At 34.4% G+C, this 71,680-nt stretch overlaps 5 protein-coding genes and 3 long non-coding RNA genes across 17 annotated transcripts; all 8 read right to left on the reverse strand.

Annotated features, from left to right (window-relative positions):
• Positions 1–2,408: 2,408 nt before the first annotated feature.
• LOC147566066 (uncharacterized) lies at positions 2,409–3,221 on the reverse strand. Its single transcript, XM_086653333.1, has one exon. It carries the CDS (start codon positions 3,219–3,221, stop codon positions 2,409–2,411), a length of 813 nt encoding a protein of 270 aa, XP_086509459.1.
• A 7,317-nt stretch (positions 3,222–10,538) lies between these two features.
• On the reverse strand, positions 10,539–12,455 carry LOC147566067 (uncharacterized). The gene is made up of 2 exons (XM_086653349.1): positions 10,938–12,455; positions 10,539–10,844 (listed from the first exon to the last, which is right to left on the reverse strand). The coding sequence occupies exons 1-2, from the start codon at positions 12,453–12,455 to the stop codon at positions 10,539–10,541; spliced, it is 1,824 nt and encodes a 607-aa protein (XP_086509475.1).
• A 1,451-nt stretch (positions 12,456–13,906) lies between these two features.
• LOC147566068 (uncharacterized) lies at positions 13,907–18,932 on the reverse strand. Its single transcript, XM_086653354.1, has 10 exons — positions 18,915–18,932; positions 18,452–18,571; positions 18,277–18,357; positions 17,922–18,068; positions 17,148–17,821; positions 16,879–17,072; positions 16,214–16,620; positions 15,980–16,111; positions 14,306–15,853; positions 13,907–14,212 (listed from the first exon to the last, which is right to left on the reverse strand). Exons 1-10 carry the CDS (start codon positions 18,930–18,932, stop codon positions 13,907–13,909), a joined length of 3,627 nt encoding a protein of 1,208 aa, XP_086509480.1.
• Positions 18,933–30,489: 11,557 nt separating this feature from the next.
• Positions 30,490–31,630, reverse strand: LOC147566069 (thymidine kinase-like). Its single transcript, XM_086653366.1, has 4 exons — positions 31,596–31,630; positions 31,294–31,438; positions 30,716–30,837; positions 30,490–30,598 (listed from the first exon to the last, which is right to left on the reverse strand). The coding sequence occupies exons 1-4, from the start codon at positions 31,628–31,630 to the stop codon at positions 30,490–30,492; spliced, it is 411 nt and encodes a 136-aa protein (XP_086509492.1).
• On the reverse strand, positions 30,505–32,910 carry LOC147566070 (putative hexosyltransferase MUCI70). Of its 4 annotated transcripts, none has more exons than XM_086652552.1 (7): positions 32,384–32,746; positions 32,099–32,280; positions 31,766–31,832; positions 31,550–31,665; positions 31,294–31,438; positions 30,716–30,737; positions 30,505–30,598 (listed from the first exon to the last, which is right to left on the reverse strand). In XM_086652552.1, the coding sequence occupies exons 1-4, from the start codon at positions 32,449–32,451 to the stop codon at positions 31,641–31,643; spliced, it is 342 nt and encodes a 113-aa protein (XP_086508678.1). In that variant the 5' UTR covers positions 32,452–32,746; the 3' UTR covers positions 30,505–30,598; positions 30,716–30,737; positions 31,294–31,438; positions 31,550–31,640. The 4 variants fall into 4 exon arrangements, with proteins under 4 accessions (XP_086508678.1, XP_086508677.1, XP_086508679.1 ...); XM_086652551.1 differs by lacking the exon at positions 30,505–30,598 and having other exon boundaries at positions 30,716–30,837; positions 32,384–32,536; positions 32,682–32,845; XM_086652553.1 differs by lacking the exons at positions 30,505–30,598; positions 32,384–32,746 and adding an exon at positions 32,754–32,910 and having other exon boundaries at positions 30,716–30,837.
• Positions 32,911–33,053: 143 nt separating this feature from the next.
• On the reverse strand, positions 33,054–33,603 carry LOC147566071 (uncharacterized). The gene is made up of 3 exons (XR_015230356.1): positions 33,434–33,603; positions 33,168–33,233; positions 33,054–33,074 (listed from the first exon to the last, which is right to left on the reverse strand). It is a non-coding gene; the product is annotated as an uncharacterized LOC147566071 (long non-coding RNA).
• A 4,862-nt stretch (positions 33,604–38,465) lies between these two features.
• Positions 38,466–40,744, reverse strand: LOC147566072 (uncharacterized). Of its 3 annotated transcripts, none has more exons than XR_015237391.1 (8): positions 40,520–40,744; positions 40,223–40,249; positions 40,006–40,103; positions 39,761–39,859; positions 39,542–39,623; positions 39,225–39,376; positions 39,022–39,125; positions 38,466–38,826 (listed from the first exon to the last, which is right to left on the reverse strand). It is a non-coding gene; the product is annotated as an uncharacterized LOC147566072 (long non-coding RNA). The 3 variants fall into 3 exon arrangements; XR_015237392.1 differs by lacking the exon at positions 40,520–40,744 and adding an exon at positions 40,367–40,495 and having other exon boundaries at positions 39,225–39,433; XR_015237390.1 differs by lacking the exon at positions 40,520–40,744 and adding an exon at positions 40,367–40,488.
• Positions 40,745–41,629: 885 nt separating this feature from the next.
• LOC147566073 (uncharacterized) lies at positions 41,630–47,143 on the reverse strand. 5 transcript variants are annotated; one of them, XR_015230358.1, is made up of 10 exons: positions 46,980–47,143; positions 46,791–46,877; positions 46,627–46,672; positions 46,343–46,376; positions 46,016–46,058; positions 45,803–45,844; positions 45,628–45,678; positions 45,088–45,163; positions 43,736–43,783; positions 42,478–42,863 (listed from the first exon to the last, which is right to left on the reverse strand). It is a non-coding gene; the product is annotated as an uncharacterized LOC147566073 (long non-coding RNA). The 5 variants fall into 5 exon arrangements; XR_015230361.1 differs by lacking the exon at positions 42,478–42,863 and adding an exon at positions 41,630–41,663 and having other exon boundaries at positions 46,791–47,143; XR_015230359.1 differs by having other exon boundaries at positions 42,476–42,860; positions 46,791–47,143.
• Between the last annotated feature and the right edge of the window lie 24,537 nt (positions 47,144–71,680).

The raw sequence follows: 71,680 nt of genomic DNA on the forward strand, positions 1-71,680 counted from the left end.
CTCCAACTCACCTCTCTCTCTCTTCAACTCACCTCTCTCTTCTACGACTAAGGTCGCTGGCCAGAAAATTTTCTGGCCGACGACCATAGTCGGAGAAGAGAGAGGTGACTTGGAGAGAGAGAGAGAGAGGTGAGTTGGAGAGAGAGAGAGAGAGGGGTGAGTTGGAAAGAGAGGTGAGGTGCAAGTGAGGTGGAATTTATATTTTATATTTAATTTTATTTTGAAAAAAATATTTATAGGAAGGGTAGTTATGACATTAACAGGTCATATATGAATTTATGAAAAATAGGGAGCCAAGAAGGAAGCTGGTCACAAAGTAGGGGGCCAAAAATGAAATAACTCTATAATATGATTATGTATGAGAGAGAGAGAGGGGCTGAGAAATGGGTAGTGGAGATTCAGAGAGAAAAGATAAAAAGAAGAGTTATTTTCTGAAAGGGGCAAACATAAGTACCGAGTGACAGGGACGGAACCAGAAATCAGAATCAAGGGAGGCCAAATTTACATAAGCATTTAAAAATTTATTTTCTTTGTGATTTTCTTAAATGGAACTACCTAAGTTTTTTTTGTTGAACTCGAACTACCTAAGTTATTGTTACAAACTACTTACGTCTATTCACTTAAAATTTTAACAGTTTCAAGATATTAATTAAGTTATTAGTATTCAATGGATTTTCCACGAGCAATTGTTTTACACTAAACAAAATTTCCGAACATACAATTAGGAACTAAATCTTATACGTAAGATTCTCGAACTTTTATATTGGATTCAATGTTGGCTATTGTTTAATCATGGTATGAGTTTATGAATATAAACTAAACTTTGTTAATTGAAAATTTTATTAGATCGAACACAATTCCAATATCTACGTGAAACTCGTATCAATTCGTGGTTAAGAATCTTTCATATCTATATGTAATGCACAAATTTTTTTAATATTTGTAATGTCTGTTCAAATCAGGAATGGGATAATGATGGATTATTCCCTCTTAATTAATCACAATACTCAAACCTACATTATCAATATTGCCGTCCAAAGACAATTGGCCTCTCGATATACACATACCTATGCTGAGTCAGGAGGGGCCATGGCCTCGATCTCTTGGTTTCAACATAGATACGTCCCTTCCGAGTGATGAGTTTGGACATGAAAATGTTATTTTTTTTGAGTTTGGGACATGGACCACGTTTGACTAACTTTATCATCCAAAAAGTAACTGCGTCAAATAACAATTGACTTCAGTTTACTCTCCCACTAGTAAAAAAAATGTGAGATGCCCCTCATCTCTAGTTTTATTTGATTTTTTATGCCCCAAACAAAATTTTTTCAAATTCAAGTGTCCCTAAAACTATTGTTGCAATTTCTTTGGGAATTATTCAGAAAAAAAATAAAAATCTATTTATATAAAATATATTTAAATAAACCTACATACTTATCATTTCTCTTTAGTGATGCCACCATTTTTTTCTTCCTTCCTCCCCCTATCTTTATTTCTCTCCTTCTCTCTCAATCACTATTTCAACGAAGAGAGAATTTCTTTTTCCGGAATCCTCCTTCGTCTCAGACGAATGGAAATGGTCCGTGTAGAACCCTAAAATTCTCGATGTTACTCCATAACTTGAATTATTTTGTCGGAACAATGAAAAGATAGAGAGGGAGACGGTAGTAGGATTCATTTAAGATTTTCCACCCAAAGCTTGGATTATCTTCATACAAAATGTTATTCTCCAAGTCATCGTCATAAATTTAACATTCTTTTTTAACAGAACTAAGCTACTTAGAATATTGATAGATATTGTTGTTTAATATTTAATAACAAATAAATATTTATTGATTTATTAATTTTTAGATTAGTTTTGTTTGAATGAGTGGATGAATTCATACAATTAATTTTTGTGGCCACATTTTTTTTTTTGGGATATATAGGTTTGTACATGAGGTTTATGAATTTATGCGAGTGGGGGGTTTATGCGAACATGGTCAATGGATGTAAATAGGTTATTTTTTTTTAATTTGAATATTTTTCAAAAATTGCAAAACTTGTGTTAGGAGCATTTGAGTTTAAAAAATTAGTGTTCACGTTTTTAACTAATGCAAGAGTCAACTAACGTTAAGAGTTATTAGACGGCGTTACTTTTTGGATGATAAAGTTAGTCAAAGTTAGTTCTTGCCCCAAACTCAAAAAAGAACATATTCATGCCCCAAACTCATCAGCCGGTATTTATCTTTGTCTCTTTCACAAAACAACTCTAAAAAGAACTTAAAATGTAGTAGAAGAAGAAGTCGTTTAGGCTTAAGATTAATTTTTTTTTTTTTTTGGAAACATAATAACTTCATATATAGCCATAGGCAAGAGTCAATTACATAGAAGTTAAAAGTAGAAAACAAAGAAGATACAAAGGTACTCTAAGTAACATTCAGTATATATTGGGCCAGCAAGTGTGGAGCCTGGTTTGCTTCTCTTGGGCAGTACCAGAGTGCCCAAAGTGGAGCCTCATTTAATTTCCTCATGGCTTCCAGAATGTATGGTTTCAATCTCCAAGGGAATGAATCCTGGCCGTTTGTTATTTCATCTAGAATAACCTTGCAATCTCCTTCTATTATCAGACATGGTCGGCCTAATTCTTCCCCAATATCCAGAGCTAATAGAAAAGCCCTAGTTTCACTTTCTAGGCTTGAGTCTGATTCGATTCTTGTTGCTATCTGCTTGATGATTTGCCCATTACCGTCTCTAACCACCACCGCCATGGATGCTCCTCTGTCCGAGAAAGCACCATCAAAGTTGGCTTTTAAGTAATTGTCCTGAGGTGGTATCCATATCGAAGAAGCTGGGTTTTGAATATGAAAATCGTTTCTGTTATGGAAACCTTCTGCATATTTTCTAGCTTGATAGATGATGAAGTTGTAGTTTGGTTGTTTGTTGCTGAATATAGCTTCATTTCGGCTCTTCCAGTGATACCAAAGAAGGTAAATCCCAAACACAAATTTCCTTTCATTTTTGTTGTTATGAATCAAATATCTAACCAGTTTTGTTGGATGTGCATCATGTGGGAGGTATTCAAACTGTTGTGCCCTAGCCAAAAGCTCCTTGAACTTGTTACATGAGCCAAAAAGATGTTCAACTGTTTCCTGTTGAAGATGACATAGTTTGCAAGTCGAATCAATATCTGGGTTTCCTCTTTGGATGCTATCTAAGACAGGTAAACCTTTGCTCACCATCTTCCATATGAATAATAAAACTTTTGGTTCTATTCCTTTAATTTTCCATAGTTTCGACCATGGGTAGTTAGTTCCTGCTCTCATGTTAGGGTTAACATTGATAATCTCTCTGTAATAGGACTTAGAAGAAAATTTACCATTTGTACTTGCCGTCCATATTAGCTGATCTTCTGTTGGAGTAGAGGGAATATGTATTTGGGTTATCTTGGTAACTGAATTTGAATCGAATAAATCTCTGATAAAAGGTTCATTCCAATTGTTTTCTCTGATTAGATCAGAGACATAATAGGGAACATTTTTTCTAGTAGAAATAATATTTGGTTTGTATTCTTCTATTGTTGGTATCCATGGATCAACTTGAATACGGATGGACTTGCCGTCCCCTACCCGCCAACAATGATTCCTCTTAAGAACATCTCTAATGCTCAATAGTGAAGCCCAGATTGGTGATATGTTGTTTTTCTTTGTTTCTGTCCAGTAATCTTGAGATGTACAGTACTTAGCTTGTAATATACGAACCCAAACAGAGTTAGATTGGGTGAGGAATCTTCAGGCTAGTTTAGCCACCAGAGATTCATTCACCTTGGTCAACGACCGAATTCCCAATCCTCCTAATTCCTTTGGTTTTTGGATAATATCCCAAGGGAGGAAGTGCATCTTACGATGTTCTCCTTCGTGATCCCACCAAAATTCCCTTTCGAGTCTCTCCAGTTGGTTCAAAATACCCTGAGGAAGGAGTGAAAGACCAAAAAAGTATGTGCAGGAGGGACTCAAAACCGACTTTATTAATAATGTTCTGCCTGCTTGTGATGTTAATTTCTTTTTCCAACCGGATAATTTCGATTTGAAATTGTCTATAAGAAAACCATGAACCCGAATTCTATTTCGTGGCTTAAGAATAAAAGTCCCCAAATACTTGTCTGAATCTGTCATGATTGGAGTATTGAGTTCAGTGAGATATAAATTCCTGGTTGAATCTGGAACTCCCGGACTGAAATAAATAGCTGACTTGTTGTAATTGACTGCCTGACCTGAGAATTCCATATATGTAGACAAAATATGTTTGATTGCCTGGAGATTACTTGTAGTTGCCACTCCCATGATCATAAGGTCATCGGCAAACAGCAGATGAGTGACCTTTGGTGCATATCTGTTGACTCTATAACCTTCGTACAATGATTCGTTTTCATATTTCTCTATTAAGAATGACAAGGATTGAGAAACTAAAATAAAGAGATATGGAGACAGGGGGCAACCCTGTCTTAGACCTCTTTCTGGTTTGAATTCTCCATATTGTTTGCCATTGATTAGCATACTCATTGTTGGAGTAGTTATACACGTCATGATTAGATTCAGAGAATTACCTGAGACTCCAAAAGCTAGAAGGACCTGTTTGAGAAAGGACCAATTAATTCTGTCGTAAGCTTTAGCCATGTCCATTTTGAGTATAAAAGCTCCTTTCTTTGATTTAGATAAGTTCATTGAATGAATACTCTCCTGGATGATGACAATATTGTCTACGATCTGTCTTTGTGGCACAAAAGCACTTTGATTCCAGTTGATTGTCGCATCTAAGAGTGGTCTAAGTCTGTTAGCCAATAGCTTAGTGATGAATTTGTAGAGATTGTTGCATAGGGCTATAGGGCGATAGTCAGTAGCCATTGAAGGGTGCTCAGTCTTGGGAATTAGAACCAAGTTGGTCGAATTAAGCGCTGGTTCGAAATAGCCCGTTCTGAATGCTTGTTGGATAAAAGGAACAACCTCAAGTTTGATTGTGTTCCATCCTTCTTGATAAAACAGACTTGGGAGTCCATCTGGACCCGAACTTTTCACTGGACCCATTTGAAAGACAACTTCTCTAATTTCCTCCTCTGTTGGTATCCTAGATAAGGCACATTGATTATCTTCTGAGAGATGCTTGAAACTGTTTAATATCTCTGGTGGGGCTGGCTGGACCGCCTCTTCCCTAAACAAGTTCTGAAAGTGATCCACCATGTGATTTGCAATTTCCTGTTCATTTCGAATTTGTTCCCCTGTTTGCGTTATCAAGCTTTGAATATGATTTATCTTTCTTCTCATGGATATAGAAGTGTGAAAGGCCTTTGTATTTCTGTCCCCATTAAGAGCCCAAAACTGTCTGGTTCTTTGTTCTAATTTTGTTCGTTGAAGTTCCTCATAGTGTAATATTTCTTCTTGAATGTGTGATTTTAGAAGTAGATTAGATTCATTTGGTATCAGTTGTTGGACTGCTTGAAGACGACTTCGAAGTATTTTGAGTCTTCTGTCCAATTTACCAAAATTTAAATGACTCCATTGACTTAATTCAGACTTTACCTGCTGCAACTTAGTAATAAGATTTGAATTATTTGAGCTCCAACATTTATTTAATTGAGTTTTATAAGACCTGTGTTTTAACCAGTAGGACTCGAATCGGGTTGTAGACGAGACCATAGAATAATTGACTTCGGTCTCGAGTAAAATTGGGCAGTGATCACTGTTGTAGCGCGGTAGGTGGTAAACCCCAGCATTTTGATATTGGTTGATCCACTCTGAGTCTGCCATTACTCTGTCTAATCTCTCTCTAGTCAGGTACCGAAGAGATCGATTGTTAGTCCATGTGAAAGCAGGACCATTGAATCCTAAGTCGATTAAACCAGTTGCATTAATAAAATCCGAGAAATGATTAGCAAATGGGATGTTGTTAGAACCTCCCCATTTTTCTGAATGTGAATCAATCGCATTCATATCACCAATGCAAAGGTACGGGTTGTGGAGATCATTCAAATTATCCTTTAATTCCTGCCAGAATTTCATCCTGTCACTGACCCGAGGGGGTCCATAAATACAACATAAAGTCCAATCCGTGGAATTTCCACTAACCTTGGTTTGAATAAGATTATTGCTGTTGTTTATGAGTTGGAGGTCTATATGTGAAGCCCAGAATAAGGCCAAACCACCACTTCGACCTATTGCAGAGACGATAATTTTGTTAGGAAGACCAAATCTCTCAAGATTGAGAGTGTTAGAAGAGGGAGTGAGTCTAGTTTCAGAGAGGAATAGGATGTCAGGTTTGACAGCCTTTAGGAACTGATGGAGGGTATGTGCTGTCGAGGTGTTCCCCGGCTTAAGATTAATTGATTAGTGTTAGAATTTATTGGTTGAGAGAGATAAAGAGAAAAGTCACGCTTATAAAAGGACTTTTATAATCTGGATTTAAAGTAGGGAAGTTTCAAAACGGCCCTCGTGGTGCCCCTAAAAATAGGTGCAGACCACGTTAACAAAAATGAAATGGGCCATTGTTGGTTAAAATATCGTTTAGTTAGGGCTGGTTTCTACTTATTATTTTTCCTAAATGTGATTTGTTTTCTTCACATGGTGGCCCCTAAAATAGGAGGCCCAAAGCGAAGCTTTGTTCGCTTTGAGTCAGGACCGTCCCTGGGGTATCTTAACCGATTTTGGCATTTAAATTTTGTTTAATATTCACATTAATACCTCATTAATGTTATAAATATTTGATTTATGGTGGATGACCACCACATTTTGTAACTCTCACCACCATTAGTTCTCCACCATTCCTTTGTATTCAAGCACCATTATTGTGTGACTCTTCATTGGTTATGTAACTCATCAAGAGGCCTATATAAAGAGCTTCCTTGCTAGTGAAAGAAATGTATCAATGTTCCATAATACCAAAGAAGAGAATTCTCTACAAACATAAGCACACAATTTATTTCTTCTTGTTTTTATCTCTTGGCTCATATTTTCATTGTCTTTCTTCTTCCCTCCTTTATTTTTCACAACACGTTATCAACACGAATTGCTCTATCATTAAAGGGAAGAAGAAATTATCAACTCCTTGATCAAGATATAAGCAAAAAGATTGGTAAGGTTGGTCAATTGTGATTGGTAAGTTAAAAGATATGTGGACCTTTCTTTGTTGAATTTACCAACTTATCATTTTTAATAATCGCTAACCATTTATTTTATTGTTGTTGAGACATTGAATCATATCAGAAGGATATGAGAATTGCATAGATGATAATGGTGAAATGATTAATATTGCAATCTAATACGAATGTTATTGTAACTCGTTCGATGATAAGGTCAATGTAAGTTCTATCTTCAAGAATAAACTGGTCGGACTCTCGTAACTAATGTTTAATTTTGTGTGGATATATCATAATCAAATATTTTGATCTGTTAATGAAGGTTTTATTGAAGAGGAAATTTAACTATTAGAATCTGGTTAAGATCAATTTGAATCATCCATTTGTATATGAGATACCAAACCTGAAGTTGGGTGTATGTGAAGTAAGTCTTCAAATCTCAAAATTACTAGAAGACTTTGAAGTATAAATTTTCTATGAGATGATAATAAATCAAATCTCTAAATGATGGAAACATATAACCATTATGAGTTGGTTAATTATCACCAAAACAAAAACGTCTCGCAAAATAAATTTTTTTTACTCATTCCTGGAGTGAGAAATATTGATATTTCAATATTGGAATTATTTTTCATTAATTCTTAAGAGATTACAACTGAATTTGTGGTAAAAAAAAATACTATACCGAGTTCAAAATATTTATTTAAGTGGTGATAATATGTTCTTTCGTGTCTATGGACTGTGATGAGTTGTAAATTCTTGGAAAATGAAATGTGTTGAATATCCCCTTTCATATTACACCTAAAGTTGTAATACCCAAAGAGAAAGCGATGATGAATTTTAATAGAATTACAAAAATCACATGAAGATGATACGTCTCACATGTATCAATCACACCTAAAGATGTAATATTACAACACATTGCTCACACCTGAAGTTGTGACTAGATAGCAATTATGGCCCCACAGATCATATGATATGAAAACAAAAATCTCAATATGCCTGAAGCAATTGATTTTTCTTTTCGTCTTTGTCACAACCTTGAAGTATGTGTGCGTATGCCCAATGATTTTTATTATTAAATGAGACAAATCTATCGACAGTAGGGGAGGAAGTCCAAGATTCAATGTCGTAAATACTTGAAAATTATCAAGTTTCTCTCATTTAGAATTGATAAACGAAGAATTCACTACCTCCAAATATTGATATTTTTCAGAGCTTAATATGCGCATGTACGGATAAAGGTCATGGGAAATGAAAAATGCTAAGCTGATCAAAGTAGCATATCATCTTGGACACTGAAGAAACAAGTTTGTATATAATCCTCCTGAAGAGGCTATCAAATGATAAACTAATATGATTCATCATCCTAAATAAAATCCCCTGAAGGGGATATGTCTGAAAAGAGACAATGACCCTTAACGAGGCAGGAGTACCCAAACGAGAAAACTCATTAAAACATATGCACTTTGTGGAAGTTTGTGAGATCAAATTAAATCGTTAGAAACGACGCATATTTTGAAAATAATAGCTACTATGATCGTATTGATCCTACATTACTCAAAGTAATTGACCAAATTTTGACGAAATAATTCATTAATTATGGATTTTTCTTACACAACAATTAAGTCTTCAGACATGAAGTCGAAGCACTAACCCAGAATTACCCTGAAGGTAATAAAGTAGATATATGTAAGAAATAAAAAGTTATTTGGTCTATAAAGAGTTTGACCTTCATTTATAAATTTTCTATATGATTAAAAAAGTTCTCGAGTTGAATTATGAAGTACTGATAAATGTTATTGTGATTCTTGAAGAGTTTATCAAAGTTTCGGAGTAGAGTATTGAAAAAGATTATTCGAGTAAAGAAAATCTTGAAGATAAATATATTCTGAAATACTAAAAGGCTCCAAGCTTCAAAACAACTCATATTGTCTCGAGTTATGATCTATCAAAGAAAGTTAAGGTCCAGAAGTACCTAATGTGGTACAGATAATACATTACGTATGTTGTAATGTGGTTATAGAAAACAACTATCATATATATATAAAATGTCAATGGCGTTGTACTCTTTTTCCTTCGTCAAGGTTTTGTCCCATTGGGGTTTCCTTGTCAAGGTTTTAATGAGGCAATTGTGCGTATTTGAAAATTGTTTTAATTTGTTTAAAAGTTGCATTTTTTTTTCCTTCGTTCAGGTTTTGTCTCATTGGATTTTCCTGACAAGGTTTTGGCGAGAGAACTAGTCATTGAATGATGAGTTTAACACCTATTATGCGTGTAAGGTGGATTGCGCATGAAAGTTATAATGCACATTGAAATGTGATTAGTATATTGATTTCACAAAATATTATAATAATCTTATTGATGTATATGACAAATATGAATCACTAGAAAGTGAGTTCAACTGAAATCCCTGAAGGATTTAACAAGCTTCAATCTAAAGTATGCATAAACTTTAAAGCATTATATGAATGCAACTTGAGATATCAAATGCTACTTATTATATTTATGTGTTTATATACCATTCGTTAAGATCTTCCCCACTGGGGTTTTCCTAAGATGGTTTTAATGAAGCAGATTATGTGGTCATCAAAGATGGAACAGATAGATAGAATTTGTACTCTTTTTCCTTCACTATGGTTTTGTCCCATTGGGTTTTCATAGTAAAATTTTAATGAACAAATTTCTGATGTGGTGGACATCCAGGGGAGTGTTATAAATACTTGATTTATGGTGGATGACCACCACACTTTGCAACTCTCACCGTCATTAGCTCTCCACCATTATTTTGTATTCAAGCACCATTATTGTGTGACTCTCCTCTGGTTATGTAACTTATCAAGAGGCCAATATAAATAGCTTCCTTGCTAATGAATGAAATGGACCAATGTACCAATGTATCAATGCACCATAGTACCAAAGAAGAGAATTCTCTACAAACATAAGCATACAATCTATTTCTTCTTGTTTTTATCCCTTGACTCATATTTTCATTGTCTTTCTTCTTCCCTCCTTTATTTTTCACAACAACTAATCTATTATGAGTAGATTTACATGAGGATTTTATATTAACGTACTGCTAGATGTGATTTTTATGAAACTACCAACAAAAATAGACAACCTGACTTATCTCTCCTATAACCGACTGATCTGTTTCATTATAATAGATTTTTTAGAGAGACTCAGATTAACATTGACAAATTAAACACTAATTGATAGTTAATATATATTTAAAAAATTCACTCACAGTTATGATTGAAGTTAATGGGTAGTCAAAATTTATGACCATATTCCTACTTAATCAAAAGGTTACGCCTCTTTCACAAAAGGAGAAATTATCCACACCCTTTACGAAGAAAGTAAAAATCTTAGTTTATGAGCATCTGATTAACTTCTTTTTTTGGGTTTTAGTTTAAATGATATGAAAATTTTACATTTTAACAAAAGAGAATGAATAGCGAACATCTAAAGCGTAGTTGTTAACTTCGCTTTCCTCCATTTTATCTGCAGCAAGATAAGTTACTACTTCTCCGGGAGATATACTCAAAGCCGCGTCGTTGATTACAGATACATCTTCATTGCGTGCAGCAAGAATTGTTCTCTCAGTCAAATATTCAGTTGTTACGGTTCCATTAATATGTAACTCAGGATAGATAGCTGAAATAAGTTCATGGAGACTTCGACTTCTATTAATAAATGTTGGTAAATCTAGGATCTCTTGTGGATTTGTCCCAACCTACAAAAAGTGAAAAGATACCTTGCAAGTTCATATATTATATATGTATGTTGAAAAAAAATATAAATAATTTGTATTTAAAGAATGTCATACCTCGAGTAAGAAGTTTGCAAAATTTTGGTGTCCAGGTTCATCAGATCTTAACCTCATGTTCTGAGCAAGGGTTAACACATTAATCGCATGCCAAAGAGGTGATCTCCGTAGTGAAGCCCCAACTATCTGCTCTCTTACACCTTTTGGGATTACAGGAAGTATTTGACGAAAATCGCCACCCAAAACAACTGTTATACCTCCGAAAGGTCTATTGTCATCACGAATACCTTGAAGAGTTCGACTAACAGCCTCAACGCAATACCTATGTTGCATTGGTACCTCATCCCATATAATAAGTTTCGTTTCCTTAAATAGCTCAGCATGTGGTGATTGTTTACTGACGTTACACATTGAATCTTCGTGTACATCCAAAGGAATACGAAATGTTGAGTGAGCAGTTCTACCTCCAGCCAATAATAACGAAGCAATGCCCGAAGATGCAACAGTAATGACTATATCACCACGAAATCGACAACTTGCAGCTAAAGTATTGTACAGGAATGTTTTGCCTGTTCCAGCTCCACCACTTAAGAAAAATATAAGTCCTTTATTCTGGTTAACAGAATCAATAATATCTCTATAAGCGGCTCTTTGTGAATCATTAAGACGTTCAACACTGGAAACTACATTTGACTCGTGAAGAGATATACGAAGTTGCGTATGCTCCCAAATCAACCTATTTTCAAGAATTTCGCTCCATATTTCACGTGGTTGTGGCATAGTAGGAAAATGTTCATTGAGATTTTTCCCAATTTCTACCAGTAATTCATTTATTAAGTACAACCCGTAATCAAGTATTTGATCCTCAGTAGGATTTGCAACTCCACGTGTTGTCCGGAGAACATGCGCAAGATCGTCGCATATGTCTTTCGCAAACCTATCCCATAATAAATGTGGATTTAATGGATGACACTCCTGAAGAAGTGTACAAAAAAGTCTTCTCAATTGGTGACCACTATTCATTCGAGCAGCTTCTTCTAAACACTGTATCCACTCTCCATCATCCTCCAAAAGTCCACGTGCAACACATGCTTGTTTGAATGTATCATAGATTATCCCATCAAAAGTACGTAAACACTCAAACGATTTTGGCCCTCTTACAACTGTTAGCAACAACCTCAAGTAGAATCTCTCACCTGCATTAGGACTAACAAAATACATCCTTCCTATTGCGGAACCCTTCTGCCTCACTTTCCAAATTTTTAGAGTTTTGTGCCACACAAAGTATTGCAGAAATTCTTGATAAGTGTAGGCTCGAGCTGCTGGATAAGATTCACAACACGAAAAAAAACCCATTAATGTTGATTTTTGTTGTGCAGCTCTAGATTGAATAACTTCCGCTCCCTCATTAGGATTAAAAAGCACATGATGCATCCCTGGGAGATGTACAGCCAACCTTACAACAGGCGGATACTGTTCATGTAATAAAAAACCGAAAATTCTCCATGCAGCTTTCGGTGGGGCAATGTACCTTGAATCAAGGTATTGTCGAATCTCATCGATCCATCCAATAATCATAGTCGTGCGATCACCTCCTTTGTAAATATACTTGTGAATATATTTCACACATTGTACACTCGCACAAACTTCTACATTTATGTGACAATCAAATAGCCTAGAAAAATATGGATTGTAAGGCACTACATTTCTATTGTCAACTTAATGAGGCAATTGTGCGTATTTGAAAATTGTTTTAATTTGTTTAAAAGTTGCATTTTTTTTTCCTTCGTTCAGGTTTTGTCTCATTGGATTTTCCTGACAAGGTTTTGGCGAGAGAACTAGTCATTGAATGATGAGTTTAACACCTATTATGCGTGTAAGGTGGATTGCGCATGAAAGTTATAATGCACATTGAAATGTGATTAGTATATTGATTTCACAAAATATTATAATAATCTTATTGATGTATATGACAAATATGAATCACTAGAAAGTGAGTTCAACTGAAATCCCTGAAGGATTTAACAAGCTTCAATCTAAAGTATGCATAAACTTTAAAGCATTATATGAATGCAACTTGAGATATCAAATGCTACTTATTATATTTATGTGTTTATATACCATTCGTTAAGATCTTCCCCACTGGGGTTTTCCTAAGATGGTTTTAATGAAGCAGATTATGTGGTCATCAAAGATGGAACAGATAGATAGAATTTGTACTCTTTTTCCTTCACTATGGTTTTGTCCCATTGGGTTTTCATAGTAAAATTTTAATGAACAAATTTCTGATGTGGTGGACATCCAGGGGAGTGTTATAAATACTTGATTTATGGTGGATGACCACCACACTTTGCAACTCTCACCGTCATTAGCTCTCCACCATTATTTTGTATTCAAGCACCATTATTGTGTGACTCTCCTCTGGTTATGTAACTTATCAAGAGGCCTATATAAATAGCTTCCTTGCTAATGAATGAAATGGACCAATGTACCAATGTATCAATGCACCATAGTACCAAAGAAGAGAATTCTCTACAAACATAAGCATACAATCTATTTCTTCTTGTTTTTATCCCTTGACTCATATTTTCATTGTCTTTCTTCTTCCCTCCTTTATTTTTCACAACAACTAATCTATTATGAGTAGATTTACATGAGGATTTTATATTAACGTACTGCTAGATGTGATTTTTATGAAACTACCAACAAAAATAGACAACCTGACTTATCTCTCCTATAACCGACTGATCTGTTTCATTATAATAGATTTTTTAGAGAGACTCAGATTAACATTGACAAATTAAACACTAATTGATAGTTAATATATATTTAAAAAATTCACTCACAGTTATGATTGAAGTTAATGGGTAGTCAAAATTTATGACCATATTCCTACTTAATCAAAAGGTTACGCCTCTTTCACAAAAGGAGAAATTATCCACACCCTTTACGAAGAAAGTAAAAATCTTAGTTTATGAGCATCTGATTAACTTCTTTTTTTGGGTTTTAGTTTAAATGATATGAAAATTTTACATTTTAACAAAAGAGAATGAATAGCGAACATCTAAAGCGTAGTTGTTAACTTCGCTTTCCTCCATTTTATCTGCAGCAAGATAAGTTACTACTTCTCCGGGAGATATACTCAAAGCCGCGTCGTTGATTACAGATACATCTTCATTGCGTGCAGCAAGAATTGTTCTCTCAGTCAAATATTCAGTTGTTACGGTTCCATTAATATGTAACTCAGGATAGATAGCTGAAATAAGTTCATGGAGACTTCGACTTCTATTAATAAATGTTGGTAAATCTAGGATCTCTTGTGGATTTGTCCCAACCTACAAAAAGTGAAAAGATACCTTGCAAGTTCATATATTATATATGTATGTTGAAAAAAAATATAAATAATTTGTATTTAAAGAATGTCATACCTCGAGTAAGAAGTTTGCAAAATTTTGGTGTCCAGGTTCATCAGATCTTAACCTCATGTTCTGAGCAAGGGTTAACACATTAATCGCATGCCAAAGAGGTGATCTCCGTAGTGAAGCCCCAACTATCTGCTCTCTTACACCTTTTGGGATTACAGGAAGTATTTGACGAAAATCGCCACCCAAAACAACTGTTATACCTCCGAAAGGTCTATTGTCATCACGAATACCTTGAAGAGTTCGACTAACAGCCTCAACGCAATACCTATGTTGCATTGGTACCTCATCCCATATAATAAGTTTCGTTTCCTTAAATAGCTCAGCATGTGGTGATTGTTTACTGACGTTACACATTGAATCTTCGTGTACATCCAAAGGAATACGAAATGTTGAGTGAGCAGTTCTACCTCCAGCCAATAATAACGAAGCAATGCCCGAAGATGCAACAGTAATGACTATATCACCACGAAATCGACAACTTGCAGCTAAAGTATTGTACAGGAATGTTTTGCCTGTTCCAGCTCCACCACTTAAGAAAAATATAAGTCCTTTATTCTGGTTAACAGAATCAATAATATCTCTATAAGCGGCTCTTTGTGAATCATTAAGACGTTCAACACTGGAAACTACATTTGACTCGTGAAGAGATATACGAAGTTGCGTATGCTCCCAAATCAACCTATTTTCAAGAATTTCGCTCCATATTTCACGTGGTTGTGGCATAGTAGGAAAATGTTCATTGAGATTTTTCCCAATTTCTACCAGTAATTCATTTATTAAGTACAACCCGTAATCAAGTATTTGATCCTCAGTAGGATTTGCAACTCCACGTGTTGTCCGGAGAACATGCGCAAGATCGTCGCATATGTCTTTCGCAAACCTATCCCATAATAAATGTGGATTTAATGGATGACACTCCTGAAGAAGTGTACAAAAAAGTCTTCTCAATTGGTGACCACTATTCATTCGAGCAGCTTCTTCTAAACACTGTATCCACTCTCCATCATCCTCCAAAAGTCCACGTGCAACACATGCTTGTTTGAATGTATCATAGATTATCCCATCAAAAGTACGTAAACACTCAAACGATTTTGGCCCTCTTACAACTGTTAGCAACAACCTCAAGTAGAATCTCTCACCTGCATTAGGACTAACAAAATACATCCTTCCTATTGCGGAACCCTTCTGCCTCACTTTCCAAATTTTTAGAGTTTTGTGCCACACAAAGTATTGCAGAAATTCTTGATAAGTGTAGGCTCGAGCTGCTGGATAAGATTCACAACACGAAAAAAAACCCATTAATGTTGATTTTTGTTGTGCAGCTCTAGATTGAATAACTTCCGCTCCCTCATTAGGATTAAAAAGCACATGATGCATCCCTGGGAGATGTACAGCCAACCTTACAACAGGCGGATACTGTTCATGTAATAAAAAACCGAAAATTCTCCATGCAGCTTTCGGTGGGGCAATGTACCTTGAATCAAGGTATTGTCGAATCTCATCGATCCATCCAATAATCATAGTCGTGCGATCACCTCCTTTGTAAATATACTTGTGAATATATTTCACACATTGTACACTCGCACAAACTTCTACATTTATGTGACAATCAAATAGCCTAGAAAAATATGGATTGTAAGGCACTACATTTCTATTGTCAACTTATTGCCCTCTGACCGTAAAAATTCGACCGTCATTACGACGACGGTATATTGGATATCCATCTTCTCCAAGAGTGGTGGCATTTGTAAATGTACGTGGATATCCTTTTGTGCATTTTCCTTTGCTCATACATGACGCATTCGGTCTCTGATTTCCACACGGACCATGAAGCATACAATTTTTTACTGTGTGGAATAGGGCCGGATCTTCTAACTCATCTGATAATTATGCACAAACTAATTTTTCAACCTGATCGATTGTATGAATTTTATCTGAATCTTGAAGAAATATAAGTGCATGCATATGAGGTAATCCACGTTTCTGAAATTCAATGGTATAAACATGAGCAACATATTTCCCAAAGACTTCATTTTTTTTAATTTCTTTCATCAATTGCTTCCTTTTCAACTCAAAGACCCTTGCAACCAGATCAGGTCTATCTATAGCAGTTTGGTTCGGCAAAAGTGAAGATGTTATTTCCGGCCAATTCGTATTCGCAGTCATAGTGAGAAATATATCAGGATGATGATTGTAACGTGTGATCGCCATTGAATCTTGATATATTTCAAACATATGTCGTGTCCCGCCAGTAAAAGAAGAAGGCAAAATGAATCGTTGACCAACTTGATCGGGACGCAAACCATCATCTGCTATATCTGTTAATCCGTTGTAAAGTTCAGATCGCAACACAGATTGATAACACCGAATAAAATTCAATCTGTTCTGCTCAGTCGAGGCCCATGCATCTACCAAAAATTCTTGGAATAATTTTCCAGCTCGTAATATGGTTGAGTATTCAGAGGTTCGTTGAAAAATTCGATAACTGAAATACTACATTTGGGTCAGCCTTTCAGTACTCGGTCGATCATGTTTAACGTCCCACTGCTTAAGTTCAGGATCCCAACCTAACTCACCATAAGGAAATAACAACACGTAATGCAACGGTAAATATGCCGGATGACATTCTGATATACGCATCAACTGCGAGTCTCCCCTCAAATGTAAAATAATATCCCTAGACTTAGATGTTTCAGTCCCATCTCCAGGCAATATAACTGCAATCTCATCAACTGAAGGTAGATTATAACGTCGTCTATCAGTTGCAGCACTGTAATGAAGGTGAACAGGTATATTTTGCTCAGGTGAATTAATTCATTGGAGAACTGAATGAGCCTGACGATACACTGGGAAAAATACGTTATTAGCCAATAATGTGTTTTGAATCATTTCAAACACATTAACATCAAGATCTTCATTTCTTCCACTTCGAATCTTTAAAGCTTCTGAAGGATCATAAATATATAATTGAGCATATGACCCATCAATTCCTTCAACTGATTCTAATGATCCCGTTCTATGACGCAATTCTCCATGTATCGTGAATGACGTAGGACCCCTTCCCTGTAAAATTCTCGGTTCTAGTGTGCACCCTCGACTGGTAAATGCATTAGATGCATTATATCGCCGAATATTATTTCGAAAGCGCACTGATGTTTCATCGTTACCCTCGTACAATGCTTTCAGAGATTCAGGTGGTTCACGGAGAGTAGGTAGACGAATTTTCCCTTGCAAACAACATGTTCCAAATAAAGGATTTTTGATAGACGAAGTAGTTAATTTTTCATCGATCCAATGTAAAGCTCCACAGTGAGGGCACGCTATATTCATCCGACCTAAAGAATGACGCCCCATAGAGCTACTAATAATGTTGTTACTTGACAACGGAGAACCAAAATTTAATTCATCATCAGTCTGGTCAACTTCAATTATATGCTCTGGAACTATTCTGACTGGTTCTTCATAACGATCAGTAGGGGTTATCCCGTTTGTCGACGTCGAAGTACTACTGCTCATATTCTACGTCCGGAATTAAAGTGCCAGAAAAAAATAATTAAAAAGTTAAAGAAAATATTTAAAACATTCATTTATGAAAAAATAATGTAATCGAAAATCGAACCCCATCAGAATGCTCAATGATGACTTGTGGAGGATTAAAGCTTGTTTCATTTCTTTCAACAATTCTCAAAGTTGGGACTCGAGTAGCACGTATCAGATTAGCTTGAAGACGGGCACATTCTGCTAGTTGTGCCTTTGAACAATTTTTCTACGAAATAGTAATATAATATGTTTAGTTGAGATAATACTTTTCGTGATTGACTATTTAAAGTATATGAAGTTTATTATCCAAAAGTTGAAAACAAATAAGATTTATCTAGGCAATATCTTACATTTTAATAATGAATATCATGTTAAAAAGATAAAAAAAAATTGAAATAAATAAAAGAAGTGAAAATTCAACAATTTGTACTTACATCTGGTTGTGCTACCCATTTCTCTTTTCGCAGACGTGATTGCTCTATTTGAAGGCGCTCGTGTTCTGATATTGTATGATTCTATTAAAAAGATTAAGATACACGAATCATCACAAAATTTTCTAATATTTATAACTTGACAAAATATAAGAGAATATGTCAATAGAACAACTACATCATTTTCATTTAGGAGAGATACTTCAGGGACATTTGACTGAGTAGCAGATGAAGTTCCTTCATCCAAACGGGTCAAATGATCTCCTAAACGGGGAATGCGTTGTGCTATACTTTCATTCTACAAAATACATAAAAATCATACATTATTATTTACAATATATTCTACAAAACACATAAAAATCATACATTATTATTTACAATATATACATGGATAGAGTGTTTGATATAAAATTAGTGGTACTTAATAACCTTTAGTTTCAAGAAACCGTAAGTTTTAAGAAAGAGTCATGGGAAGTGGAAGTCGGTTAGGGAGAGAGGAAAAATCGAATAAGGATTTTTTTTTTTTTTTGAATGGAATAGGGGTCTTCACTTCACCCACGACCAATTCTTAGGATAAATTATATGTTAAATGTCCTGGTTTTTTTTTTTTTTTTTGAAACATGTTAAATGACCTTAATAACCTTTTGTTTAAATAACATTGAGGTGTATATAAATAACATGAATAGTTTTCTTTTAAGAGAAGTAAAAAAGTAGTAAACAACACAAAAATAATAAGGAAACACATGTTTTATTATATATACTTCTGTAAGACTGGGACGCGATCTATCACAACGGCGTTAGCCAAAAGGGATGTATTCAATAATTTCGTTACAAAAAAATACATACAAAACTTGTATAAGGCTGGGACACCTAGTTGAGTAATAATTTCGTTAAAAAAAAATACATACAAAACTTGTACAGGAATTGAAAGTAGAAAAAAAATAGCTTTTTACATATGCAAGTACAAAAATATTCTTAAACCACATAACAACTAATAAAGGAACACAATATATTCAATAACTTAGAAAGAAAGATTTTTTTTTTCCCCGAAAGAGCAAAAAATATCATATAAATGAAATAAATGCAAAAAAAAAAAGATTCAAACATATGAAGGAGAAATAATTTAAAATAATATGAGCATTAGTAAACCATTTACATTTGAGGGAGGAAAGAGAATCAACTTAAATAAAGAACTACAACTACAATAGAAGTGGGAGAAATAGATATTAATACACTAAATGAATTATAAATCAATAAAAATGTGTCAAATAAAAATTAAATAAGATTGTACATGAAAAAAAGGCAAAAAAAATAACTAATCGTCCAAGTTCTCTTTCTTCTCTGTCTTATTTTTTTTAGAGCTGACTTGGTATTCTTTTTTTTTGATGTATCATATACTCCTGTAAATATAAAGGAACAAAAAAACAAAACATCAAATTAGACATTGGCACCTATAGAGAAACACATGTTTATTCAACAAAAAAAAAAAAACGAAACACATGTTTTATTATAAGTATTCAACAACCATAAAAGGTGCACAGCTTCATCCTTATATGAACAGTAAAACAGGTGAGAGATATCTTCAACAAAATAAAAAAAAAAAAAATACTGAAAGAATACTTTGAGTGGTTAATTTCCAACCACCACGTCACGTTAATCCATTGTTCACCTTTATGGCAGAAATTAACTTGGGAAAGAGTTACTCCATTGTTGAATCAATCACTTACATACCCTACCAGCCATCAAAAGATAGGAAGGATTTAGAAATGCAAAAATGAATGATTTAAGAAGATAAATTAAATCATAAGATAAATTACAGAGAGATAAGATAAATTACAGAGAGATGGACTGATGGTTTGAATCTTACCTTATTCAAACTTGAACATCTTTATGCATTTTTTATCGGTAAAAAATGGAGACCAAGTGAAATATATATTAGATTGCCATTCTCTGCAAAAAAAATCAATATATTAGATTGCCATTCTCTTCAAAGGTAGTTACTAATCCAACTTCAAAGAGACAAACTTAAACGTGACATTAATTTCTCCTATTTATGAATCAAAATCATTAGGTAGTTTTATGATGAATTTATCCTTCTTGTTTCCTCTCTCCCGGGATTTGGTGTGAAATGTGGAATTTAAATTTGAAGGAAGAAGTTAAGAGAGTTAATAGAAGAGTTAGTTATATTTGTAAATGAGTGGGAGATTTTTAAGGGAGAGTTAAGAACGGTAGTATCTTCTCCCCCACGATTTTCTCCCGTAATTTAGTCTAAAAATGTCAAATGACGGTAGTATCCCTTAAACTAAGTTTTTAGGTGCTAAGCTGAATGTTCTTTCTTTAGGAAAGTGAGGGTATAAAAATAAATAGACAGTTTTAGTAAGTTACAAAAATAATAAAAACTGCTTAAATTACAACTGCTAGTAAAGATAACCGTGCATAATTAACAGAGTTATAAATGGGCCGTTGGATTGCAAAAATCGAGATGAATATCCGATGATCACGAATATCCGGAGATAAATCTACGGTCGAGCTCAAAAAACACCATTGTGCTATATATAATAGATATATAATAGATATATATATATATATATATATATATATATGTGTGTGTGTGTGTGTGTCTGTGTGTGTGTATGTAAATATAGAAGTTTGATTGATATATACTTATGATAACTAGGTTTCGTCCCCGTCCGTAGGACGGGGAAGATCCCTCTTGGCTAACGCCTTTGAGGAGGAGAAGATAAATTTAAATTAAAACATAAATTACATTAACTTCCCTTAATTTGTAAATCATATTCTAAAATAAGTTTAAAGAGGAGAGAGGGAGAAACCGTGTGTTTAAAGAAGATGGAGGGAAAACTGTATTTATGGAAGAAATATCACTAACACAAAAGATTTGATAAAAAAATTTGGGAGATTTAATTTTGAGTGAAATAGTTAGGCGGTTGAAAGAGAAATTAGGAAGATACGGGAGATATTGGAGAAAAAAAAATAGGGAGAGAAATATGTGGGTAGTTATTCTAACCAATTTTGACTGATTTACATAGATACCCTTCTTTTTTTAGTGTATTTACATAAAAGATTTTATATTATCCGACCGATGTGTTCCCAATCAAATCTCTAAAATAAAATGGCCGGCCACACTTATCCCCTGGATAACCGACTTAGCTGTTTTAATATAATAGATGGTAGGGGATGAGCACGATTACGAAGAAGAAATTGAACAAGTCAACGATTTTACTGTTAAGACTAGGTAATGCAAATTTACATCTTAAAAGATTTCGGGTTGCAACTACGTTTTTAGTATGGCTGCGGCTTTGGGGAATAAAGAAAAATCTCCGGGGAATAAATTCTTCAGGGAATCTATGTTTTTTAGTACATTCTCGGGGAATATTATGTTTTAACCCAAAAATTAACTTGATCAAACATTGCCCCCTAATCTTCATCTTCTCTATCACCTTCACTACCACAATTTCTCACCACCACCATTGTCACCTCTTCTCTCTCTTCTCTCCTCTCTCTTCTCTCCTCTCTTATACTCATTATTTGATACTGTGTCTGCTCCTAAATTAGCCTACATTCAAGACGCTGATATTCCTTATGATCCAGAAAGAATCCAAGGTTCTGATGATCGAATGAATCATTACAGAGTTGAAAACTCTTTGTGATATCAGAAAATATTTCAAGAATATCACTAGCCACGAATCAATTTCATCTTTTTCATAAGGGTTGAAAAGCTTCAAGATTATGAATTTCAGATTCAGAAATAATAGTCTTAAATCCAAGGGAAGGATTGAAATCCTTAAGTTGAAGCAAGAAGTTTTGGATTTAGATAAGAAGAATAAAGATGCCTTTGAATCAACAACTAAATCGATGCATGATTTTGCAAAACCCTTCATCAGTTTGATGGAAGCTTCAGGTTGGGATCTTGAACTTGTAGTAAACTCCATTAAAGACTATCAAATAAAAGGTCCAGCAAGAAGTATGCGTTCTAAGCCTTACATCGACGATAATGTTCAATTGATATTCTATTGAATCGTACAATGAAGGTGGGTATACTGAGGTTTGTAGATCTATTTTGGGTTTTGGCAATTTTCTGTTCGTTAGATGGGAGCTTGAATGCTGATTTTAACGGCTTTTATGAATGAGGAGGGCTTATACATCCAAGACTTTCTAGGGAATTGGTAACAGCTATGAAGTTTGAAATGTAAATAGAAAAAATCAAATCTAATCTAAGTTTTAGGTTTTACTTTTTATGACAATCAAAGTTCATTTTCTTTAGCTTCGTCTATTAACTGGCTTAACTGGATTGCGACTTTTAGCTTCTTAAAACCTTGTTTGATGGGAAAAGAACAGTCATATATGAACTAAACTTATAAGAGTTTTCAGTTTTGTTCAAAATATTCTATGAGGATATGAAAATCAAAGAAGAAGAGGAGAGAGAAGAGATGAAGATTATGGGGCAAAGTTTCAATCATGTGAGTTTTTGGACCAAAAATTAAATATATTTTTAAATCAATCTTGATTGACTAAATCTTTATTCCCCGGAGATTTTTCTTTATTCCCCAAAACCGCGACCTTTTAGTATTAACCAAAATATGAATATTATTCATAATTTGTTTACAATATAGGGATTTTGCTCAATATTTGAAGGATAAGGTTCGGCAGGGCAAAACCTTAGATCGTCAAATGGGTAATCTTTTGCTGAACGAGATTCTACAAGGGAAAACTAGAGAGCAGAGCGCTCATATGTTTTATGAAACACTAGTAGGTTTTCTGTCTACGTGTATTCTTCTGAAGTTTGTTTGTAATCTTTGAAATGCATATTTTTGGCATATACTCCTAGAGAAAATGTGTTCATTTTTTTTGTACTACAACTCTTTTGTTCCTAAGAATTTTTTGTTGTATTGCAGGCTTTGAAGAATCATAATATGATCAACGTGAAACAAGAGGAAGCTTATGGTGACATCACTTTATCATTGGACCCAAAATTAGAATGATTTATAAGTTTAATTAGTTGAGTGGTCTAAATTACTTTTAGTTTAAGAAGACTATTTTTGTGCGTGGTTTATATTATTTGTGACAGTCATGAATGAGTTGCTGACACATATTACAAATTTATTTGTTTTGAAGATTTTAAGATATAGGATTCTTTTACCGAACTACAAAATTTTGTGAATATTAAACGAGAATTTGGCCAAAACTAGACATCTTAGAGCAAATCTTGTAGTACTCTAGACTATCTAGAAATTAGTAGTTGCATTTATCAAGATAATAATCTTAATAATCTGAATTTACATCTGTATTAAAAAGAAAGAGTTTACTTATTAACTAGATGTTTCGATGAACTAAGATGAAATTGATCAAAGAAATTGTTTTATTCCTTGATGGTTTACAAAAGAAATACAAGACTCTATTTATAGAGTTGGAATACTACTAGTTTCTAATTTTGCAATATATTTACTAGCTAATAATATATTTACTAGTTTCCAATATCTTACTAGTTTATTATAGGGGATATCTCAAAATATGGAAAGATATTTCAACATTTACGTTAAGTAACTTTCTGTAATTCGTCGGCCACAAACTCTATCCTAAAATACTATTATAATTGCAAATTAATTGTCTCTCTTTAGTAACTAGATAATATTAATAATTTTTTAGCTTATAGTCCAAAAAAAATAACACCTAAACCCATATTTAGTCCACCATAAATATTAATATAGGGTTTTAAGCCAAAATTATAATTATAAAAGAAATCTAGCCCAAATGTTCTCATCTCGATAGAAATCACAAATCTCTATGATTTCTATTTTCTCTTTACATTATTCTCTTTGATAACCGAACCCTCTTACTCTTTTTCTCTGAAACTAAAACCCCTCTCTGATATAGCTCCACTAAACCGAAACTCCGATTACAACGAGTAAGCATCTTCATCTTCTTCCAAAATCGTCTTCATCAAACAATTGTTCTCATACTTTCTCCCTCTGTTATTCTGAGTTTTCACATCATCGTTTCATCATCTTCCAAACACCATCAGGTAAGTGTTTAGAATCATTTTGCCCTGTTTATTGTCCCTTTTCATCATACTAGTTATCATACTTTCTCTCTTTATTATCAGTATCGGTTTTCATCAGCTTCTAACATAGACCTTAACTTTTTTAGTTTAAAATCTTTCATTGAATAAAAACATTTTCGTTGTCATGTTCAGAACCTCTTCACCATCTTACCCCAACTTCATCATCTTACCCCAAATATAATTGTTAAGATATTATTTCAGATTTACTAGGTAATAACAGATTCTAAATAATAACATATTTATTACACATAACCTGTTTTGTATTATACAAAACACACATTGTTCTGTTAAGATATTTTTTGACTTTTTTCTTTACTAACAGATTTTGAATATCAAGCTATGTTGTATACATAACATGTTTTAACGTGTTTTGTATATATCACAACACGTTTTCTTGGGTTGAGATAAAACCTTGTGAGTGTTTCAAACCGTTCTGAATATTATCAAATGTACTATACATATCCTGTGTTTTATACATCAATACACATTTTGTTCTCTATTTTTCATTTTGTTTCATAAATTACCGTTTCTTTATCAGTATCATTTCTTATCTTACATACATTTTATTGTATGTTTTGTACATAACACATTTTTTATTGACTTGGTTACATCATTTCATTAACACATTTTTTATTGTCTGCTTTATACGTAAACCTTATAATGCATTTCATTAACCCAACATATTATGTGATGTCAAAAACATCTTATTTACTATAAACATTATACAAGCATTGAACATTTCATATAATTGATGAAACATTATGCATTTAACATTATTCAATGGATAATGTTCCCAACATAATGCATTTATGTATTTGCAGTTACGTAATTAATCATGGATTTTCAAACTTATTCAAGCAACGTATAGAAAAGACGACTCTGAAATCTGATGTTGAAATAAAATCTTCACTCACGTTGGTCAGCTGTTTCCTGGAGGTGCTAAAGCATTTAAATTCACCCTTTGTCAATATAGTATAAGCACAGTCACAATTTCAAGTTTGTCAAAAACAATTTAAAGCGTGTGCACTGCCGTTTGTCAATAAAGTGTAAACACGGGTCACAATTTCAAGTTTGTGAAGAATGATTTAAAGTGTGTCAATGCAGTTTTCTCTATAAAAGGCTTGAATTGACGAATTCATGGTTGGACAGCATTGAAACGAAAATCCATGGTTGGGCAACATTGAAATGGAAAAGAATTTTTTTATTAATGATATAGTAAAACACATTATGTTCCGACTTATTCTGATTATTGTGTATGTTTTATATAACTTTCAGTAATGAAAATATGTTTGGTAGATGAAAATACTCATTTTGCTGCCAACAAAATTTATTTTTTCCAATTTGAAGTTTATCAATTGTTTGGATGAAAAATATAACATAACCGCTTTTGGCTGTTTACAAAACCATATTTTTATATGAAAAACATATTTAAGTAAATGAAAACCACATTTTGTTTCAAACAAAATAGATAAATTTCAATAACAAATTATATTTGTTAACAAAATTACATTGATATTAATGAAAATATATTAAAAGATTTTCAGTTTGCAATCTCGTATAAATGGATTTGCATTCCTGTCATAAATTTAGGCTCTCCAACAACATCAACATCTTCCATTGACTTCTCTTTATCTTTTTTGTTCTTAGAACTAGTTCCAAAAATCTATCGCAAAAAAAATTAATAATATTTATCTACCAAAACATGAAATGTCGGATAACACACAGATATTGCTTCCATTTCGATTTTTGGTATTTTTACAGGATAATAAAAAATTATCAGCGTAAAACATGTATTTTGTTATTACAACAATATATTTTCCCGCAACACCTTACCTCTTTGGGAAGTTTTATAAGGGCCCCTCATTCTTATTAAAAGAACCCTCATGTGAATTCGGTGTTAGTCCAAAAAATTCACAAAAATAGGCTACTAGAGCGAAATTTTGGTGGATTCGTACCAAGGTCTCTTCTGAATTCGGTGGATTTGTACCGAAGGTCTCTTGTGGATTCGGTGAGCTCGTACGGAATTCACAAGGAGGGGCCTTTTAACAAGAATGGGGGTCCCTATAAAACTTTCCTATCTCTTTTATCACCAAGTTTGTACTTTATCACCAAGTTTGTACTCTTAGTATTCTTTTTTGATCTTCTTTTCCCCCAATATTCTTTCTTTTCATTGGGCTCTTTGGTGTCGGTGTGGTCTCCTTTGCATGTTTTGATGTTGGTTTGGTTTTTGGTGCCATTTTCTTTAATTTTCTGCACATACATATACCACTTATTTGTTATACAAATTTCAGAATTCCAAATAAATATCAGGTAATGCAATGTCATTTTAACTATTTTACGAATAAAAACATCGACCAAAATAAATCGTCTGAAATTCTTCTCAAGTCAATTGATCAAATATCAAATTAGAACATCCCCACCATCATTAAATTTATGAAAATAAACTAAACAGATTAACTTGGCACTACGGAAGTAAAAAAAAACTTTAGGGTGTCTTGGTACCTAACTCTAGCTCGGTAACGCACATAGGCATCTCCTTACTTTACCAATGCCACACACGGCTTCCCATAGTAATCTTCTTTTTCTGTTTTGCTTTTTGTTTTGTTTTCACTTTTTTTAATATTTAGGGTTATAAAATCAGTGTTCTGAAAATAGTCTATTGAGACGATGAAGTAGGTTTTGTCGACTGGTACTTTTCTTTCACATCATCTTTCGGCGAGTCTTTACCTGCCATCTGAAATCAGTACCTGATTTCATTCGAAATCATTAGACCTGATATGAGATGACAGATACTTGCGTGACTTCACGCGATGTGAAAACGAGCACCACGGTCCATGCACGTATGTATATATATAAGCCCAACCCAACAGGACGTTAGACGAAGTGAGTAGGAAATCACTGTACGTACACAATAAGAGATTGATGAAATCTAACTTATGTGCAAGACTGAGATTTAATATAACACAATGACATTAGCCAAAAAAGATATACCGTGTCCGTATGATGCGGTGAAAACCTAGTATGCTTATATAATATGATTATGTATGAGAAAAAGAGAGTGGCAGATGGGTAGTGGAGATTTAGAAACAAAGGATAAAGATTAAAATGTAGAGGAAGAGGTCGTTTAGGTTTAAGATTTATTAGTTGAAACTTAGAGACCGAAAAAGGAAAGTCACTCTTATAAAATAAAATGGGCCGTTATTGGTTAAACTATTGTTTAGTTGGGACTGTTTCTACTTATTATTTTCTAAGCATTTGCTTAAATCTGATTCGTGTTCTTCACATGGTGGCCCCTAAAATAGGTGGCCCAAACTGAAGCTTTGCTCGGTTTGGGTCAGGCTTGGGCCCGGGATATCTTAACTGATTATGGTATTTAATTATTGACACTAATACATTTTTATTATGAGTAGACTTACATGAAGAGGAAATGAATTGAAGTTTTGAATGATATGAAAATCTTGCTTTATCAACTCATCTTGTTAACTTCTTTTTCTCGAAAAAAGTTTTGAATATATGAAAAGTTTACATTTTAACAAAAGGAAATGAATTGAAGAGTTTTTCATTATGTAAGATCCTCGAAGGATATAACTGGTCACAAAGTAGGGGGTCAAAAAGGAAATAACTCTATTTTTAATTTTTGTAGTAGAAAGGATCACAACTAATAAATTATTATGACCATATAAAATTTTTGTGGATGAAAGTGTTCATAACTTCTATTATGTTAACAAAATTTTTTTCACTATCACTTCTTATGACTATCATCACTACATCACTACTGTCTTATCTCTATTGCAACACCCATACCTATGAATCAGAGAATCAGACGAGTTGGAGCGTCGAGCAGAGCTGGTGGTTTATTTTTGGACTTGGTTTTGAATACTTTCGATTGATTTAGACGACTCATTGGATAGATCTCGAGAAATTATGAAGTTTGATTGGTCAGATGAAAAGATCGGATATGGTTATGTCTCAGTTAATGAAGATCTTTCTGTGCATCAAACAACACCTTTAGGCGAACTTTCAGCTACTGATAGCCAGCTTGTGAGTTATATATGCACAAGTTAATTAGTTAACATTTCATTATCTTTTCTTAGTTCAACTAGTTTACGATCCTAAGCCTTTTCAACTTCCACGACTTATCTTTTCTAGATGCTGATACTGTACCAACAGGTAAGCAAAAAATGAAATGTTTATTGCCCCAAATAAACTTAGATTATATATATATATATACTAGGTATTCCTAGCCAATTGTTTTTAGCATATCTCTAGCTAATATTTCTTTTATAGTAGCTAATATCTCTCTACAATTCTTCTACTACGCGAAGGAGAATCTGTAATGAGAACGAGATAGAGAAAGAGGTGTGTGGATGAAAGATTGCAGGAGGAAAGTATATACTGAGAGAGGGTTATGAGATAGAATTCATTAATCTTCTTCTTTTATAACTGGAAGAACAATTCATTCTTGAGAATTTATAGAAATTCTTTAGAAGTTATGTAGATAAAGAAGTTACGAGGGAAATACCAAAGGCTATAATTTAAAGAGAAAAGAAGGGTTGAGATCTAAAGGTCATAATTTCATAACCTAAAAGAAATTAATCTTTTAGAAGTTATGGAGAAATTTTGATGACATTTATTTAATATACCGACCATTTAGTAGAGGTCATTTAAATGGGGGTTTTATGAGTGGTATGTGAGGGTAAGATATACTACGGTTGAGATTTGATGATAATGAATTAGATGGTCATGATTTAGCATGACGTTTAGCATATCTCTAGCTAATATTTCTTTTATAGTAGCTAATATCTCTCTGCAATTCTTCTACTACGCGAAGGAGAATCTGTAATGAGAACGAGATAGAGAAAGAGGTGTGAGGATGAAAGATTGCAGGAGGAAAGTATATACGGGGGTTATGAGATAGAATTCATTAATCTTCTTCTTTTATAACCGAAGAACAATTCATTCTTGAGAATTTATAGAAATTCTTTAAAAAGTTATGGAGATAAAGAAGTTATGAGGGAAATACCAAAGACTATGATTTAAAGAGAAAAGAAGGGTTGAGATCTAAAGGTCATAATTTCATAACCTAAAAGAAATTAATTTTTTAGAAGTTATGGAGAAATTTTAATGCCATTTATTTAATATACTGACCATTTAGTAGAGGTCATTAAATGGGAGTTTTATGAATGGTATGTGAGGGTAAGATATACTACGGTTGAGATTTGATGATAATGAATTAGATGGTCATGATTTAGCATGACGTTTTGTATAATAGATTAAGTAAGTGGGTGGTCAAAATTCGTTTTTTTAAGGTAGGTAATAGATCTAATGTCTAAGATTTGATGAAAACATAACGAACGACTGGATTTGTCTTTTGCTTTGTCCCAGTCAGCATAAAACATTGTGTTTTATATAATAGACTAGGTATAGCCCGTGCCCATAGGGCACAGGTAGATGTATTTATCACATCATAGAAGGGAAAACAAAAATGGACTAACTAAAATCACCATTTCAATTTTTTTTTTATGTACTCAATTTGATATGCGGAAAATGGAGAGAAGACAGTGGAGAAGGACACAGATAGGTGTATTTATCACATCATAAAAGGAAAACACAAAAAACGATGGACTAACTAAAATCGTCATTTGAAATACTTTTTTATGTACTCAATTTGATATACTCAAATGGAGCGAGCGGGAGAGGACAGTGGAGAAGAAGGGTAGCTTTTAAATTTTCATCAATCTTTCGTCAGCAAACACAAATTGAGTACATAAAAGTAACATTCGAAATAACAGTTCTAAATACCAAAAAATCTTAAAACTACGTAAATATGGACAAAATACCACAGTTTCTCTTTAATATAATAGGAGTATTAAAGAAGGCATCAGTGCATCACATTAGTTATATTATACCAAAAAAGAGGACATAACCCAGACCATCTATCAAGGCCATGAAAGCTCTTTCAACAAAAAAAAAAAAAAAAAAGGCCATGAAAGCTAGTAGTGACACCTTCAAACAAGACAGGTATATGAGAACTTATAGCTCCAACCCAATAAGTTGGGCTTTGATGAACATACATAGATTGAACTAATTGGCTAACGACACTCCAACATACTCATCATCTAAAACCTTTTGAGATTTCAGCACAGGGTATAGAAAGCACGCTTGCCGCGAAGTTTGTATCGAGCAGTAGGCTTAGTTATAAAATCAGCTAGGGGAACAATATCAAGCACTGATCCGAAGGTTCTTCTACAAAAACAAAACAAATTCATAAGTTAAATAATGGCAATTAAAACCCGATAGACAATTGTGGTTACGTAACCGACAGATGATTACTCCGAAAGGGAGATTTCATATGCAAAATACCTCAAGTAATCGCCATCTAGACCTGCAACAATAACGGCCTTCCCATCATGATCAGCTGCTTTACTGAAGAAATCGTAAAGGTATTCAAAGAATTGAGCTTCATCAATTCGTATGACATTCACCTACAAAGATATGTGGGTCCAATTAAAAACCTAACGCAGCTCTGGACTGTTTAGTTTGGTTCATGAGTAACCTTAGAGACAGATCAAACTCTGCAATAAACCAAGCCTAATCCAAGTTTGAAAAACTCAATAAGGCCCCATTCCCTTTCTCCCCTATGTTTTATTCACTTTTATTCTATATTATAGAAAGAAATTTAGAGTGGTAGTAGAAAAAATGCATTATATTTTATCTTGTACTATGTAATTGATGTTATATTTGTAATTTGTGTATATACGAGTATGTGTTAAAGAAATAACCGTAGACAAGTTGGTACAGTGATTCTCAAGTCTTTCGGCTAGTTCAAGCATCAGGCTTGGTCAAGCCAGTCCTTATCCTAACTACTTATGCCCCAACAACACTCTGCCTAGAAACAACACAATTGATTTTGTTGAATATTTCATACAAACAAAACCCACCTTATCATAAGCATCAACTCCAAGCTTTTGCCCGAATGAAGATAGATCAGGCAAAGCCCAGCATGGCAGTCTTGCCCCATCATGAGTTACAACAGATTCAAGTCTGAATCTGGTATCCTCGTTTGATTTTATCAACACTACATTTCTGCACCAGTAAAAAACTAAAAATCCACAAGTTAAAATCTAGAATACTTGAAATGGTGGTTTTATTTACTACTCTTAGATAGCATTAGATGTTTCCAATTAAACTATGTACTCAATTTGTGTTCGCCGACGAAAGAGTAATGAAAACTTAAAGCTACACTTCTTCCCCACTGTCCTCTCTCGCTCGCTCCATTTTGAGTATATCAACTTCTCATAGTCCAGCTACCCCTGTAAAAAAAAATGAGATCCCGTTAAGAGTCTAGCAGATATTTCAGTAAATTATTTTTGAGAATTCCATAGTTTAAACATTGCCCGTTAAGATACTTACCTTTTACTTGGGGCTTCTAAGGACAATGACGACAAAATCACCACGGAGGAACATCTTCGAGATGAACCTGTGAAAAACAAAAGAAGCATAAATTAGGTTGTCAACATATCATCGAAAATATAAAGTAAATGTAACATACAATACATATCCGACAAATAGGCCAAACTTCCGCAAGAATTTCACATTTTTTTCAAAGAAAATCCTCAGCAGGACAACTGAAACTTCCTAAGCTTTATCGGAGAGAGAGATGGAAGTTTAGAGATCTTACTTTGTGTAATGAGATTATTGTTGTTGTAATTATATCTCTACCCATATATATAGAGAATGACTCACCACTTGTATCTAGAAGCTTAGCTTCAGAATAATGTGTCAAACCCGCATTATTCTGAACCTCAACTTGGAAATCGGTGGAGGTGTATTTTGCAGCCGCTTTCTTAGTCTTTGCTTCCATAAACACATCAAATCGCCTATCATGATCAGAGATAGAAATAGTGGCATTCGTTTGCCACAAAAACCTGATAACAAATGGAATCAATGAAGGGGAATGAAAAGAAAAAATAATAATAGTAGAGATCATATCATTAAAGACCACTACTGACACAACAAAAAGTGACTCACATAGTATTAGTTAAATGCAGAAGAACGATAAATGAAGAATGTGCAAGCCACTTTGCGCACCACAACATCTAACGAGAGAACCTAGTTTTTTGCAGTAGCACAATTCTGGAAATACGAAGAAGTTGCCGCTCTTGAGCCTAATGTATCGATATTTCATTTGCGTGAATATGATGTATTGTAACACATCATGTATTTAAGTTAACATAGTAATTTCATCAATCACGTTAACTAAGAATGTATTTCCATTTGATATCTATTTGATCCTAAGAAGAGAAGATGTGATATATATATATGTTTCTCAGTTATTGCTAACTCTAGTACATAAGTATGAAGAGATTCATATATTTGTAAAAGCAAGCTTGAACTTAACTTAAACATGTGAACTTCCTAAAACCCATCTTTTCTCAATCGCCCAGTATCAACCCAAAATCCAGTGTAAGAGTCTCAATCTGTGAGCGCTAGTAACCAATCCTCAAACACGCCCTAAATTAGAAGTTAGAATGGAAGGACAGGGAAGCGAAGGCAGATACTTGAAACAATGAAAATTTTACCTTTAGGAAATATCTGAAATATAATTATACATAACAATAGCACCATGAGAGTCTTCCCAAGTCCAGTTGACAACACCACTAATGTATTTGTAAATAGAGTTGTGTTCCTGAGAAAGCTGGTAATATCGAACTGGTGTATACTATATATACAGGAAGAATGAGAACAAAAAAAAGATTTTATTCTTAATTAACTCAAAATAGAAACTTCAACATGAAGTAAATCCCATACATACCTGGGAAATCCACGACAATCACTTACATCTTCAACATCTGCTAGTACTTGGTTTTCCCAAAATTATCTAGGGTTGATGGCAGGGAGACCCATTAGATAAATTAATGTAGGAATTTTGTCTAACAAGTCATCTCCAATCACCAAAAAGATTAAAACATAGAAAATTACCAAACAAGTTTGAAGCTCAGAAAAACCAACGATGAAGTGCTCCAATTGAGAGCAGTTAGGAATTAGGGTTTGAGAATCCAACAAAGGAATAATACTTACTTGATAATACTAACTTGAGAGCCATCCATGACGTTGTTGTAGACTGAAGAAGGAGATTGGGGAATTTTCTAACGTCCCACTCGGTAACGGAAAGTCTTCAATTGATGATAAAGACTTTTGGTCGTTTTTGTAACGGAACTCTTCAATGGAGGGAAGAATTCTGCCATGGTTATTTCTAACCGAAGAGTTTGGCGAAAGAAGAATTTCTAATCAATCTGGGTCGTTGATATTGACCGAGATTAGAAGAAAAGGGTCCGTTACTCCTACCTAAAGGTTAATATTAAGCTGACCGAGATTACAAGTAATATTGTAACGAGATAAAGAGGAAGTGGGTTGTAACGGCCGAGATGAAGAGGAAGTGGGGTTCTTTTACATTAATTAACCTATCTAAGAGTATAATTTTAATCTGAACGTTGAACCAGCCCGGGGAGTTTAGACGGTCTAGATTCAGAGTCTAATTTACTTTCTTGCATGTAGTGGGTGAATAAATTGTATTTTTTAGGGAGGGTAAGGGAAATTCCGGGAGCAAGCCTAGTGGTGGCATTGCAGGTGGCATTCACCAATTGGACCGGTGGTAATGCGGCCCTAAAAACAATAGTGAATAGAAGGAGTGGAGGAGCCCGCTTCCGGTTCTTCCTGCTCCTAAAGAAGTCACCGTACGTAGTAAACGGGGGCAAGCGCGGGACATGAACAGAATCAAGAGCCCCTGACTTCGCTAAGTTATAGAGACCCTCGCGTCGGTTTATCTGATCCCAGGTGGGGAAGCTGCTGGTACTAGTATCGAAACCATAAGGGGCGTTTACGCTGGGACTGAAGCTTTGATACTCGTGCCTACGCAGCCTTTGTTCGCATCTCTCATCGATTCCCCTATGGAGAAGAGGAATAAATAAGAGCATTCATTGGTTGGACCTTTATGCTACCAGCCTCTGCTATTGACACTCTTTCTATACTATACGAGCTGTAGGATCATGATGAGCGTCACCCACAAAGGCATACATAGAAGGAAGTCTTATTCAATGTTTGTTCAATTACTCTTTTACCCGCAAATGCAATGTAGGCATTGGGTTCGGCAATATACAATCCCCACGGACGACCGGATTTGTCTTTCGACTTGTCCCAGTCAGCACAAAACATTGTGTTTTGTTATATAGACTAGGTATAACCCGTGCCTCCGGCACTGGGGGCTTCCCCTTAAGCATTGCATATGTTGTAAAGTTTTTTTTTTTTTTTTTTTGAAAATGTTGTAAAGTTGTTGATCAACTATTATCAAAATAAATGACTTTTTTTCTGCCAAGATAGACCTTTTATTATCACAATTATTTCATCTTCACTGGACATAAACAAATCAAAATAAATGTTTCAGAATGTAAACCTCTAAAAGCAAACTATAGAAAAAACACACATTAAAATTCACTGAAAACTTATAATTGGTTTCGACCGTTATACAATCTTAAAAAATAATTCATAACAAAGTCACAACCAGACCGACACTTTTCCATCGAACTTCTTTGAATTTCTTTCTTCAACCTTTTTTGGCAGTGACACTCATCTTCAAATTTTCGATAGACATAGATGAAACTGCTTCACTTTTGTTGATTAATTTGATCTTTTGTTGTCTAAAACAAATAAAAAAAATTAACGTGTTACATATATGGAATCATATGAAAAATACAAATGAAAATGAATCTACAAATATACTTTCAGTAGAATCGTGTATGTCTTTTCCAATTTCAGTGGGAACAACAATGAGAACAATGAATCTACGAAAGTTCTCTCAAATATTTTAAGATAGCACTACAAAATAAATATCTAGAATCAATAACTATAGCAATTATCACTTTAAAATAGGAGAGTGTGAGAATAACTAATCAACAAATCTTATTTATAACCAAAAGAACATTAAACAATTTTTTTAGGATAGAGATTTGCGCCAATTAATACAAAATAATAAAAAAATATGTAACATTTTTTTTGGTATAATAGAGATTTATGGCAATTAATACAAAATTAAATGAATACAATATTTTTTAGAGTTAAATAAATAGGAAGTTTTTTTGTATAATAGAGATTTATGATAATTAATACACAGTGTTTTATATAATAGTACCATTAACTATTGGGAGAAAAATTATATAACCATTAACCACTAAACAAATATAAAATCTTGACTATCAAATATATATAGAACCGTTATACAAATGTGAAATTAAGCAACACATCAGAAGGTTAGAGAGTCAAAAAATCACCTAACATAAACAAATCAATACGAATGTTTAAGAATGTAAATCTCTAAAAACAAACTATAGAAAAAAATACATTAAAATTTACTAAAAACTTATAATTGGTTTCTACCGTTATACAATCTTCAAAAATAATTCATAACAAAGTCACTACCAAACCGACACTTTTCCATCGAACTTCTTTGAACTTCTTTTTTCAACCTTTTCAATAGACATAGATGATACGGCTTCACTTTTGTTGATTTGATCTCCTGTTGTCTAAAACAAATAAAAAAGATTAACGTGTTACATATACGGAATCATATGGAAAATGAAAATAAATCTGCAAAAATACTCTTAGTAGACTCGTGTATGTCTTTTCTAATTTCGGTGACAACAACATTGACAACAATGAATCCACAAAAATTCTCTCTATTATTTTAAGCCAGTACTGCAAAATAAATATTACAATCGATAACCATAACAGTTATCCACAACCAATTACCAAGACCAAAATCTGTATACAAAAAAAAAAGATTCAGAACCTATATACAAAAAAACCAAAAATCTAAAATTTAAAATAAGAGAGTGTGAAAAATAACTAATCAAAAAATCTTATTTATAACCAAAAGAACATGAAACAAAATTAAAATAATATGTAACATTTTTTTGTATAATGGAGATTTATGACTATTAATACAAAACTAAATGAATACAATATTTTTTTGGAGAGTTAAAAGAATAGGAAACGTTTTGTTTTTGTATAATTAATACACAATTAATCAACATTATCCAAACTTTTGATTTGGAGATTTAAGGCTAGAATTCAAAGATTAGGAATTGAGTGGCCAAGATTTATCATGTACATTGTTACCTTGCTATATAGATTTTATGAAGGTCAACAAATTTTGTATTTTTAAGGTAGGTAATAGATCTAACAATCAAGATTTAAGATCAAACAGAACCAACGACCAGATTTATCTCTGGGTAAGATATAATATATAATTTATTACTAAATCCTATTATAACCCATTAAATAGCCAATTTTATTAGCAATAAATTAGAGTTATGCACGTACTATTTGATTTGTGAATCTTAAATAAATAGAGGGTCAAGATTTATCATAGGATAACGGACGGCTAGATTTATCTTTTGTTTGTCTTTGGTTTGTCTTTGAGTTTGTCCTAGTCAGCACTCAACATCCTATTTTATATAACTAGGTATAGCCCGTGCCCTAGGACACGGGCAGGTTTTTTTTTATCATATCACAAATTTTATACCGTTATAAAACACAAACCTTATTGGCTGCCAGATTACATATTTGAATTTAGCATATCATACCAAGCTAGATGTCAAGACTGGATTTACAAAATTACCTCATCATGCTCTGGCAACAACCTCCTCTGTTTTTTAGGAAATAGTTTAATATACCGACTACCAAGTGTCATTATTATCTCTTACCCCTGAAACCTTCAATTGATATACCGACTTCCCATAACCTGCATATTCCTCTGAAGTGCATAATTAATTTGAAGTGCGCACTGAAGGACAAAAAGTGCTTCTGAACCTTTCATATTTGGGGACGAAAGAAATATCTACAATATTAAGATCTTGAAATGACTCAACAATGTCAATTTCTATGGAATAAAAAGGAAGACCTCTAGGTCGAATAACTGGGAATGGCAGAGGTTAACTGATTTATGCATAAGAAGCACCATATATGCAACCAAAACCTATTGCTTCCCCACAAAATGGTGGTCAGATCAACTACTCGCTGCATTTTCTAACCTTATGCTCACTGTGACCATCAACATATTTCCTTCATTCCGGAACACCCACTAAAAAGCCCGAGAAACAAACCCATATGTCAATACATGCTACACAAACCCAAAAATACATCCAAATTCATTACAACCAGAACCACACCCGTAACGCAAGTCAATTCGCGAGGCTTTTTAAATCCACCGGTGAGATACACACGAAATACGTGCAAAATCATCATTAAGACCATCATACTTGCCGACCATCGATGAACTGATCGGATTAACCACCCAAAGTTAGCTTCAGTCATTATATATCGAACCGAGGCACAAGCCTCGGTAACGGTCGGACGATAGTAAAAAAGCCATAACAAACCCCGTACCTACTTGTACTAAAAATACAAGTAAGCGAAATCCCTCCTAGACAATAAAATATGTTCACATGATAGTCACAATTTATTTCTTTTCCTCCTAAATTTACCGTCGACATTTCAACCATAATGTATAATACGACAAAGAAAAAGAAAAACACAAGAAGGTCCTTAACCAATTTATCCACTATCTGTTTTATTTTTTATTTGATTTTTTTGAAATCAGATAACTTCATTTATAGGCGAACCGAACGCCAGAAAGGATTACAATGAACTGAAGTTAAAAGAACGATAACAAAGCAAATTCACTAAAACTTGCCGCCAGAACCCCTAAAAGTTAAAAGAACAAATTGACTATATGTTTTATGAGTTGTTCCATTTTAGTCTTCTTTGGCCTCAAATTTGGATTCGTTTTTTTAGTCTTTTTTCACCCTCAATTTTGGTTTGTCTGGTCAAATTTTTGTATTTAATAATACAATTTGGGTTTGAGATCATTTTCCTCTTCATGCGTCACTGTAGGAATTGTTGGTATCTTTTATTGTTTCTTGTTTTTCAACCTCAATAACTGATCTATATTCAAACCCTATAAGAAACAAAAGAAGAGATAAATAAAAAATGATCTAGTTAAGAACAAAAAATAACTTAATAAAAGATGAGATTTTATTAACTTACCATCGAGAAATAGTAAACGATTTTTTATTGAAGCGTTAATTCATTTCTTAACGACGGATTTCTAGAATTAGATTGAAGTAAACCCCAGTCTTTTACACACTCCAAATAAAATTAATAAATTGTGGCATCACTCGGACACAATAACGACAAATCATAGCCGAACCCTGCCTGTTTCTTTTCCGTAAGCAACTTCGACACCAGCTGCTAACAACGCCGAATTGTGCTTGTCCAAATTGATTAGGGTGCACCTTGATTAGATGACCTGTCTCTCCCTCATCGAACCATTTCTTGTAATACCGAATTCTCAAATTAATGTTAGGCACAATTTTATCCTTACAAAACAAAGAAAGATACCTTAGGAATTTATGAACCTGCATTTCCATAAAAAAAAAAATAGTCAAGCATTAAAACCTACGAAAAACGAAATTATACTTTCTAGAATCATTATTAATTAATGGAATAGAATTACAACCCTCATTGATAACATGTCATTGTTGTTTTGGCCTCCCAAACAACGTGCCAAGTCAAAAGAATTTGGTTGGACATAGATAAGTTTCAACATATACCTTGTAAAGGGGTGTCAATATGATTTCCATATCGCTTGAAGGAAACGAAAATGCTTGATCGGTAGACAATGTTTAATGTGCAAACCAACACAAGTACAAAAGAGCTGCACACACAACAAAAAGCTTTGAACTTTACCATTCATATCTGAAACTTAAAAAAATATACTATGTTGACGTGAATTTAAGTTGTGCTTAGGAATTACCAGAAGAAGAATGCTAGGAATAGACCGAATTGAATCAATGAACAAAACTTTCGCAATGAGAGGTAAATGAACAACCATGATTCATACACCTCTATATTTAAGATCTTTGGGGCCAATTCGAAGATGAAGTTATAGTTTGTTCAAATTTTTCTCTACATTCAAAGTCGAACCCATACAGAAAAAAGTGCAAAAATATTAGGTGGAACATGCTGCAAATAAAAGCGTCGAATTAACAGAAACACAAAACAAGTAAAATTAGTCTTTTTATGAACACAAGAATGTCTACAATAGGATAGAAAGTTTCATGTATATAGTACCAGATTGCTGCTTAAACATCCCGACAATGTCTGCCATGATGACATATCCAAGAAAGTGCAACGAAACATCCGGCGAAGAGCCCTGTAACAAAATATGCATTATGAAAAAGAAAACTGATCTATATTGTAGGCATCAATGTATTAAAGCACTAATAAAGAGAGAATAAAGAGAGAATAAAGAAAGAAAAACCACATCAAATTAGATGAAAGCAAAGTTACCAATATTCAGTAGGTGGGCTTCCAAATGAATGTCTAGCAGTAAATAACAGTTAACTCCATTGCTCTACAAAACATAACCTTCTTCTGATTCAATTCTCACTACAAAACGGAAAACCATATAAAATGAACCGCTTAAATTCCAGGGCAGTGTAGCTCATACATTGAGGAAAATAACAATTCTTTCAATAAGATTATTTATAATCAATTAACTGAAAGAGGAAATCCAGATTCATGAAAAAACTTACACTTGACTCGATTAATTCATTGGAAATGAGAATGCTTCAGCTGTCTTTACCATAGTTGTTGTAGCTTTAGGGTTATATATATATAGTATATCAAAACCCTAATCAAGTAATAAACATTCAAATTGAATTAAAAAATATCATCTCATAAACTTGAATGATATACTATATATAATTAAATAAAATTATCTCATATTTACTAAAGAAATCCGAAACATACCTGTCCTCACCTTGATTCCTCTGAACCCTGAAAATAGAAACACTGAGAGAGATAAATAGTGTAAATCAAAATTCTAATTACAGTGACATGAAACTTTAATCATAAAAGTGAAGACTTGGTAGAAAAATTCTGGTCAAATCTCACCTTGAAAATGAATCTAACCGTGAATTGATTTGGTAATGGAAACCCCAAATTGAAGCCAGAGAGGTTTTCAGCAAAAACAAAAACATAAAACCCAATTTAGAAAATATTCTAAACACCGAAAAACTGATCACCAAGAAAAGAAGTAGGTCTTACCAGTTTTCTGGAGTTGTTCAAAGAATGAAGATCTTCGGAATTTCTAACCAGGTAATGAAACATGTACGGCAAAAGAAGAAGATTGGGTGACAAGTAACGGGGAAGAGAGAGCCTGACAGAAGATGATGAGAATGAGGGGAGTGAAGAAACTTTTAGATAGATTAGTAGAGGTGATTCATTTTGGCGTTTGGTATTAGCGAAGAAGAACCACTTTCTTAGGGAATAATTCAGAATTAGTAACTGATATCTTGAATGTCAAGAATAAATACCAGCATTTAAAGAGGATGACCATGATTTGAGACGTAGATGTATCCAAAGGCCACAAATTGAGATGAAAGTTCAACCACATTTTGTTAAATTAATTAGACGGTCCAGATTCATCATGTTGTTGACATTCTCTCGTTGAGTGGGTTAACAAATCTTCATTTTTTAAGGGAGGTAATAGATCTAGTGGTTTAGATTTGTAGAAAAATACAACGAACGACCGGATTTGTCTTTTGATTTGTCCCAGTCAGCAAAAAACTTTGCGTTTTATATAATAGATACTAGGTATGACCCATGCCTCCGGCACGGACACTTTAATTGAGCAAATGTACGAAGGATTAGATCCATATAAGCATATGCTAGTAACGACCACACGATAAAGATCTCATTGTACTTACGACCAACCGACCGACGTAGGAGAAGAATACAAAAAAAAACAAATAGTAGCAAAATTTTTTGAAGCTCATGTCACCCGAGTGAGTGAAATTTTCATTTCCTCATCATTCATTATAGAACAGAAGCAGCATAGATTAGTTCAAGAAACCACTGCAATGCTTTTCCTTCTATGAGCTCCATAAATAGTGTTGAAAAACTCGATAGAAGTCAATATCAAAAGACTGAACTGCCTGCGATGTTTTTAATGAGCAACGGACCTCTGAATTAAAACATGTTCATTAATTATATCGAATTAATAACTCAAAGAACTGGACATCTTGACCCTTTTTAAGACGGGACCTACGTCATTTTTGTTTTACTGATGTACTGAAACTTCTACGACATTTGGAGTTTCCAGGTTTTTGGACTTCACCATGCCATTTACAGGAGTCACAGTTGTTGTTTCATTGTCGCCCAACACAAACATATAACCCTTGGTTACCCACTGCATAAACAAAAGAAACCCATCAATGGTTAGTAAAGTAATCAAGATTTTATAGAGCTCTAAGATAATGAAACAGGAACCAAATGAAAAAGGGAAAAGCAATACATGTATATCAATTTCATAAAATTTGACCCTAAAATGTATTCTTTATCTTAGATGACTCCGTTGACAGACAGACACCTGTTGTGAATCTATTACAAGCAATCAAGCACATATTATGAGGCATGCCAGACAAAGACACTTACGAAAATAAGAGAAAAGACACATGAATGAAGCGAAGCCGTTCTAAATTTGGGCGAGATAGCTTCCTCAACAGTTGCTCCTTCCAAAGCTACGATTCTTTTGATAAACACTTCAACTGAAGTGAACCCAATTTCATGCAGAAAATGGAACCGTTTGTTTAAGGTAAAGGTCATCCACATAAACCTAATTATATTGTGGATTAGTTCATAAAATACAGCATAAATTTATCTGTAGGATTGCAGGTGCCTTAAAGGTCACTGTATCAATCATTTTAGGTTCTTGAGAGTATATGAAACAAAGTATATCCATGAGTGTTCAAAGCTACTTTAAGTTACTACTGAAAAATAATTCACTAATTTAGTAATTCAAAAATATTTACGAAAAGAAATATAGATGGATAAAGAACACAAGGGTTTACACATGCTACACTGCTAAGAAATTCAACAACGGGTTACATGTACAACTGTTGCATTTCACTGCTAGGAAATTGAAGTAAACCGAAGTTCTGAAGTTATTATTTTCAAGTACTTATGAATTTTGAAAATTCCATTGGTTCAAAATATGCTCAACTAAAGGTCATGGACACGTTTTAATGAAACTTTAATCACCACAAGAATCATATAACTTCTCAATTTCGACATAGTTGATTACTTCTACAGCTAGTATGGTAAATGCGGAAAAATTAGTTGTCCTAAAGGACATCTCTAAACATTGGAATAACAGGACATATTAGACGCAGTAATTAAAATATCTCGGATCACTGGAAATCCGAGTAAAGTTTGTTACTTTCTTTGCTAGATTAATGCTAATATTTTATCGCCAACATGTCTTGGAAACATAGAAAGCGGAAACTTACTAAGTTTGATTCCACTTGTGTAGATGAAATAAGTTGGTATAGTCCCCTGAAACCGAAGTCTAAAACACCCAATTTTTTCTGAACTTCAGCAAATCGAACTTCTGATTCAAATATATGGGTTAGAAGAAAGAAATGTATTGAAAAAAGTATGGGCATCAATGAAAAGAATACGAAATTAATAATACAAGACTTTAAAGACCCTAAGTAAAAGCGTTAAAACTCTTAGTTACTTCCGGTGTCTCATAAGGTAAAAAAAGAAAGAAAAAAATGCATGAACTAAGAACAAAATTTAACATGTCAAATTTGTTTAGTACCAGTAATCAAGTAACATCATTTGACAACGAAATTTAGAAAGAACTATGAGAATTGAAGCCTAATTACCGTAGAGAAGCTTCACATTTCGCTCATAGAATATGAAAATGGAAGAGAAAGGAATCATTCACCAAATCTTGATAATGTTGAGTCTATCAAACTTTCTCTTTATTTTGTGTTTCGTCTCAGCGATCTTGATATACAAGTAATATATATATGGATATTCCCTAATCCAACAGAGATCGTAATTCAAGCAAACGACCTAAACAAAAATATCAATAAAAAAAGTGATAATCGAAGTCTAGATTCTATTGGAGTTCAAAGAATTCAAAATTTCCTTCACACGTCCATGAGAATTGGACTCAAATAGACATTTGACTTCTAGAAAGTCATTGCCGGCAGAGAGAGAGATAGACAAAAGAGAGAGTTTTACAATCCATTCACGAAACATTATGATAATTGAATCCTAAACATTTACATTTTATCATGTGCCCTGATGATATATGACACAAATTTGGGAAATCCTATTGATTATTTACTTTCTATGAGTGGATCATATCGACATAAAATAAAAAGTATGCCTAAATGAAGAATATACTATTTTAGTAAAAGAGAACCAAATTATAACAAATAAATTAAGATGAAAGGAATATTTACTTACCCTTACATAAATCATTTTGATGCCTAAATCACATAAGATACTTGAAACCTGCACAAATTTGTGAAAACTACGTAAGAAATCACGACGATAGATAGGTTTACTGGGAAGACAAACAACAAAAGTATGTTGAAATCTATCTTCCTATATACATAACTGTAAATGACAAATGACTTCGGGCTTCAAACTTCGACATTAACTTAAAACTCTAAAGGAAATCTGAAAAATTACTAAGAAAATAATAGGTCAATAAATTTTAGGGAAGCTTCTGGAAAGCGACTAAAGAGGGAAAAAGACTTTGGTGGCCATGTTGCAATTCATCAAAGGAAAACGTCATCTATCAGATCAGTTATAATATCTTCTTCATTGATGTTGTTGTTGCTCATAGTACTTCTCGAGGGGTTGAGCCATTGGTCCAAAAAGGGGGCCAAAATGAAAATCCCACCCAAAGTTGCCTAAAAATGAAAGGGAGGTCCAATATGTCAGTTTGGGGGTCAAAATTACGTAAAGGGCCCTTAGAAAATAAAGTATTTACCGTTCATGCCATCGAAAATTACAAAATTGCCATCGAAAATTCTCGGGAAACGATTTTTTTTCTGAAAAATAATCTGATAACCCGTCCATCAGAATCTGTACTGTTCAGAAAATTACGGAACAGCCACCGAAAAATTCCCGAGAAACGAATTTTTTTTCGGGATATTATTTTATTTACTGGAAATTTTTTTCTGTACTAGACATTTTTGCTTGGCGGGAATTTGAAATTTCGTAAAAAAATTTGAAAATTTGGGCGGGAATTTGAAATTTCGTAAAAAAATTTGGGCGGGAATTTGAAATTTCGTTTGAAAATTTCAAAACTTCGAAAAAAAAATTTTGTGACCGGGAAATTTTTTTCTGTACTAGACACTTTTACTGGGCGGGAATTTGAAATTTCGTTTGAAAATTTCAAAATTTCGAAAAAAAGATTTCGTTTGAAAATTTCAAAAAAATTTGAAAACTGGAATTTTTTGTGTACGGGAAATTATTTTATTTACCGGGAAGAGATGGTTTGCTGGGCGGGAATTTGAAATTTCGTTTCAAATTTTCTAAAATTTTGAAACTTTGAATTTTTCGTGTACTGGTAAATTATTTTATTTACCAGTCATTTTTTTTTTCAGGAAAACGTCAGCATGTCTCGTCCAAGGGCAAGAGGGGAATAAAAAAAAAAAACTGACATTTGGACCTGCAACTAATTTTTGGGCAAGAGTGGATTTTTTTTGGGTTTACCCCCAGATTTTGGACTGTTGACTCAAAAATCCGTACTTCTCTCCATTCAATCAAATTTTGTTGAACCAAATCAGGGAAGGAAACTTTGTTACCATGTTATCAGTTATATTGTCACGCACATTGAGGCTCTCACTTGCTCATATTCTCTAGCAAATCCTCGTAAAAATCCTATACAATAGACACAAAAGTGAATTCTTTAACAAAAAAAAAACCTAATAAAGCTATCAACTTATTACTTGAATACAACCCTACAAGTTCAAATTTCTCTCATTGACTTCAGTAGATAAAAATAAAAAAATTGAAAGAAACAAAGAAAATAAAATAAAAGAGAAATCAAATTTTTTGATGATAATTTCACTGAAAAATATACAAAATCTAATCTAATTTGTGCTTAAGAAAATTTTATATCCCTACTTTAGCAAAACACATTGAAACCTATTTGGTAGTTAGATTAGGATAAAATAGAGAGTGACACCTCATGTTTGGTCCAACAAGATTATCCCAATTTGCAATTCATCAAATATAAAGAACCCATGAAGAATTAACTAATAACCCATCAAATATAAATAGCCCATGGAGAAAAAGCAAAATTTCTGAAGAAAGGTCAGGAAATTAGGATTTTTCTAACTTACCCTACTATGAGCAGCCATAACACAAAGCATTTCCGAGATGATTCCGTGAACCTAAAACAAACCAAAAAAGTATATCTCTCACCTTAAAATTCATGTAAATGGAGAATACAATTCATACATATAGAACAAACGTAGAAAAAAATAATAAAATCATGTAAATGGAGATTTAAATTACTTAATCAAGCGACTCTGAATCTAGCTTCACCAAACATCTCACCTATAATCAAATCAAACAATGAAGTCGGTGTATTAGAAGAAAATCTTCTTTCTAAAATTCCAGAAATCTTTAAACTAAGATCAAGAGTTTAAGAAAACATATCAAATTGAAAAGACATAAATAGAAATGATCAATATATGAAGAAAAAAATGGAAAACCCAGTATCTGTACCTGGGAAATTGGAAACTACAGTATCCGCACCCGGAAAATGCTTCTATAACAATCACATACATAAATAACATGGTGAATGATTCCCTCTATTCCATTAACAAATAATGTAAGCCAAACTCAAAAAATTGAAACTTGAAGGCCAATCTACCAGAAGATTAAACCAGATCAATTCACAAAATTGAACCTGATATATTAAAGATAAAAAAAACTAACTTTGAAGACAGAATGGGTTACTTGGTTGCGGATGTTCACCAAAAAATTGGAGCTCAAATTTGTAATTTACTTCATAAATTTATAACTTACTTCATATATTTATAATTTACTTACTCGGGTTAAAGATCTTCTACAAACTCGTACTCATCTGCAAATCAAGAGAAAAAAAAATATATCAAAATCTAAATTTACCATCAATCAAATTAACAAAACCTAAATTTACCATCAATAAACTCAATGATATCTTCAAATCAGCAAAATACTGAAGAACAACAATAAAACTTAAGTTCTTTTTGGCCAAAATGTTGAAGAAACTCAATGTTATCTTCAAATTACTAACAAAATCGTTCTACAAACTGTTGAAGAACAACAATAAAACCTAAAAAAGTAACCATTACCGGAAATTTGGGGAAGAACGAAGATTTGGGGACGAAATTGAAACTCCTGAAATTCAAAAATAGAGAAAGCTTAAATTTAACCTAACAATCATAAAGAACATAATTTCCTATTTCCTAATTCATATTGTAAACCCTAGAGAGGAAAAGAGAGATAGCAGTAAGACCTGAATAAATTAGGGTTTCAATTACCAAACTTCCTCAGAGATCTGAAGAATAAATTAGGGTTTCAATTACCAGACTTCCTCAGAGATCTGAATAAATTAGGGTTTTTTCTATCAATCAATCTACCTGGCTAATAACCCGACATTATTGAAGATTGAAAATTGGGAAAAAATTGGGGAAAGATTGTTTACAGAAGAGAGGAAAGGTCCGGTCGCCATTACTATCGTTGCAGCTATCGATTTCAGTGAGAGAGAACTTGAATAGGAGATATTTTGAAGCAGGATTCATGATGGATTTGTAGTTTGTAACGTCCCAAGAAGGTACGATTTGTTATTGAAGGTTTTAAAGCCATAAATTTTGTAGCCTCCCACCAGGCATGACGGAGATACTAACTCGTTTCTTTTACAGGGATAACGCGCGAAGGAACGAAGATAAGGCGCGTAAAAACCCAGATCGAAGGTTTTATTAACTTTCCCTCATTTGGTGGGTGATTAAATTAGGGTGGGTAACTGATCTAAGGGTGTAGATCTTATCAAAAAGCCAACAGACGACTTTGTCTTTCGGCTTGTCCCAGTCAGCACAAAACATTGTGTTTTGTTATATAGATAGATATGTATATATGTATATGTGTTTTGTTATATAGATATGTATATATGTATATGTGTGTGTGTGTAAATATAGAAGTTTGATTGATATATACTTGTGATACTGGTAGGGGATGAGCACAATTTTACCGCTAAGACTAGGTAATGCAAATTTATATCTTAAAGGATTTCAGGTTTAACTATGTTTTTGGTATTAACCGAAATATGAATATTATTCACAATTTGTTTACAATATAGGGATTTTGCTCAATATTTAAAGGATAAGATTCCACAAGGCACAACCTTAGATCGTCAAACCAGAGAGCAGAGTGCTCCTATGTTATATGAAACACTAGTAAGTTTTCTATGTAAGTGTATCCTTCTGTAGTTTCTTCGTAATCTTTGAAAATGCATATTTGTGGCACATACTCCTAGAAAAAATGTGTTACTTTTTTTCCTTCAACTATTTTTTTTAAGTTTTGTGTTGTAGACGAGGCGATATAGAAGGGGTTTTTGAGGAGAGAGATTGTCTCTGCTGATGTCAACGAAAGATCATCTTATCTGCTCCTTTCTCCCCCAAATCTGAACCCTAAACCACTCAAACCCTCATCACAATCCTGCATAACTACTCAAATAACAAGCTCTAATCTCTGCATAACCGACCAATTTTTACTCCTGAACTTTACCAAACTGCCATCTTCCACCATAAACAAACCAGGGAATGTTTTGAGGAGAGAGAACATCTTCTCTTCATTTTACTACAAAAGAGATCCAATATCTCTTCTTCATAGTAGATCTTAATCTTTGAGGAGCAACCAAAATATTTAGACAGATCTTGAGCTCTTCTCTACTCTCATCGGACTCAACATCACCACTGGAATGGGATTGGGGAGGATCAAAACGATGGAACCCCCAGCTACTAATAGTTAAGCATCTTCAACTGAGAACAAGAGGCAGGATTTGCCAAGGAAAAATCAATGATAAATCTCATCTTTCAGGGAAGCCTACTTTTCTAATCTTCTCTCTAAATTTTTAGTTTATCTCTTAGTTTGAATACTTGTTGAATGGTTTCTTCTTTACTGTTGGAACACATGGTCTTCAACCTAAGCCTAATTTCTCATTCTTAATTGGAATTTCTTGGATGGTTTTGTGCACTTTTTTTTTATTTTGGTGATCTTTATATCTGTCGGTAATAGGACCCCCACATTCATGTCGATTTTTCTGCATCTCTGGGTTTTCAGACGTTCATCCTTAGAGGTCAAACTTAAATCTCAACATTTGTTGGTGGTTTACATCCCCCACTGGCTAACCGATGACAATACCTTAGATTCAAACTTCTTTACTATCTTAACTGAACATTACTGTAACCTTGGACCTTCTTCTTCCATCTTATAATACATCACCAAGAAAGGTTGTAACAAATGTGATCAATTCATGTTTATTTGGATCCATCGATTAAATCTATGGCTCATGAGCTCATATCGGCTATCTTACAAGAGATTCAACATTAGTATTAACTTACCTTTCGACCCAGGAAGACACTACGATTCACATAGTTTTGTCCATCTTTCTAGTACACCTTTTGTTTCTCACTCATCATCTCAATCTCTGTCGAGTACTTTCGTGTTTGATTTTCAAACAGATTTAACTACTTATCACAGTTCCTTAACATGCTCACTTTCACCCCTTTTCGCAATTCATTTGCGAACCTTTATCGGATTAGCTGAGTATTTATACTCGGGCTATGACGACGATCCCACTTACCAGGTGTCTAACCAGATTCTACTTTATGGAACTCGAGCGGATATGGTCTCTGCATATGGAGAATACTGGCGGGATAACTCGGAATCAACATTTGGTTCCACCTTACAAACACCCTCGTTTCGTTCTAGAACTTCAGGTGTCTGTTTAATCCATCTACCATGTTACAGGACGACAGGTACTAGTTCCATCTTTCAATCAATCGGAAGGACTCTCAAGACCAATTTTCAGATCATCCTCTTGAAGAGTTGTCAGGCTTATAAACTACAGAATGAAGGAAGCTCCACTAGTCGAAGCTATAATGCGCAATTCCTCAATTCTGGCATTTTGTCGTTTTACTTTGTTTACTATTATGTTTGTATTTTAATTTGGATATTGTAATAGATTGTTAAGTTAATGTATTTGTTTTCAACAACAAAAAAAGTTTTGTGTTGTATTGCAGGTTTTGAAGAATCGCACTATGATCGACGTGAAACTAGAGGAAGCTTGCGGTGACATCTCTTTATCGGTGGACCCAGAATCAGAATGATTTATAAATTTAATTAGTCGAGTGGCCTGAATTACTTTTAGTTTAAGAAGACTATTTTCGTGTGGTTTATATTATTTGTAACAGTCATGAATGAGTTGCTAACTCATGTTACAAGTTTTATTTGTTTTGAACATTTTAAGACACGGGATTCGTTTATCGAACTTTTAAATTTTGTAAATATTAAACATCTTAGAGCAATTCTTGTAATACTCTAGAGTATATAGAAATAAGTAGTTGCATTAATCAAGATAATAATCTTGATTATCTGAATCCAGTTATGTATTAAATAAGAAAAAGTTTACTTATTAACTAAATGTTTGGATGACCTCTATGCGTTACGTAACTTTTGGTAATTCATGGGCCACAAACTCTATTCTAAAACATTATAACGTATAATTGCAAATTAATTGTCTCTAATTACTAACGAGATAATACTAATAATTTTTGGACTTATAGTCCAAAAACAACCTCTAAACCCATATTTAGTCCGCCACAATATAATATAGGGTTTTAAACCAAAATTACAATTATAACAGAAATCTAGCTCAAATGTTCCCATCTCCATAGGAAACACAAATCTCAATGATTTCTATTTGATCATAATACCCATTATAACCTTATATAAGATAAGACCCACTTTTGAAAACCAATTTAAAAAATTATCGTTCCTTTTCTTTCTCTGATTTTATCTCTCCACTCTTCTCTTCCATAACCAAATCCTCTTACTTTCTCTCTCTAAAACTAAAACCCCTCTCTAATATAGCTCTACTAAACCGAAGCCCTCTTCCTTTCTTCCAGCCGATTAGAACGAGTAAACATCATCATCTTCATCTTCTTCCAAAATCATCTTCATCAAATAACTGTTCTTATACTTTCTTTCTATTATCCAAGTTTTCATATATTTCTCTCTATTATCCAAGTTTTCATATTCTATCTATTATTTTGAGTTCACATCACCATTTATCATCTTCCAAACCATCAGGTAAGTCCTAGAATCGTTTTTCCCTTTTCATTATCCGTTTTCATTATACTAGTTATCATACTTTTTCTCTCTCTATTATAGTTATCAGTTTTCATCATCTTCTAACATACACCTTATATTTTTTAGTTTAAAATTTCTCATTAATGAAAATGTTTTCGTCGTCATGTTCAGAATTTCTTCATCATCTTACCCCAAATATCTCTGTTAAGATATTATTTCAGATTTACTAGGTACTAACAGATTCCAAGTATTAACATATTTATACGCATAACGTGTGTTGGTCTTTGGTATAGGAAGTGCAATATCTGGTATACTCAATGCGTTAGAAAGGTCAATTTATGCATTTGCTCTTCATTTACCAAGTTAGTTTAAGGAGAGCGTTATAAGGAACATTTAATAAATAATGCTAAAATATAAGGACTTGAATAAAAATTAACAGTAAATCTAATATTCTATTCACCTGTGCTTTTGTCTCACATAAACAACCCAACCCTATATTGATCACTACTATCAACATCACCATTAATATTAAAAAATTTGCAAAACACATAAGTTTACTATCACTATTATCTTAGTTACAAACTTTTAATGATGCCTCAAGATCTCATGGATGAGAAACCAACACTAATTAAGGAGACAACCTACATCAAGAAAGCATATTTTTAATCTAAATGAAGAAATCAACTCAAACGAAAACATCGAATACATCAAAGATGTGATAAGCTTGCTATCCGCCCACTTAAACTCTAACATGACTTGGCCTATAGCCCACTCAAACTCTAACATAACCTGGCCCATAGCCCAACTAGATAATGGCCTAAAGCCCAACTACACTACATTATTTATACCCTAATAATCTCAATTCAAATAACCAAAGATTCCACCTTCTCTGGGATTATAACCTGGGACCTCCAGGGGTTTGTGGAGTTTATGTCAACACCTTGGAACCACTTGGGCTACCAACTGTTGACGTCTTCCTCTATGGTCGAACAAATATTTTTAGAGTTTTAGGTCGTTTTTGTTCCAGTAAAGGATTTTCGATTGGGTTGAGTGAAAAAGACAACAAACTTCGGTCGGTTCGGCTGAAATTGGTATATTTTTTCATCCGCTTTGGAAGAAAATTGTTTAAGTTTTTAGTAGTTCTGGATGAAAATTTTCACTATTTTCATTCATAAATTTTTATTTATGCTAAGCGAAACTTCTAAAAAAATTCTTGTAATCAGTGTCAAAATCTTACAAATTTATGGAGAAATCAAGCAATAACAAGAGGTATGAACCCTTCTATGGACATGAGCGTTGTGTTAGTCATATTGGATTGGGGTTTCCATCTCTATCTCTCTCTTTGATCGAAGAACATCTCTATCTTTGTCTTTGATCGAACAACGTCTCTATCACTCTCTTCGATTGAACATAATTTTAGGGATTTCTCTCACTTTGATCGATTAGAGTTGTAGGGGTTTCTCTCTCTTTGATCGAACAACGTTTTAGAGGAGGGACCAATGCTTAATTTTTTATTATAGAAAACACATTGTTCTGTCAAGTTATTTTTCGACTTTTTTTCGTTACTAACGGATTCTGAATATTAAGTTGTGTTGTATACATAACGTATTTTGTATATATGAAAACTCGTTTTCTTGAGTTAAGATAAAACTTTGTGAGTGTTTTAAACCGTTTCTGATTATTATCAAATGGTTGCTGATTCGGGGAAATAAGAAAAGTATCTGAGGTTCAAAGACTTGGTCAAATTTTGGTCAATTTAAGTTGACTAATTTATTTTGTAGCCGTTATAGGGAAACAAATTTAGGGACTTGTGAAATATTTGTAAATATTACATGGGTTATAAAATAATTAGTCTAATAAACTTAAAAAACTACTAAATCTTTCTAGGGATTATAACTTTTTGGCAACTTCTTTATTGTTCTTCAAGTTCTTAATTCTTCTTCTTTCTTCATTCTTCATTCTTCAAAGTTTTGTTTGCTTCATAACTAGTTCTCATCTTCATCTCCCTACTTTTAACTATTGTTAGATTAGTCAACCTCTTTTAAACCTAAAACATGGACAAAGAACCTAACAATATTTATAATGTGGTTGAAAATATTGACTAAGAACCTAACACACCTTACAATATTGATAATGTGGATGAAATAAAGTTCAAGATAGCTTCATCGATGGACCATGGATGGGTTTGGATGATTTTGAAGGGGTAATAGCCTTTTTATTTTTTCGTATATTTTAGAACCCCTAAAACCCCAGTTGTTTATGACCAACGAGAATATTTCGTGGCCACAAAACATTTCGTGTTTTTAAGCACATCTCAGTCACGAAAGGTTTCGTGGCCACGAAATCTGAACGAAATTTTTTGTGTATTAAATCAGTCCGAAATTCTTCAGAGCTCCCTTTATATTTCATATCGACTATTTTCCTCTTCATTTCTTTTTTCAGAATTTTCACCTTGATTCGAATGCTTCTACAATGTTTGGAAATGGAGAACCTATTCCAATGATTGTCGATGTATCAAATTTATTTCCAACGGACATGGTTTGTAATTTGTTTTCTTCTTGTTACTGTTATTACCGATATATGAATTCATTCATTCATTCTTGTAAACCTTTTTTATATGTTGCAGTTGTTTGATTCGAGGGATGCGGCAATAGTTTGGTGTACCAAAACTACTAGAGAAGCTGTATTTGTTATTGTGAAAAAAGGGGAAAGTCAGTAAACAATGAAGGAAATGGATCGTATACCTTGTTTCGATGTAGTCGAAGCGGTGTATTTGGTAGTCACAAAGGGAAAAATTGGGGTTCTACTACGGTCCCAAGTAAAAGAAAGCGTTCAGGTACTTCTAAATGTGATTGCTCGTTTGGTATAACCTAAAATATAACGTACCTCATGACAAGTGGATTGTTGAACTAATCGATGTACACCACAACCACCAATTAGAGAAAGATCTCATAGGTCATGCATATGCGGCTAGGTTGAAAGAAGATGAGATGAAATTACTTACTGAATTAACCAAAAGTAGATCACGCCCAAGAAAATATTGTTGAATATAAAAAAAGGTAACATGTCTACAATGAGGACAGTGTACAATGCACACTGAAAGGCCAGGTATGAGGAAAGTGGAGGTAGGCCAATTTAGTGCCCCTAGAAAATTTTTAGGTGTAAGTAGCAATAGGCATATAACCCATTTACTAAAACCTTATCATCATTTTGTTTTTTCTGTAGCCATGGTTTCTAGAGTGAGAAAGTGGGATTTATTCCCTTCCCATCCCCCAAACCACCTAAACTCTTAAATCCCTAAACCCTACTCCCTTCTTTTGGTTTTTTATTTTCTCCTTGTTCTTCTTGAGTGTAGGAGCCAAATAGTGCTAGAAGAGAGAGAGATTTTGGTTCTAGAGAGAGAGTGAGGACAAAAGAAGGAGAGAAGAAGGTGATTTTTTTTTGTTGTTCTTGGTGGGGAGCTTGGTTTGCTTTGGATCTAAGGTAGATTTCTATCTCTCTAAGGCTTGAATAGCCATTTTTATTGATAAACCTAGACAAATTAGATGAAACTACAAACCCTAGATTTTAGTATTACTTGAACATAGATTAGGGTCCTTGACACAAATATATATACTAGAAGTAGTAGATTTATATTCCTATAAACTTATTTTTAGGTCACTTTGAATCTCATCTATGTGTTAGATTTTGAGGATATTTGCTATAATGACATCCTTGATGAACCATACAATCTTCATTTACATTTTCATGCTAGATTCATGTATTACAATGATATTTAGGGATAAACCTCTTTATTTGTCATGATTTTAGTATATAACTCTTATAATTAGATGTCTCTCACTATTGGACAATACTCTTTATATAGATACATGAACATGTGCTATAACTCAACATGATATGAGAATTTTAGGCTACTATCATCATTGATTCATTACTTGCAAACATTATAAATATGAAACTCGTATGTCATAATATACTAATGAATATGATTTTGATTTATGTATGTTGTGGTGTGATGCTATTATATGTGTGTGATGTGATGGAGTTGGTAGATGGTTGTGAGAGTTTTGTGGTTCGTTCAACCCTCTCTACCAGAAGGGATATAGGTATGGAGCGTATGGGGTCGGTGCTAACACAATGGATGGCCTTGTGGACCACACTCTCATACAACGTGGATACCAACTCGTCACATCGCTTTTGGTTCTTTATTACAAATGGTGTGATATTATGTATGTGTGACGTGATGGAGTTGGTGAAGGGGTATGAGAGTTTTGTGGTTGGTTCGACCCTCTCTACCAGATGTGATATAGGTATGGAGCGTATGGGGTCAGCGCTAACACAAGGGTAACCTTGTAGACCACACTCTTACATAAGGTGGACACCAACTCGTCATGTCGCTTTTGATTGTTTGTTACATATGTGGTATACTGTATTTCTGATGGTCACAACTCGGATACTATACTTGGACATCTTAACATGTTATGTGGTTGTCTATTTGTTTTGGTAGTTCTTGAAACTGTATATTGAGGCTTTAGACGTTTTGAAATCTACTTGTTGGGGTCTGACCCAACCTTTTATTTTTCAGGACAAGGGAATCGGGAAGTGCCACCTGCTTGAGTCATAGTTAGCCTTGGAGGAGTTTCTTTAGTGGTTTTCTTTCTTTCTTCAGGTAGTTATTTGGAGTTGTATCTCCTAAATACTTGGTGTTGCTTTTGTTTGATCTTGTCCGACATATGTGTCGATGATTTAGAGACATCATGTGTAACACCCCTATTCTCTATATATATCAAATTAGGTGGAAATAACAAAAACTCTAGGTCAATTTGGGGTTGGGCCTAATATGAAGAGTAAGTTAGTGTGGGCTTGAGCATCATAAAAAATAGAAGTAGGTTAGAAGGAAAACTAGGGCTGCTTGAGTTAATTATATAAAAAGGGGTCTAGAGCTCTTTTTGTAGATCTAGAACAAAACTTAGAGAGAGAAAGAGAAATGGTATTCTTTGGAGAAGATTTTGATGAATAAGTTGAAGAAATCTATGTATTGTTTATGTTATGGTTAGTATATCTTCAACAAGCCACTCTTAGTGAATGAAGAATGGATAAAGAAGAAAAGAGGTAGAGATGGAGTTCTCTAGAGAGAGAAAGAGGCATGATTGTGGTCTTGATGTCATCTAAGGCAAAAGAGGTAGATTTCTTATCTCCTAATTCTTTTGTAGGCTTTTTCAATTGATTCCATGATAGGTTTAGTATTGTTAATCATAAAGTTCTATAAAGAATGATTGAATGATTTAGATATTAGTTCTATCTTGAATTCCATAAAATATCTATATAGAACAATGCTTTGATCTAACTTCAAAATTAGATCTGGATTGATTGGTAACGAATCTAGGTGTCTATCTTATATGATTGGAAAGGTCTATTTGCCTACTTTCTATTGGTTCAAACGGTGAGTTAATTGGAGTTCCGAGCGAAAAGTTACGATAGTTTTCGTACGAGGTGTCAGAGCAGTCCCTATTATATTTCTGTCTAGATTAAAAGTAAATCTGGTACTGATTGATAATGAATCTCGGTGTGTATCTTATATGGTTGGAAAGGTCTGTTTGTCTACTTTCTAGTGGTTCAAACGGATGTGATCGAGGTATGGAGCGTATGGGGTCGGCGCTAACACAATAGATGACCTTGTGGACCACACTCCCATACAACGTGGACACCAACTTGTCTTATCATTCGACGAGAGTTGGATGATTGTGTCTTTTGGCATAATGTTTTGTCTACTTAATTGTCAAGTTAGGGTTTTATAATGGTCTAGCTTGGTGAATAGTGTGATCTGTTTATATCTATTGAAAAGGAGAAAGATTATTATCACGAGAGTTAATATTGGATTAGAATACGAGGACGTTGAAAGCCTAATAACCAAGAACATAAGTTACTAATTTCTACATGCGTGTGGTAAATCTCGTTGTATTATGTTAGTTGCCACGTTAAATTTCAGATAACGCTAATAATGAATATGAATGAAATACTTCCTTGATTGGGGATTGAGCTTGCCTACCCGAGACTTAGGTTTGAGGAAATCTACTGCAGTTGGGTTTTAACCCAGCTATCTCATTTTTCAGGTATTGTTTGTGCACTCATGGTAGGCGTCGCTCGTGGATCCAGTTTGAAGGTCTCAAATCTTCGATTTCAAGGCGGCTTGAGATTTAGGATTTGGGGCGTTACATCATGTGAGTTTTGAGAAACTTAGTAAAGTTTTATTATTACATTTGAACTTCATGTTCTATGTTATTTGTCTCTTTGATGAGTATATCGTATATGTTCACTGTTCTGCGGAGAAATGCTTTAAGTTTAGGTTTTCATGGCGACCGACGTGAAAATCTGGATTTGGGGCGTTACAAAGTGGTATCAAAGCTCTAAGTTCATAAATCCTAGGGATTGTGTCTAGGTCTATTAGACAACTAGAAGCAGTAGTGGCACTTTAGTCTTTTCTTAGGTGTTGTGTGTGACATTAATTTAGTTTATCATTTTCTTCTTCTCTTTACTCGATTCGTGGACGGAGATGGAGTTATTAATAGGGGACGTCGTAGTGCTCGCATCCGAGGCCGAGGCACAGGCCGAGGTGTAGGCAGGGGGATGGGTCGAGGTGTAGGCAGGGCAATAGGTTGAGGAATCTTTGCTAAGGAAAGAGGATCAACATGAACTGTGGGTCCAACGGCGCAAGCTGAGAGCAGTGCAACTCCAATTCAAAATCCGAATGGGGGGCAACAGTGACTATTGACGCAGCTGTATTACATGATTTGATTAACATTGCAGCGGAGGCTAAAATGCGGGAGCGAGATCGAGTTCAGGTTCCAACACGGGAAATAGGAGGTCCTGAGGTACTTGTGGTGAATCAGAGACCACCGACTGAGATGACTTGGGTGCAGCATTATCACCATTTCAAGAAGATGGGGCCACTAGTATATGATGGAACCGCGGGACTTTTAGGAGCACATGCATGGTGCCAGAAGATGGATAAGATTTTGCAGAATCTCGAGTGCTCAGATGTGTATAAGCAGAGAATGACAGTGTTTCAGTTGGAAGGAAATGTCGCTTTTTGGTAGGATACAGAGGCTCGGTTAGTAGATCCTATGACTATGACATGGACACAGTTTAAGGATTCATTCAAGGCAAATTACTTTCCATATTCAACACAACAGAAAGTATCAAGAGAATTTCAGAATTTGAAGTAGGGAGAAAATCAGACAGTCTTAGAGTATGAGCAGGAGTTTCATCGACTGTCATTATTTGCAACTCACTTGATCCCTACTGAACAGGATAAGATTGAGAGGTTTTGTGAATGGGTTGCTCCCTAACATTGCGAGACAAATCATTGGGCAACCTAGTTTTGACACTTATCAGAAAGAGGTGACATGTGTTAAGGCACAAGATGACTACATTCAAGATATGAGGAAGCAGAGGAGTGTCAAGAGAGAGATGGGATATAACCAGAAATGGAGTGGTAATAACAACAAGAATAGTGGTAAGAGTCGAAGTGATCGCCATCATGGGCAGCGTGATGGCAAGAGGCCTAGTACAGATCGGGATGATAGAGCAGTGGTAGCAACTGGTGAACAACCAGAACCACTGAATGGCAACTGGGGAAGACAGAGGGCCTTCCAAGGAACTTGCTACAATTGTCATGAGCAGGGTCATAGAGCAGTTGACTGTCATAAGAAGAATGGGGCTCGGATTGGTAATCAAAGGCGACAACAGGGTCATAATCAACAAAGGGGTTGCAGGGACGTGGTCAGCAGCTGCAGCTGAATGCCGTAGTTCCCAGAGATGTTGGAGCACCTGCTGAGGTGGTTGAAGGTACTTTTCTTATTCATAGCAATCTGGGAAGAGTATTATTTCATCCTGGTGCCATGGGTACCTTTATTTCTGCTTCTTTTGTACGCACTTTGCCTATTGTGTTAGATCGATGTGTGAGCCCTTTTATTGTGTCGTCACCATGGGGTGGGTCTATAGTGATAGACCACATTTGTCGGAGGTGCATTAGTAAGTTTGGTGAACGAGAGTTTGCTTCAAACCTCTTTGTACTTCAGTTAGTTTACTACGATGTCATCCTAGGCATGGATTGGCTTGCTTCATATCATGCACTTGTGGACTGTTTTTCCAAGACAATCACATTTTCTCTTCCGAGTGAAGAGGTGTTGGTTGTGTCTGGACTTACGAGACAGATGAGGGAGATGCACTTGGGTAACGTGGAGCTGATAGAGCATCCGGTGATGGGTAAGACGCTAGAGATGATTGATGTGGTATGTGAGTACCATGGGGTGTTCAGCGATATACCAGGGTTGCCACCACGCAGAGAGGTTGACTTTTGCATAGAGTTGGAACCGGGTACCGCACTGATAGCTAGAACTCATTACTGAATGGCTCCAGTTGAACTACGTGAGTTCAAAGACCAGATTCAATAGTTACTTGACTTGGGTTTCGTACGCCAGAGTAGCTCCCCGTGGGGTGCGCCTGTTCTTTTTGTTAAAAAGAAAGACGGGTCGATGATGTTGTGTATTGATTATAGGGAGTTGAATAAGGTTACTGTGAGGAATAAGTGCCCTTTACCGAGGATCGATGACTTATTCGATCAACTGAGAGGATCCAAGTGGTTTTCGAAGATTTACTTGAGATCAGTGTATCATCAGTTACGGGTTAGAGATGAAGACATTCCCAAGACTGCATTTATGACACGTTATGGTTCTTATGAGTTTTTGGTTATGCCTTTTGGTTTGACTAATGCTCCAACAGTTTTCATGGATTTGATGCTTCAACAGTTTTGTCATCGTAGTCAATAATATCCTTATCTACTCTAGAACTAAGGAAGATCATGTGGATCACTTGCGACAAGTACTAGAGAGACTGATGGAACATCAGTTGTATGCTAAGTTCGAGAAGTGTGAATTTTGGCAAGAAGAAGTAAAGTTCTTGGGTCATGTTATTTCTAACATTGAGGTATCAGTCGACCCTTCTAAGGTCGAGGCAGTGCTTAACTGGAAGCAACCTACTTTAGTGACGGAGGTTCGCAGTTTTCTAGGTTTGGCTGGATATTACAGGCGGTTTATCAAGGGGTTCACGAGTATTGCAGGCCCTTTGACGAACCTAACTAAGAAGGAAGTTCCGTTTCGATGGTCTACAGAGTGTGACTTGGCATTTCAAGAACTAAAGACGAGATTGACTACTGCACCAGTTTTGACCATTCCTAAGGGTGGTGTTCGGTTAGTGATTTACACTGATGCTTCAATTCAGGGTTTGGGTTGTGTTCTTATGCAAGGTGATAGGGTGGTTGCCTATGCTTCGAGGCAGTTGAGATCGCATGAGCGGAATTACCCAACTCACGACTTAGAGTTGGCGGCTATAGTGTTTGCTTTGAAGATTCGGAGACATTATTTGTACGGTGAAAAGTTTGATCTCTTTACCGACCATAAGAGGTTTAAGTATCTATTCTCGCAAAAGGAGTTAAACATGCGCCAACGCCAGTGGTTAGAGTTGATGAAAGACTATGACTTCTCGCTGCAATACCACCCGAGTAAGGCTAATGTAGTAGCTGATGCATTAAGTCGACAATCGAGGGGTATCATAGCCGCATTGATGATGAATCAGTAGAAAATGTTGGAGGATGTGGAAACATATGACATTGATATGGTTGGGTCAGGAGTTGACTCGTTATTTTTGGGTAGTATGGTTGTTAGACCATCCTTGTTGGACCGTATTGTGGATGCACAAGTTAACGATGAGTGGTGCCAGAAACAGGTTTCGTTAATGCAAGAAACTGAAAGTGAGTTCAGTACAGGACATGACGGAGGATTGAGATTCGAGGGAGGTTATTTGTACCGGCAAATCCGGTCTTCAGACGGGATATATTAAACGAGGCACACCGGAGTAAGTACACTGTTCATCCTGGTGGTAACAAGATGTACAAAGACTTGAAGAGGCAATATTGGTGGTCCGGAATGAAGAAAAAGGTTGCTGAACATGTGAGGTGTGTCAGATGGTGAAAGCAGAAAATCGACATCCATTGGGACTTCTAGAACCGTTGCCTATTCCAGAGTGGAAATGGGAGAACATATCAATGGACTTCATCACAGGTTTACCGTGTTCGAGTCGAGGCTTTGATGCCATTTGGGTGATAGTTGATAGGCTGACTAAGTCGGCTCACTTCTTACCAGTGAAGACGACGGATAGTGGAGATCGACTGACACAATTTTACATTAAGGAGATTGTCAAGCTGCACGGAGTTCCAGTGTCTATTGTGTCAGATAGAGATTCATCCTTTACTTCTCGGTTCTGGAAGAGTTTTCAAGCTTCTATGGGAACATCATTACACTTTAGTACAGCTTTTCACCCTCAGACCGATGGGCAGACAGAGAGAGTCAACGAAGTACTCGAAGATATGTTGCGGTGCTCGATACTAGATCTTGGTGGTAGTTGGCAATATCACTTTCCCTTGGTAGAGTTCACATACAATAATAGTTACCAATCTAGCATTGGCATGGCTCCTTTCGAGGCATTATATGGGAGGCCTTGTCGATCACCATTATGTTGGACAGAGGCAGGAGATGCTAAACTAGAAGGACTAGAGGTGATTTGGGATACTTCTGAAAAGATTGTGTTAATTCGGAGTAGGCTAAACGCAGCCCAGAGTCATCAGAAGAGTTATGTTGACAAGCGACGTAGGGATTTGGAATTTACTGTTGGAGAGGAGGTTTTGTTGAAGGTGTCACCTATGAAAGGTGTTTTACGATTCGGTAAGAAAGGAAAGTTGGCTCCCAGATGCATTGGACCTTCTAGGATAGTGGCAAAGGTGGGCAAAGTAGCTTATCGTCTTGACTTGCCTGCAAGTTTGGCAGGAGTGCATAACGTATTTCATGTATCGATGCTTCGGAAGTATGTGAAAGATGAGAATCAACATTCGGTGGTTGGCTACCATGATTTAGAGCTCCAACCAAATGCATCATATGAGGAGGAACCAGTTCGCATCGTTGATCGAAGAGAGCATGTGCTTCGCCGAAAGACTATTCACATGGTCAAGGTTCAGTGGAATCATCACAATGATAAAGAAGTTACTTGGGAGCGCGAGGATGATATGCAACTTCGTTATCCTCATCTTTTCCTCTCATCAGGTACGTCCAATTTCGAGGACAAAATTTTCTTTTAGGAGGGGAAAATGTAGTGCCCTAGAAAAATTTTAGGTGTAAATAGCAATAGGCATATAACCCATTTACTAAAACCTTATCCTCATTTTGTTTCTTCTCTAGACGTGGGTTGTAGAGTGAGAAAGTGGGATTTATTCCCTTCCCATCCCCCAAACCACCTAAACTCTTAAATCCATAAACCCTACTCCCTTTTTTTGGTTTCTTTATTTTCTCCTTGTTCTTCTGGAGTGTAGGAGCCAAATAGTGCTAGGGAGAGAAGGATTTTGGTTCTAGAGAGAGTTAGGACAAAGGAAGGAGAAGAAGAAGGGATCAAGCTTGGTGATTTTTCTTTGTTGTTCTTGGTGTGGAGCTTGGTTTGCTTTGGATCTAAGATAGATTTCTATCTCTCTAGGGCTTGAATAGCCATTTCTATAGATAAACCTAAACAAATTAGATGAAACTACAAACCCTAGATTTTAGTATTACTTGAACATAGATTAGGGTCCTTGACACAAATATATATACTAGAAGTAGTAGATTTAAATTCTTACAAACTTATTTTTAGGTCACTTTGAATCTCATCTATGTGTTAAATTTTGAGGATATTTTCTATAATGACATCCTTGATGAACCATACAATCTTCATTTACATTTTCATGCTAGATTCATGTATTACAATGATATTTAGGGCTAAACCTCTTTATTTGCCATTATTTTAGTATATAACTCGTATAATTAGATGCCTCTCACTATTGGACAATACTCTTTATATAGATACATGAACATGTGCTATAACTCAACTTGATATGAGATTTTTAGGCTACTATCATCATTGATTCATTACTTGCAAACATTATAAATATGAAACTCGTATGTCGTAATATACTAACGAATATGATTTTGATTTATGTATGTTGTGGTGTGATGCTATTATATGTGTGTGATGTGATGGAGTTGGTGGAGGGTTGTAAGAGTTTTGTGGTTGGTCGACCCTCTCTACCGGATGGGATATAGGTATGGAGTGTATGGGGTCGGCGCTAACACAATGGATGGCCTTGTGAAACACACTCTCATACAACGTGAATACCAACTTGTCACATCGCTTTTGGTTGTTTATTATAAATGGTGTGATATTATGTATGTGTGACGTGATGGAGTTGGTGAAGGGGTGTGAGAGTTGTGTGATTGATTCGACCCTCTCTACCGGATGTGATATAGGTATGGAGTGTATGGAGTCGGCGCTAACACAAGGGTAACCTTGTGGACCACACTCTTACAAAAGGTGGACACCAACTCGTCATGTCGCTTTTGATTGTTTGTTACATATGTGGTATACTGTATTTCTGATGGTCACAACTCGGATACTATATTTGGACATCTTAACATGTTATATGGTTGTCTATTTGTTTTGGTAGCTCTTGAAACTGTCTATTGAGGCTTTAAGGGTTTCGAAATCTACTTGTTGGGGTCTGACCCAACCTTTTATTTTTCAGGACAAGGTCATCGGGAAGTGCCACCTGCTTGAGTCATAGTTAGCTTTGGAGGAGTTTCGTTAGTGGTTTTCTTTCTTTCTTTAGGTAGTTATTTGGAGTTGTATCTCCTAAATACTTGGTGTTGCTTTTGTTTGATCTTGTCCGACATATGTGTCGATGATTTAGAGACATCATGTGAGTTTTGAGAAACTTAGTAAAGTTTTATTAGATGATTTATTGTTACATTTGAGCTTCATGTTCGATGTTATTTGTCTCTTTGATGAGTATATCGTATATGTTTACTGTGCTACGGAGAAATGCTTTAAGTTTAGGTTTTCATGGCGGCCGACGTGAAAATATAGATTTGGGGCGTTACAGTCAGCAACACAACAGTTTATGAAGTTGTGCATGGATTACCACTATGTAGTCAAGTATAGATGTTATGAAAAAATTGAATTAGTTAAAGAATTGTTTTTTGCACATCCTACGACTATTTAGCTTGTGTGGTGTTTCCCTCAGTTTGTTATCATTGATTGCACTTATAAAACCAACAAGTTCAAACACCCTTTGCTTCAGTTAGTCTCAGCCACTACGACTGGGAAGACCTTCACAGTGGAAAACGCGTTTATAAGCAACGAAAAAATGGAACACTATACTTGAGTTATGGAATGTTTGCGACAGTTGTATGGTGTTGGTGACTCTCCTACTGTATTCATTACTGATAGGGAACTCGCGTTGCTAAATGAAATTGAGATCGTATTTCCAGATGCGAAACATATACTTTGTATATGTCTTATAAACAAGAATGTTCGGGCTAAGGCTGAAAAACAGTTGGAGATCGTAGTCAAGGATAAGAAGATGGATGCAAGTGAGAAGAAACTTGAGGAAGATAAAACTGTTGATGAGTTTTTCAATGAATGAAAGCTTGTAACGTGGACAGATACCGAGGAACTATACAAGACCTGGATTAATAAGGTCGTAGAAAAATTGCGACGACTCCGAAGTTTCGTGTTCATCATATGGCATCATATTCATCAAATCTTGGTCAAAATTTGCATGATACTGATTCACAAATCTAAAACCTAACAACCAAACTACTAAGGAAGATAAACTAATACAAATCTAAACCCTAAGAACCCTATATTATAAAATTGAAATTTTAGAGTTTTAGCATGAAAATCAATAAAGGAAAGTAGAAGAAACAATATTACCTCTCTTGAGGAGGATTGTTTGATGATGATGTTTGATTTGAATGCCCCATTGTTGAAGATTGTTGAAGATAAAGAAGAAGCCTCTTTCTCTCTCTAGAAGTTTTTCTGATTTGTTTTGAGAAAGAAGAAAGAGGGAAAGTAGTAGAGGGGGAGGGTTTATTGAAAAATGACCAAAAATAAATAAATTAAACTTGTTAGACTTTTTGTTAAATTTAATGTAGGTTACCCAGGATAATTCGTTTCCCTGGATAATCTCATAAATTTTCCATCTTCCCTATAAAAATTTTCACCCTGGATACTTTTCTTATTTCCCCGAATCAGCGGCCTTATCAAATATACTATAAATATCCTGTTTTTATACATAAATAACATTTTGTTCCCTATTTTTCATTTTGTTTCATAAATAAACCGTTTATTTATCAGTATCATTTCTTATCTTACATACATTTTATTGTATGTTTTATACATAACACATTTTTTATTGATTGTGTTACATCATTTCATTAACACATTTTCTAGTGATTGCTTTATATGTAAAGCTTATAATGCATTTCATTAACCCAACATATTATGTGTTGCCGAAAACATCTTATTTACTATAAACATTATACGAGCATTAAACATTTCATATAATTTATGAAACATTATGCATTTTACGCTATTGGTCACAATGCATAATGTTCCCCACATAATGTATTTTTGTATTTGCAGTTAAGTAATTAGTCATGAATTTTCGAAGTGATATATCAAATGCAGTAGAGTAGACCACTCTGAATTCCGATGGTTGGGATAAAATCTTCACTCACGTTGGTCAGTTGTTTCTTGGAGGTGCTAAAGCATTTAGATTCACCCTTCGTCAATATAGTATAAGCACAATCATAATTTCAAATTTGTCAAAAATGATTTAAAGCGTGTCACTGTCATTTGTCAATTCAATGTAAACATGGGTCACGATTTCAAGTTTGTGAAGAATGATTTAAATCATGTCACTGTAGATTGTCCTATAGAAGACTGCAATTGGGGAGTTCATTGTTGGGCACAGTTGAAACAAAATCCATGGTTGGGCAACATTGAAATGCAAAGAAATTTTTTTTTATTATTGCTATAGTAAAACACATTGTGTTCCAACTTATTCTCATTATTGTGTATGTTTTATATAACTTTCAGTAATCAATATATGTTTGGCATATGAAAATACTCATTTTGCTGTCAACAATTTTTTTTTCAAATTTGAAGTTTATCGATTGTTTGGTTGAAAATTTAACGTAACAATTTTCGTTCAAAAAATAGATAAACTTCAATAACAAATTATATTTGTTAACAAAATTACATTGGTGTTAGCGAAAAAATATCAAAAGATTTTCCATTTTCGATTTGCAATCCCGTATAAATTGAATTCCAATCTGGTATAAATTTACGTTTTCCAACCACATCAACAATGCGATCTCCCACTGACTTCCCTTTATCTTTTTTTTCTTGTTAGAACTAGTTCATACAATCTGCCAGAGAAAAAATTGATTTAACTCTCTGAAACCAACAGTTTCCAATCAAAAATTAATATTATTTATCTACCAAAATAAGAAATGTCGGATAAATCACACATATTACGTCCATTTCGATTTTTGATATTTTTACTGGATAATAAAACATTATCTGCGTGAAAAAATGTATTTTGTTAATACAAAAATATATTTTGCCGCAACACCCTCTTTTATCACCCAGTTTGTACTCTTAGTTTTTTTCTTTGATCTTCTTCTCCCTCAATACTCTTTCTTTTCATTGGGCCCTTGTGTTGGTGTGATCTCCTTTGCATGTTTTAATGTTGGTTCGATTTTTTTGTGTCATTTTCTTTACTTTTCCGGACACACGTACAAGGGCGGAGCCAGGGGAGGCTACCCCTGGCTGCAGTCAGGGACAGATACCAAGATTAAAGGGAAAGCACAACACATAAAAGGAGGCAGCCAGGGCGGTCTTTTGCTTTGCCCATCACCTAGCCCACACGAGTTCAAATCCCCCTTCCCTCTTTTAATTTCTATCTCTTTTGACCATTTTTTTTACCATCACCTAGCCCATTATCTAGTTCTCTTTTGACCATTTTTTTGTGTGCTTAAGTTAAAATTTACTCCATTTGTTAGGTTCCATCCAATCCCCAAATTAACAATGATCATAAACATTATAATTTGTTGAGGTTAATTTTTCGTAAGTTCTTTATGTTTGAACTATTAACGAATTTTTACATGTTCGAAAAAAATTACTTCTCAAACTACTACTTGTTAGTATATATACTATAGAAAAGAAATTTTGGCTCTCTAATCATTTTTAGGCTAGTCCGGGGTAACTTTAAATCCTGGCTCCGCCCTTGCACACATATACAACATATTTGTTATACAATTTTCAAAATTCCAGATAAATAACAAGTAATGCAATGTCATAGTAACTGTTTTATGAACAAAAACATCGATTAAAATAAAACGTCCGAAATTCGACTCAAGTCAATTGATCAAATATCAAATTAGAGCATCTCCGCCATCACTAAATTCACCAAAAGAGACTAAACCACCTAACTTGGCACTACAAAACTAAAAGAATACTTTAGGGTCTCTTGGCAATCTTGTTCTCTTTTTGCGTGTTGATTTGTTTTCACTTTTTTTTATGTGCAGGGCTATAAAATGAGTGTCTCAAAGTAGTCTATTGAGACTATAGAGTAGGTTTTCTCGATTGGTACTTCTCTTTCACTTCATCATTCGGCGATATGTCTTTACCTGTCATCTGAAATCTGTACGTAATTTTATTCAAAATCTGTATATGATTTCAGATGGCAGGTACTTGCGTGACTTCACACGGTGAGAAAATGAGCACCACGATCCATGCACATATGTGTATATATAAGCTCGACCTAACGTGACGTTAGACGAAGTGAGTAAGAAATCACGATACAAACACACTCAGAGATTGATGAAATGTAACTTATGTATAAGACTGGGATTTACTCTATTGCAATGACGTTAGCCAAAAAGATCTGATGTGCTCGTAGGATGCGGTGAACACCTAGTATATGTGTATAATATGATTATGTATGAGAGAAAGAGAGAGTGAGAAATGGGTAGTGGAGATTCACAAACAAAGGATAAGAGAACTTAAAATGTAAAGGAAGAAGTCGTTTAGGATTAAGATTTTAGGATTTATTGGTTGAGACTTGAGAGAAGAAAGAGGAAAGTCACTCTTATAAAATGAAATGGGCGTTATTGGTTAAATTATCTTTTAGTTAGGCTTGTTTCTACTTATTATTTTCTGGGCACTTGCCTAAATTTGATTTGTGTTCTTCACATGGTGACCCCTAAAATAGGTGGCCCAATCCGAAGCTTTGTTCGCTTTAGGTCAGGCCTGACACTGGGATATCTTAACTGATTTTGGTGTTTATTTATTTTTTTAATTATCGACACTAATACATTTTTATTATGAGTAGATTTACATGAAGAGGATTTTATATTAGCGGTTGGATGTAATCTATATAAAACTCCCAACAAAAATAGGTGACCTGACTTATCTCTTCCATAACCGATTGGTTAGTTTTATTGTAATAGATTTGTGAGAACTCATATTAACATTGATAAGTTAAACACATGACGGTTAATATTTAACAAATTCACTCACAGTTGTGATTGAAGTTAATGGGCATTTAAAATTTATGACCCTATTCCTACCTAATCAAAAGGCCACGACTCTCTCACAAAATGGAGAAAGTATCCACGCCCTTTACAGAAAAAATGAAAATCTTACTTTATCAACGCATCTTATTAACTTCTTTTTCTGAAAAAAAAGTTTTGAATGATATGAAAATTTTACATTTTAACAAAAGGAAATGAATTGAAGAGGTTTTTCATTATGTAAGATCCTCGAACGACAAAGAAGTGGAGAATTATTCTTAAAATTACGACCTTGGAGTCACGTGCGATAAAAGCGGTATATTTGTAGAAATAAAGACTCGCAACGGGACATGAAAAATAGTATTTTAGAGAAATAGAGACACATTGAGTAAGAAAGGTATTTCTAGAAACTAGACCCTTAGGATCCACGTCATACGGAAGAAGTATTTCTTGAAAGCCATGATTTTTCAAAACTATGGGCTCATCGCCGTAGTTTAGAGGAAACAACTATGGGCGTTAGCTCTATATAAAAATATACACCATAGACACTTTCTCTACCATCTTAAGAAAATTTCTATCTAAAATGATAGATATGGCCTTTGAGATACACAAAGAGAAGGCCAAAACGATAAAAAATGATGGTAAGTTTATCTGATTTTGATTTTGTCCAATTTATTTTACTTTGAATAAATTTTATCATCTGAGTTGTGTTTGGATCTAAGTCCTTTTAAAATTTCTTTGACATTTTTGTATAGAATTGAAATGTCATGCCAATAGTGATGTTGGTGAGGTGAAACAGTATAGGAATGGTTGGTATGGGAAAGCAAATAACTGCCTAAGTAAAGTGATGGATTGGTAAGAACCCCCCTCATTACCCCTTAAAATGGTGATTGAATCACTCACTATGTCCTGAATTTTCTTTTAGTAGAGTTACCTTGTCCATTTCTTTTCTTGATTTTCTTGATTGTCAAGATGTAGGCAGCTTTGTTTGTTTTGTTTTCAATTAGATTAGAAATCTAATTTTATATCTGAATCGACTCGGGAGGATTTCAGGTTGTTCGATTTTTTGTTTGACTCATGTGTCAGATTCATTTGAATGGTTAATTCAGAATGAGTTTAGTTTTATTCGAACATACGTAAATAATCTGAATTAAAAACTCATTCACTTGAAATAACTATTCTAACTATGAGTTCAGGGTCGTGTATAACCCAGTGCGGGTTGGGCGCCCGCACTGGGCCCACTAATGCAAACCTTCTGCCAACAGTTTGGTGTTTCCGGCGGTTTTTTGTTTAAGTTTCAATGTGGTTTGAAGAAGGGTTTTGGTCTTTCCGACGGTTTTTTGTTTAAGTTTCAATGTGGTTTGAAGAGCGGTTTTGGTCTTTCGGGCGATTTTGGTCTTTGATGTTTCATGTGGTTTCGAAAGGGTGACTCAAATGTTAAAACTGCTCCCATCAAATGTCCAAAATAGTTGGCTCACAAGTCACAACTCGCACGTACCTCTGTCTAGAAAAATAATTTTTCTCTCTTCTTTCAAAAGTTAGGGTGCTTCTATAGACACTAGGCCAAACGGTTATAGGCAGGCAGACACCTCATTGACTCGGGTCAATGACCATTGACACGAGATCCCTATAAGCACCCGGTTATTCTTCAAAATCTCAATCTTCTATAAAATACTAATCTTCCAAATCCGTCATTATCATTTCGAACTTACTTTACTACTTCCGATCTTCTCTCTCGTTTCAGCATAATGACTTTGCACCCAGTCAGCTAAACTGGGTAAAATTCACTTTCATTTTCTACGTGAGAATTTCACTGATACCTCCATTATTACCAAAACTAATCTAGCTTTTCCAACAACTTCTTCACTATGCCCAATTAATCTCAGTGCTGGAGTTGAATTTTCTTTTTTGAGGAAATCATAATTAATCTATTATATAAAATAGGATGTTGAGTGCTGACTGGGACAAACCAAAGACAAACGAAAAGACAAACCAAAGATAAATCTAGCCGTCCGTTATCTCATGATAAATCTTGACCCTCCATCGAAATGATTCTCCATTGTCACATTTCAGTTACAAATTCCTTTAGTAATAATAACTTTTACTCCACCATTAATTTTTACACCATAAATGGGGAAAATAATTAATACCAGGATTTACTCCTATTTGAATTGAAAAACAATCATAACAAATGGTCTACCATCTAACTAAATTATGTTTCAATTTTCTTTCAATTGTAGATTTACACATATCATCACAAAAATCAAATTGATTTTTGTTATCAAACTCTACAGGTAATATCTGGCTCCTTCTCTAATTGTCATGTTACTTTTGTTTTCGAATGTTATAGGTAACATCATGGTTTTATCTCTAACCCAATATATTTTTCATAATTCAAGGTTTTGTGTTTTCTTTCTTCAGTTAGTTGTACTCAATACACCTCAAAGCGTACCTATGCCTATAATTGGGTTAACCAGAGTAACTAAGGTATTTACTTGGAAGACGTTTATGTTTAGAGGAAGAGATGTCTCATTTACATTCGAATTCGATTTTTCAAGAGAGTTTGAAGTATTTGGGTAAATTAAAATTGAGAAAATTTAATATTCGTTGGAGGTTGCAGCAAATTTATTAACTACTAATTTTCATCGCAACGAGTTGAATATATAGATCCAAGAACAAACCAAGTTATATGGTCTGATAGCTTTATTTGGTTTGTAGAACTGTCTATCCTATGAAAGTGAACATAAGAGAAATTTGTTAAGGTTTTCCGGCTTGCAGTTTAACCTTTTATCTTCTTAAATGGTCCAAATCTTACTCATAATTTAGACAAAGTGGTTGGAACTCAATTTTGTTCCAACCACTATGTGATGCTTCATTGTCGACATCGAATTGTTTCAAAAAAGGCTCTATAGAGATCAGAGAATGTTCCAAATGCAACTAGATGATGTGATTTGGTTTTGCTCAATCATTAACTTTGCTCTACGTATATACAGAGGGGAACTTGAAGCTAAATGGATGTTCACAAAGTTTTATACGTTCTTTTCGTTTATTTGTTTATACATCGGGGTGTAAACTTTTGTTCTGAAACGTATATCACTCTTTTTTTTATCCATTTGTTGATCTTATTTCTACCTTTTTCATGTTTCAATTATTTATCTCTCCCGCTCTCTGAAAGACCGCCTTATTTCCTTTATTTGCAAGTCTCATGTGATTCACTAATCGACTTTAGATATAATTTCTTTCGTTGGTGTATAAGATAAGTTATTTTGTATTTCTTTCTTTTATATACGAGATGAACTAAAGTTACAAATTTTTTGATCATATAGGTTCCATGAAATGCTTGAATAGAAAATTCTCGTAGAATCGAGCAAGTAATAGGTTTCTAAGATAATATTTGTTTGTTAATTTCGTGCTTATTGAAGTGTCTGAAATATCTTTGATCATTTTCAGAAGGTCAGTGGAAAATTGCAGTTTTGGATGGTCACTAGGATTGGCAAATTTACATTAGATTATTTGGATTACAACATTATTAATGAAT

The sequence above is a fragment of the Eschscholzia californica genome, unplaced genomic scaffold (genome assembly GCF_041429995.1).
Source record: "Eschscholzia californica isolate CP2 unplaced genomic scaffold, dmEscCali1.0.p SCAF_1, whole genome shotgun sequence".
In the NCBI taxonomy this organism is placed as follows: domain Eukaryota; kingdom Viridiplantae; phylum Streptophyta; class Magnoliopsida; order Ranunculales; family Papaveraceae; genus Eschscholzia; species Eschscholzia californica.

What these genes read in the sequence shown, in the direction of transcription:
- LOC147566069 (XM_086653366.1), bottom strand. Translation starts at nt 31,630, where the DNA reads ATGGAGCGAGCGAGAGAGGACAGTGGGGAAGAAGT. An exon ending in GAGGACAGTGGGGAAGAAGT is followed by an intron (nt 31,439 to 31,595) that starts GTAGCTTTAAGT and finishes TTACTGGTGCAG; the next exon opens with AAATGTAGTGTTGATAAAAT. An exon ending in CTAGATGGCGATTACTTGAG is followed by an intron (nt 30,599 to 30,715) that starts GTATTTTGCATA and finishes TTGTTTTTGTAG; the next exon opens with AAGAACCTTCGGATCAGTGC.
- LOC147566067 (XM_086653349.1), bottom strand. Translation starts at nt 12,455, where the DNA reads ATGATTATTGGATGGATCGATGAGATTCGACAATACCTTGATTCAAGG. An exon ending in TTGCAAACTTCTTACTCGAG is followed by an intron (nt 10,845 to 10,937) that starts GTATGACATTCT and finishes CACTTTTTGTAG; the next exon opens with GTTGGGACAAATCCACAAGA.
- LOC147566070 (XM_086652552.1), bottom strand. Translation starts at nt 32,451, where the DNA reads ATGTTGTGGTGCGCAAAGTGGCTTGCACATTCTTCATTTATCGTTCTT. An exon ending in CTGCATTTAACTAATACTAT is followed by an intron (nt 32,281 to 32,383) that starts GTGAGTCACTTT and finishes ATTTGTTATCAG; the next exon opens with GTTTTTGTGGCAAACGAATG. An exon ending in TTAGAAGCCCCAAGTAAAAG is followed by an intron (nt 31,666 to 31,765) that starts GTAAGTATCTTA and finishes TTTTTTTTACAG; the next exon opens with GGGTAGCTGGACTATGAGAA.
- LOC147566066 (XM_086653333.1), bottom strand. Translation starts at nt 3,221, where the DNA reads ATGGTGAGCAAAGGTTTACCTGTCTTAGATAGCATCCAAAGAGGAAAC.
- LOC147566068 (XM_086653354.1), bottom strand. An exon ending in AATGGGTAGCACAACCAGAT is followed by an intron (nt 18,069 to 18,276) that starts GTAAGTACAAAT and finishes ACTATTTCGTAG; the next exon opens with AAAAATTGTTCAAAGGCACA. An exon ending in CGTGTTGTTATTTCCTTATG is followed by an intron (nt 16,621 to 16,878) that starts GTGAGTTAGGTT and finishes ACGGATTAACAG; the next exon opens with ATATAGCAGATGATGGTTTG.